Source organism: Condylura cristata, unplaced genomic scaffold (assembly GCF_000260355.1).
Source record: "Condylura cristata isolate star-nosed mole 26May11 unplaced genomic scaffold, ConCri1.0 scaffold00003, whole genome shotgun sequence".
Lineage (NCBI taxonomy): Eukaryota > Metazoa > Chordata > Mammalia > Eulipotyphla > Talpidae > Condylura > Condylura cristata.
In genome coordinates this window covers 70,397,704-70,469,792 of record NW_004567104.1, presented here as the reverse complement: position 1 = coordinate 70,469,792, position 72,089 = coordinate 70,397,704, and the positions used below count along the sequence as shown (strand labels likewise).

The following is a 72,089-nucleotide window of genomic DNA, read 5'->3' as shown; positions in this document are numbered from 1 at the left end:
TGCCACGAGCTCCACTACCATTGTTTTCCATGGCTCTTTCAAAATCATCACATGAAATATTGCATTAGCATTTCCATTAGCCTCATACCTTCTAGACTTACCTCTTTTAAATCCTTCATCCACAGCAGCTTAATCTTTTCTTTTAAACACACAAAAAAATCTAATTATGTCATCCCCCAGCTTAAAGGCTTCCCAATTCCCTGCTAGAAAGCAGAATAAAGTGCAATCCTCTTGTCAAAAGACAAGCCCACGGTTATCTGGCCTCTGCTTACCTTTCCAACTTAATTTCTTTAAAACTTCCCCATGTGACCTTTTTACTCCAGCCAATAACAACATATTCTCACCTAATATAACACAACTAGCCACCTGCCTTATAATCACAACAGGAAATCCTGAGATTTGTTGCTTCCATATCTCTCTGACATTTAATTCTCCTGAGTTGGATCACAAACCCATCTTGGTCTCCCATAACTTTTGTGCTAAATTATTTATGTATTTATTTAGATTTATTTTTTATGCATACAGAATTGGGGTACAAGCCAGAAGTACAGGGGATGTGAGAGGCTTCACTAGAGACAGAGAGGGGAGCAGAACAGGCAAACTGATGAAGCACACTGCTGAGGGGAGCAGTGGGTGGGTCAGGAGAGGTCTGCCACGCCATGCTGATCACCTCCAGGGCCAGAGATCAAACTTACACTGAGGCAGCTGCAGTTAGCTTGCACTGCTGTGTCCCAACACCTTGCACCACCAGGGAGAGCCTTTATTTATTTTATAAAGATTTATTTACTTATGCATATAAGAGCTGGGGTGCATACCAGAAGGTGGGGGGCTATGAGAGGATTCACCAGAAACAGAGCAAAACAGGCAGATCCACTGAATAAACTGCTGAGGAGGGCAGTAGATAAGACAGAGGTCTACTGTGTCATGTGGGTCACCTCCCTGGCAGGTGCAAGGGGTTGGGACACAGCAGTGGCTGGGATCGCTTCATAGTGCTGAGACTTAACTGGTTGTACTACCAGGATGCTAAATTATGAAACTTATCCCACCATCTCCTCTTCTATTGGAGATGTGTCTCACTACAAAGAAATGCAAAATATCAGAAAATAATCTCTATGAACTACCCAGGCCATCGTTACCATCCACCTATACAGTCTCGGTCATTGGAGTGTAAATGAAAGGTAAAATGGAGTTCAGACTCCAAGCCCAAACTAAAAGAATAACGGAATCATTTACTCGGTCTTCTATCTTCTCCACTCTGCAGAGCTCCGGGATTGGGAATGACAGAGCCAATCCAAGAATCCCTAACAACTGTTGATACAGATTTGGGGTCATTTATTATCTTTATGAAACCAATGTTAATGTTCCTTCTTCATACATCCTCGCCTCCAATTACTGTAGTGAACTACCCCAGTTCCTGACATTTATTTCTACTCTGAACTATAGCTTTTACATCTCACTTAAATAGTTTTATTCATGACCTAACCTAATATTACTGTGTTAGTTCCATCTCATTGATTCACATATTAGTTCTATCCTTCTAAGAGTCATTCTCTGTTTCCAACATCAACCATGAATACCCCTACTTCAGTTCATTTTAATTCAAACATTTCTGGGATGTCAGGAGAAAAGAAAGGTGAATAAACATACAGAGTAAGAGTAGAAAAAAAATTAGATGGCCTGTGTTGCTTATCTTCTGTTTGTCAAAAACAGTATTCACTAAGAGTGAGAAAAAGTGGAAATAAGACCTGGGGTTTGAAGAGAGCGAGAAAGGTCAAAATATGTGGATTGTCAAATATTTCACCTTCTCCCTGATTCACACTTTTAATTCATCCTTTCTGATTTATAAAACCCTGAAGTCTTCTGATGGAAGCAAATTCAAGGACAGAGACCTCAAGAGCTTCTCATTAAAGACACCCCCCAAGCACATGAGCTAGCATTATATCTATGGAACTTAGTATTTCAAGTTGATAATATATGGGCATTTTTTTTTCCTGAAGGAAAACAATATTTTTTTTAAGATTTATTTATATATTCATACAGAACTGGGGTACAGGCCAGAGATGCGGAGGGTGAGAGGATTCACCAGAGACAGAGCGGGGAGCAGAAGAGGCAGATGGACGAAGTACACTGCTGAGGGGAGCAGCGGGCGGGTCAGGAGAGGTCTGCCTCGCCATGTGGTCACCTCCGGGGCAGGCGGGAATCGAACTCATGTGGAAGTGGCTTTAGCTTCTTTGTGCTGTGCTTTAAGTCACTGCGCCACCAGGGAGGGCCAGGAAAACAAAATTTAGCCTGTCCTTCTAAAGCACTCACTCAACTGTCACAGAGCTTCAATAAGATTAATGAGAAACAGAGAGAAAAAAAAAAAAATACAGCTGGGGGCCCTCCCTGGTGGCAGTGTGTTAAAGCGCAGCACTGCAAAGCTGGCCATAGCTGCTTCTGTGCGAGTTTGCTTCTTGCCCCAGAGGTGACCCACATGGCACAGCAGACCTCTTCTGTCTCACTGGCTGCTCCCCTCAGCAGGGTACTCTGATGGTCTGCCTGTTCTTCTTCCCATTCTCTCTCTGGTGAATCCTCTCACTGGCCCTGCACCTCTAGTCTGTACCCCAGTTCTGTATGCATAAATAAATAAATCTTTAAAAAAATACAGCTGTATTTTTTAAAATTATGATTGATATGTGAAATGCTTATTACTGTGTTATTTTATTTTCAGTCATAGCCATAGCTAAGTTATGTAAAGGAAAATTTGCCCAAGATAAGTCATAAATTCATTTTATAAAAAAACTAATTCATTTTATAAAAAAACTAATATGATAAATAATTTTTAGTTCTCAGTAAGGTTAATATGGAAATAACCTACTGTGAAACCCATATACCTATTTTTTTAAGATTTATTTATTTATGCATACAAGAACTGGGGTACAGTCCAGAGGTGCAGGGGGTGAGAGATTCACCAGAGACAGTAAAGAGCAGAACAGGCAGACTGACGAAGTACACTGCTGAGGGGAGCAGTGGGCTGGTCAAGAGAGGTCTGCCGCATCATGTGGGTCAGCTCCCTAGCTGGGGATCGAACTCGTGGTTCAGTGGCTGAAGATAGCTTCATAATGCTGCGCTCTAAACCCTCGCACCACCAGGGAGGGCCCAAAACCCATATATCTGTAATGAAGAGTCAAGGAAGATCTTAAATATGGAAGGGAAATATATTTTAAAATAGATGAAAATCATGATGAACATGGTCTAGCTCAAGTACGAGAAGGAAATGAATCAGACATATAATACTGTAGCTATAAAATAATCTATTGGTATAAAATATGGAAAGTAAAGTGATGATAATACATACCTATAGAATGAGTAAACAAAGATAATAAAATGGAGCACAGCGCAAGTTACTGTATTGAGGAGATTGAAGAGTTGTAGGTGGGGAAAATCATTTATATGAACACTAATAAGCCCATTTTGATAACAGAAAACATTCTTTAAAAAGTGACCCCCATGAGGCCTGGTGGCACAATGGGTTAGGAAGCAGCACTGCAAGCTCGCTGCAGCCTCTTTAGTGCAAGTTAGATTCCAATTCCATCCCCTGTCCCCAAGCTGACCCACATGGCAGCAGATCTCTCCTGGCTCCTCAGCTGCTCCCCTCAGCAGTGTACTTCACTGATCTGCCTGTTCTATTCCCCACTCTGTCTCTGGTGAATCCTTCACCCCCCCCTGCACCTCTGGCCTGTACTCCAGTTCTATATGCATAAATAAATAAATCTTTAAAAACAAGAAAGAAAGTGACCCCATGAGTCATGCTAAATTGAACCTTACAAAATACTACATTTGTAATTTTCCTGAATTATATTCTGATTCAATTCCAAAATATTTTATTATCTTTAGTTAGAGTGGCAGGTGATAAAAAAATCAGAAAACAGAACATGTCTCATGTTTATTTATCTTTCGCTAAGGTCCAAAATATTTTATTATCTTTAGTTAGAGTGGCAGGTGATAAAAAAATCAGAAAACAGAACATGTCTCATGTTTATTTATCTTTCGCTAAGGTCTTTACTTTTAAAAATAGATCAATACTTTAGAATTTTTTTAATTTGCATACACTTAAAAAAATCAGTTAGCTCAATAGTATTTTCCTCCAGTATTATCTTAAAACATGTCTCTCTCCCTCTAATACAACATTTACAGTATAGATAAGTAGTTCCAAAATCATCTAGTTCACTATTTAGTGTCAATAATGATTGTGTTATGTTTCAGAGGAGATATATTTGATCACTGACAATTCTTTGATGGGATAAACCGTAATGCATCACCATTAAAGATCTAAATTAAAAAGAAAATAGGAATGAATTAGCACATGATAAAATTCATCAAAAAATGGGCCTAACTGAAGAAGATGGCTAATAAAATTATTATCTCATTCATTAATTTCCAAATGCTTCTGAGTTTTTCTTACCAGCAGGTATTTTACAAGATTGGAAACCACTGATCTCTATTATTAATGCTATGCTTTTTAACTTTTAAATAAGGAGAAAGATGATGGTATTAACCTAAATTACCAGACTTTCCTCTTTCAATCTTTATTATATAAGTTTAGACATTGAATGTTTTACCTTTGCTCATGAATTGGGCTGAATTTTACAGGCACATTATTTGTAAACCATTTCATAAAATAAGAACAAGATCATTCATTATAGTTTTCTGTAATTGCAGAAATGGAAAGTCACTCATTAGATACCTCTGACTTTCTGTCAGTGCAAAATTATCTTTCAAGTCCAGTGGAAATAATGTAAAGTGCAAGAAAATAGCACTTTAATTTATGGAATGGTGGATTAAGCAATAAAAATGAGGCTTTGGTCTGCTGTACCTGATGGGATGGAAAAACGGCAGCTTTCCTTCTGGGTTACAGGGAAGGAAAACAGAAGCACAGCCCAAGGCCAGCGAGGGTCTACACATGTGGATGATTTCAGAACAGTGCTCATTCATCATCTTAGCCCTGGGATGCTCATGAAAAGGCCTGCTGTGGGGTGACTTTCTGAATTTCACTATGTTGCCTTCCAAACGAAGATGGCCTTCACTTTCCATCAGAACACACTGTCTTGTAACTAATGCATTTGCACTGGAACTAATGGGAGAGGGACTTGTTCAGAAAGGAAGAGCTTAGTAGTAAAAGCAAACCTGTTCTGATAAACTCACTGGAATGTAAAGGAATGAAGTATTATAAATTGAAGAATAATGAAAATGTCACTAATTTGACAGTAGGAAGATATTTCACTGAGAAATATAGACAATTTGAAGCTTTCTCTTCCCAGTTTGCTCTATAAGACTGATAAAGGGACATTCACTATGGAGCCTCTATCATCATGTCAAAACATTTCATCAATCAGTTTGTTGTTTCAGTCAATGAAATTAAAAGTTCATTGAAAAGAAATCTATTTTTAACGGTAGAATCTATAAACATTTGATTGAGTGCTTTTCTCTTTAAATGTCATATGCTACATACTGGTAAAACAGAAAAATGTCATACCAGGAAAGAATCAACATAACATGATGAAAATCACCAGTGTTAAGGAACTAATAAAGTGTCTGTCCTAAAGGAAAAGGAGAAAGTGTATTCAAGGTTGTTGTTTATTAAGAAACTCCGAACAGTGATATCCAGTTTAACACATTCATTTTAGCTAATGTCAAGCAATGCAACAAGAAAACCTAATTAAGCCAAATATTTCATCCATTTCCCAAAGATGTGTCAGTATATTTAGACTATTGTTCACTTAGGATGCATAGAGCAGACAGAGTCAACAGTATTCGCTGAGAAGAAGGCCTCCAACGTTAAGATCTCAATCCAAAATCCCTACATTTGTGAAAGGTAAGTGAAGGTAGAAGGCTGAAAGATATACATAGCAGAAAAATCCAAGTTGCTGGTGCCGTACAGAATAAAGGCCCTGCTTCCTACATGTGGCTTTCTGAAGGGAAGAATGACAGGGTGTTTGGATTCATGGCTACCTTTCTAGATTAAAATGTACATACATGTAGCACAACATGTAGCGCATAAAGTTGACTACTCTGCAGTTGAATTTGTTACTCTAAGACAGTGTTTTCTATCTCTAATATACATAATAGGCCTGGCTAGGGGCTCAGTGAGATTCTGTATTTACAACAAGCTCCCCATGGCACCTTGTTAAGGTCCATGGAAACCCTTCAAGTTTGAAATTCTAATTAAACTCTAAGTTAGAAGAATGTGCAGCCTAGAAACACCTTAGGTGATGTTTAGTTAATTCCTTATTTTTCAGGTGAAAATATGAAAACTCAGAGCAATATAATGACATGATTCTCACAAATCCTTGTTATGTAAAGATGTTAAAACTCAAAATTCCAGATACCTCATCAAGCTTCCTCATAATTTTAAACTCTGTGATAAGACCCGCACCAGGGATTGTTTTTTTTAAATAATTATTATGATGCCAATTTTGAAAATAAATTTGAAACATCATTTCAAACTATGATTTCCCTTGTACCTGTTTCAAATTCTTGTGTCCCGGGTTCCAGCTCCATTCAACTGATGGTTGAATACTCAGTCCAAATTCATTCAAGGTAACAATTCCTCTTCTACTTAAGTGCATGACTTTGTAAAACATGTAGATTATGAATGAAATACTTAAAAATATCCCCATGAAAATACATTGAAACTATAAAAACTAAAAAAGGTAACATTCAACCTTTCATAATAATTTAACAAGCAATTGTTAAACAACTCACTGGGTAATGCTTTTGAAGAGGTATGAGGCAAGATACCTGTTCTCACAGAGCTGACATCACAAGGGAAGACACCTGACACAGAGGCATGAAAGAGTTAAGAAGCAATTAGTAAGTTATGCATGTAATTTCAGAGCAGATAGAAAGAAGACTGGGAAAGACAGATTTCAGAAAGCAAACTGAGTATAACTGAAATTAGTCATTAATGAAGGAGCAGACATAGAAGTAGAAAAGGATCACAGTGGACAGAATACTACTTTGCAAAGAAAGTATGTGAAATTCCACTCCTAGGAAGAATGCAAAATCCTAATTCAAATGGATAGATGGGACAACGGGTGGCACAACGGGTTAAGGCACGGTACTATGAAGCTAGCTACAGATGCTTCAGCATCAGTTTGATCCCCGGTCAGGGGGATGACCCGCATGGCACAGCAGACCTTTCCTGTCTCATCCACTGCTCCCCTCAGTAGTGTACTTCATCAGTTTTTCTGTTCTGCTCCCCACTCTGTTTCTGGTGAATCCTCTCACTGCCCCTGCATCGCTGACCTATACCTCAGTTGTGTATGCATAAATAAATAAATCTTTAAAAAACAAAATAAAGACGGGATAGATGGACTCCTATGTTCATCAAAGTACAATTTACAGAAGCCGCATTGTAGAAGCAATCTACAATAAACCACCAGTAACAGAGGAGTGGACTTAGAAGCTACTATCTATGTCCACAACGAATTATCCCTCAGATCTAAAATAAGATGAAGATGAAACATTGCCATCTGTAACACTAGGAATGGAAATCAGGGCATTCTGAGAAGCAGAGTCAGAAGGAGCAGGGCAAACAGCAGACGATTTCATTCATTTGTGGAATGCAAACAAAACAAAGGAGTAGACAAAACTAACACAGAGTAAACCCCAGAAATATGGCTGCACAATCGAGGTCACCAAAGAACTAAAAGGGGAGTTGGGTAAGAAAGGGTCAGGGAGCCAGTGGAATGTGGTGGAAGATCATTAGGGCTTCGGTGGTGGGAGAGATATGGTGATCTCCATCTGAGACCTGTGAGTTTGTACCCTTAAATCATATAGTGTCATAAACCAACTGTAACTCAATTAAAAAAAAGGCAGTTAAAATCAAAAGCAGGCCCTCCCTGGTGGCACAGCAGGTGAAAGCACAGCACTAAGAAGCTAAAGCCACTGCAGCTTGAGATTGATCCTGGCCAGCCCTGGAGGTGACCCACAGAGTGCGGCAGACCTCTCCTGACCCGCCCGCTGCTCCCCTCAGCAATGTACTTCGTGGATCTGCCTGTTCTGCTCCCCGCTCTGTCTCTGGTGGATTTTCTCACTGCCCGTGCACCTCTGGCCTGTACCCAGTCCTGTATGCATAAATAAATAAATCTTAAAAAAAAAATCAAAAGCAGTATGAATGGGGGCAGTTAACCCTGAGGATGGAAGCCCAAGGGCAACTGGAATTCTGCATGACACTGAGCTTCCTGTTTCCCTTGGCACAGGGCTAGGTGAACACCATGAAGACCCCGGACTCTGGGGAAGGAGGGGAGCTGATGAGGGCACTTGAGCACCCTGCATGTGGTCCACAAATGTTTCCCAGGGGGTGTTTCAAGTGTTCTTGGGAAAAGGTATGTGCTGCATTTCCCAGGTATATTATTATGCAAATAAAGTGTATATATTTAATCAGATCACATAGGTCAATTTATTACCAAACTCTTCTATCTCCATACAGTTTTTAGTAAATTTGTGCTACCAATCGCTAAGAAGAAAGTCCACAATTTCAGAAAAAAATAAGTCAAAGCCCTATCAAAAGATTGCCTGTGTTGACTCTACAGTTGGTTCTGATTTCCCACCTTCCTCTGTAATCCTTGTCTGCAATCAGAACTGATTCATTTCCCTCCTCTTTAATTAGCCTCTCCCTTGCTGGATTTTAGTCAGTGACTCATGCAATTCTTAAATCCTCCCCAAAACTCCAAAGCCCTCCTGCAACACCCTTTCCTTCAGACCTCTCTGTAGCTTCATCTACCTTTGCTTTCTGCTCCCAAAGTGAATTACTTGTCAGTTAGTTGAGGTGACCAACCTGCCTTGTCTCCTCTTACCCCCATCCTAAGAGGCCAATCTCTTTCCTTGGGAAACCAACAACCAATTCTGTTTAATCAAAGTTTTATTTTTAATTTTCTGATTTTTGTGGTAAATATCCAGAGAAGGAATATGGTGATTTTGCTAAGTAGAATTTTTTTTAAAGGTGGTGTTAAAACCTTGTTGTAAATAGGGTGACAAGGTGAGGTGAGATTTTTGACGTGTGAAACCTTAAGTGATGGTTTTGAATTGTTCAATGAGCTACATTCTATACAAAGGCTAACTTTGCCCTGAAATTACATAGCTCTGGGTTCAAATTTTGGTGAAGTAATTCTGGGAACATTATTTAACTCCTCTGTGACTCATTTAAAAAATAAGAGGGTCCATACTATGTTAAAGTGAAGTAAATAAAGTTGCTCCATGTCATAATTATGTGAGGTGCACTGACGCAGGTAGCGAGATACAGAGAACTGTAACAATAGTTGCACTGGTAATGAACGTCATTTTTTCTAGTAAGCAGGTGTGTTCAAGCATATCTAGACACTCAGTTCCGCCAGGTGACAATCCTCCCAATGGGTCCCAAAGGCAGATTCATTCCAAGCTAGGGGAGAGAGCTCTCATGATCTCTGGTCAAAGGAAAACACTGCCAATTTAGGGAGAGAGGTTTATAGCAAAGGAACACTGGAAAAACTGATGGCCCTCCCACTAAACATCTCTGTGGATGCCGCCCACCTTTGTAACTGGCATACAAACAGGAATAAAGAAAGTTCACTCACAGGGAGTCTCAACTGAAGTGTACTGGACTATTGGCTGAAGAAATGGAATTGTGTGCCAGCCCTGAGAAGGCTGGAAGGAGCAGAAAAGGGTGGCTAGGTCAGCGAGGCACGCGGCACTCCTCTCTCGAAACTGAAACCTCTGGAGTGCTCTTCACCTCAGCTAGACGCCTGAATCTGGCACTGCCATGTTGTGGGTATGTGCAGACTCACTAGTGCACAGCCTAGCGAAGGGCGTTTCTCGTGGGCCATTGCGAATGAGTAGAGGCTGCAGAGAGATGTTCTTCTATATGATTATTCCTGTGATGTCGAGGCAGAGGGTAACTGAAAGGATTACTGCATTCCGCACGCTTAGGACTCCCATGTAGTAGCTAAAAGGACTTTTAAGTTAATCTCCTTTCCCCCTAATCTACGATCCACAAAGTAAATCAATTAATAATGTATTTGCTATATTGCAGCTTCAATATAAAGCAACTTAAATGAATAAAGATCATATAGCGTCCAAGCATATTCCATGACATAGCCTATTAAAAATAAATTATACTAATTCATATTATTGATTGTACATAGGGCAAATAAGCACAAAGCATTTATTACTTCCAAATACATTTAAGTGAACTCTCTTAAAGAATTGAGTATATACATTTAAATTGCATTTTGAGCTTGAGAAATACCAAATGCTCCTTTAAAAAAATGTTAGCTACTAGGAAACACAGTTAAGTCTGATTTTAAGGAAGCACTATTGTCTATAATACAATTCAAACTTATTTTAATTTTAAAATTTTGTGGTTTTCTTTGAGATAGCACCGGTATTATCTTGTGTAAGTGTGACCCTTTACACAGTTCACAGCACTGTTTATAGTGTTTACAACACTGTTGTGCAACAATCGTGGAAAACATGTGAAGGACCACACCTCCCCTCTTAGCGGCACTCCCTGGTAGCCACAATGAAACAGTTAAACTTCTCTTGCACATTTTTTTTGAACTCTTGTTTCTCTACACTCCAAGTATGAGTGAAACCATCCAGTATTTGTCTTTCTCTTTCTGACTGATTTTGTTTAGCAAGATTGCCTCCAGGCCCATCCATGTCACAAACGGCAAGAGTTCATCTTTTCTTAATAGCTGAGGAACATGCCATAGCAAATATCTACCGAACGTTAATTCACTCATCTGTCATCAGACACTTAGGTTGTTTCCATGGCCTGACTACTGTAAATGAGGCTGCCTGAACATAAACACACGTGGCCGCCTGAACATAGGAACACACTACCCTTAGAATTAGTACTTTTGCTCTACAAGCCTTGTTCTTTTGACTCACTTCAACTGACACATAATTAACTAAAGCAAGCCCCCAAATGTGTGTCAGTAAACAACATGCTTAAAAATTAATATTTAAATATGACTTTATGGTTAATGAAGTTTGGAAAATGCCCCTAAACCCATGTCTTAGTACTTGAATTGAATTGACGAATCCACTCACATATTAAAACACCAAAGAGTTGTTACAGTCAAAGAAATTTAATAGGTTTACCCCCAAATTCCAAAGTCTACCAACATGAACTCAACTATTTAGAATAACGACTTTTAAAAGCCTGGTCTACTTAAGTTTTGAAAACGCTTATAGAAAGGTATTTTTGTAATATTCCAAATTTTAATCAGTTGTGTTTCTATGTTTTACTTTTCTAATTTTTAGCAAAAAAACCTAATTTTAACTATCATCTCATAGATGTATCTGGATTGATATTAGATAAAAATATGAAAAATATTATTTGATTCATAGCTGTTACTCAGTAATAGTGGAGTTCACTTAAACCTGAAAAACTAAAATGGCATGCAATTAGTTCAGTTCCAGATTGATACTACTAAAGACTTACTTCTAGAAAATTGCTTGCAAATAAATGTTCCTTATATTATCTGATTTTTGACTCAATACATAGGTTTTATAAAACCAGTAATTTGAAAAATTCAGTCTCCTAAGACTTTAACGTTCACAACAAAATAATGTTACTTAAATATGGAACAAAATTCTTTCTAGCATTAATCTACCTGGAGGTGGCTATAACAACACGTTAGGGTTTTCTCTCCATACCAACAGACCACAAATTCTAATTAGAGCATGCATCCATGGAGTAGGTGTTCAGCATATGTTTCTGAAAATGAGAAGTTAAAGTGATTTATCTTATATAGTGATTTACATAAACCAGCAAATGTGTCTGTATAGGATACTATAAAGATGCTATAGGCTACTATAAAGATGCTATTAGAAATGAATATTCAAATTGTCATAATACTTAGAAGAGAATATTTAAAAACCTTTAAAACATAGTCTGGTATCCATTTACAGTCAGTAATTCTTCCATATGTTTGTACTGTGGATGATTACACTAGGGTTTCTGAATCCATATTTTAGCTATAGAGCCTTCATTTCTGGTCCTTATGCTATTGGAAAATAAAACTGTACAAAATTTTCATATGTCAGAGATGAAGGCTAAATTAGCATGTTTCTTCTATTGGAAGATCCTTTGACTGACAGAATGATAAGCGATGTGTATTCACACTGAATTTCTAGATAGCGCTCTAAAAAAAAATATGTATATTACAATTGGTCCCAAATAAACATTTACTTTCTGTGACTACTTTCATACATTTCCTGAAAAAAAAAAAGTACAAAAAGCAACCACCAACAAAAAAAGTATAAATCAGAGGCAAAGGATTCAGATGTCCAGAGAAAAATCTATTAAATAAATAGATGTGTTTTTAAAAGTCTCCAACTTGGGTTAGCTAAATTGATTTATAATCTCTAATTTGTTATGCTGTACTGAGGGGCAGAGCATATAAATCTACAAAGCTTGCTCAGCATTTATAATTATGTAGCTGTGCGATGCTGAATACAAACTGCCTCACTAAGGAAAGGGGAAGGAAGAATACAGTGTTGAAAGAGAAGAAAACAGAGCACACATAAATATTCAGGAATGTTTGTGCCACTGCATGAAATAAAAGTGTATGCATCAACCAGGAATCCTAAGTGTATCCACATCCTTAACTGGAGGGCCAGGGGATCCTGCAATTAAATATTCATCCAAAGCTCCCTGCCTCAAAAGGTACTGCCAGAAATTCCTCTGAGAATCTGGCCATGCAGCTGTAGGCTGTGAAAGGGGCCTCCGTTTCATGTGGGTCCTGCCGAAAATCAGCCACTGCCTGTGACCATTTTGAACAGTTCCCAGACCATCACTTTATCAACCTGCATGGTACAGATTATTGAATGGGATCAGCAATGCTTTCACACTGAGCCATTCACCAACACCTACGAGTTCTCCATTTTATCTAAGTGTCAAACCAGAGTATTCAGGAAAAGTGAAGACAAGTTTGCACCTGGAGATTCTTGTTGTCAAGATTCTTCCAAATGTCCAAGAAAAAATACTAGAGAAATAGAAACATCCCCAGGTGGCCTTTCAGAGTCCACTTATTTGAATCAAGATTCATACAGCCCTTTCTACACAAGTAAATATTCAGTTTGCAAATACCTCCCAAACAAAATAGCATTGGCTTTGAAAAAAACGCATTCTAATACTTCAAAAGCTTTCAAGAACTGCCTAGCACTTTAAGTCAAAGGAGACACTCACATGTGGCTGTGGAGACAGGTGGGAAGTGCATTATCTCTTGGATTTTAGTGCTAAATAGAATCAATGCATAGGTCACAGGTGTTCTTAATCTGTTTTATTTTCATTCATTATTCAATTAAACACCCACTGGCTATCGTATTCACTAATAGTGTCTTTGCAACAATGTTCTTTCATTTTCAGAGGTTTTAGCCTTGATCCATGATTCAAATGAAATATTTCCACATGAGTGCCAAAGTGATTCTGGAAGTAGCACTTTATAGTTTGGCCAAAGATAAAAACATCAGTTCATAAGTGGAAGAAAACATCCTGTCCCTGGAGCGATAACTTTTAATCATAAAATTACAGGAACATTAACATTGACATAATTTAAAGCAATGATGCATTAAAAGTAGGAAATCCAAGTCAGATTTGGAGGAAAGTATTTCTAAATCATGAATCCAATTCTAAATTGAAGGAGGAAGAGAAGGCAGATCATTATTTAAGAAACAGTATACAAATTAATAGTGAGTAATGATTTAACTGCAGAATCTTCAAAAGGGAAGACAATTAAGAGACCTGAAGAGACCAGGGCAGCTAAAATATTAATGAAACAAAAGCTAAAACTGATCAAAATGTAACTATAGAAAACATCGGAAATTAGATTTTCAAGTAAGAAACCGCATACTTTTTAGACTAACAAAAAGGATATTGATATTAGAATCCATACGGGGTTTAGTATCATCTAAAATATCAAATGGCATCTTATTTTTAAAAACTGATTAAAGAGTTGGTACCTAAATGCAATACTTATGCACGACCCATAATCAGTTAAATAGCCAGAAATTATCCCTAGAGACTATCGTGTCGCTAGGGCCACTACCGATCTGAAAGAGTGAAAAGACACAGGGTGGAATAGACGGCAGAGTCCTGTTACTAGTGAGAGGCTAGAGACTATGCTTTATATTTGTCTTGTTTACTCCCAGCACTTAACATCATGTTGGGCACACAATAGGGGATCAATAAATGCTTGGAGAGTGATTGATCCATTCACAAATAAGTGCATTAGGTGGATAATTAGTTGCCATGGGGAAACGAGTCTCCCAGCATTCATTTTCTACACTGATTGAAATTAAGGAGCAGAATATACAAAGGGCTTTTCAGCCTCTGCAGTTTTCTTCTTGCCTTTGAAGAAACTGCAACCAGCATCTTGATTACAATTTTGGCACTGTGATCACACCATTCTTAATGCCATATCTGGGATTGGTTCTGATTTTGATAAACTATGTACATTTGTGAAAAGTAGATTCTTATTATAGGCAATAGGTTCAACTCATGACTATTGAATATATCATTTCTTTTACTGATGCTTTGCAAGTATTCATCTGGATGCCTGTATTTCATTTTTTGCTTTCACCAAAACTTCCAGTGATTTTTTCAAACTTTCCATCGATACAGACCAGCTACTTTGTTCCAGTGTATGAACCTCTCTTAACTGGATCTCTAGATTTTGTTATGTAAATGCTGACCTCAGACCATTTTCACCTCTGCCCTAGACCTCACCACTACACACACACACACACACACACACACACACTTACCTTAAATATTGTACTGACTCTCAACATGGAGCTTTCAGCATTCAACTTAAGTTCTTTCTTTGTTATATATCCTACATAATCCATCAAACTTCATGGTTTACATTAGTTCAACTGCATTTCTTTAGAATATTCTCCACTACTTTTCAACACTGGCCTCACTCCATACTGACTTTCCCCTACAAGACCTAAGACTCATACGCCTCCTTATTGCTAAAACACTGGTAGTCTTTTCTCCTCTCTACTTAGAATTCCCCATCTCAAGTCTTATATTTTCTTTGAAGTGCTTTTGAAGACTCCAGGCAAAGTGAATTCTCATTATGTACCCACTGGTTTGGACATATAAATTCATACTTCACTGAGACTTTCATTAAGTATATTTTGTACAATTATGGTATCTTTTTTCTTTTTATTTCATAGATCTTATTACTTGACAAAAGTGAGGTTTCACATATTTCTGTCACTATTTAGGACACTTTGGAAAATATTATAGTTATTTAACAAGTGTTTATTAAAAGGAAATATACGGAAACAGAATTTGTTAGGATCATATCATAAGAGCTGACAATCATTTGTGTTTCATAATCTTTGAACAGTGCAGACATTTGTATGTGAACCCTTAAAGAAATGAGGTTTTTCAATGGTCTCCTTCATGCCACAGGCCTCTGGAATGTTCTCTCTCAGTGAAAAATATTGATGATAGGGATTTGGCTAGAAATACATATTATGAGATTTTTTTTTTCTCCCATGTCAAGGAGTGCCAAGCAATAAAATAAACAATATCCCTTTCATAAGAAACACACCCAAGTAAGAACACTGTAAAGAATTTGGAACATGCTTTTCTTTTGGCACTTGCCCAACTAAAATTGCTTAAAAAATAGCCAGGCAATTCATTTCTGATAAAGATCCCTTCTTTGGAAACCAGTGTGTGGTACACATACTCTTGTCTCAATGTGACTCCTAAAATATAATCATTCTATTTTAGAACAGAAATCACATTTTTTATTGCAGTATTTCTCTACATAATATACAAGTAAACAAGACTCATAGCCATTTGGAAAAGAGTCAAATGTGGCAGCTCCTTTTTATAAAAATAGCAGGAGGGGTTCACAAAGGTGCAACAACATAATACTGTATGCTGTGAGATAGGCTAAGGGTTTAATGAACTCCATTTTCCCAAGTGAATTATGTGCTACTTTTGTAAGGCACTGCCTTTTTTCAGGATGAAGCATCAACAGCAAAAGATGCAAGTCTGCTATCTATGTTTGTGTTCTTGTAAATATATCTCCCAAAATACTGGGATTTAATGAAAACAGTGCAACGTTTGATTGAGATGACAAACACTAAATTCAACTCAAGTCTTTACCTAAATATTTAGCCTTGCATGGAAATCACTAAATTAGGTTATATAGTCCATGGTTATTTGACACAGTAAGTTATATAAATAATCCACAGTGAAAATTTGCCAGTGTTGAAAAATTATTTTTTATATTCATCATTTTCTAATGTTATAGTGATTCAGGAATGAAACATTTATTAAGAATATTTTATGTAGCTAAATGACAGACTGCATTTAAGAAGCAAAAAACATATGGGTGAATCTTCAGGACTTTGAATTTGGCAAAGAGTCTTAGAAATAGGACCAAAAACCTGCTCAACAAAATTAAAAAAAAAAAAAACAGATAAATTAGAGTTAATCAAAATTAAAAATTTGTTCTACAAATGACACCATTAAGAAAGTCAAGGAAAAAGAAAAGAAAAATTTTAAATCATGAATCTAATAAGGCAATTGTATCTATAACATATAAAGAATGTTTCAATTCAATAACCAAAAGACATATGAGCCGATTTAAAAATGGGCAAAGGATCTATTTCTCCAAGGAAAATGTACAAATATAGAGACACATGAGAAATTGAGAAATTAGATAATAAATTAGAGAAATACAATCAAAACCATGACTGAATATCACGTTACACAATCGGGACAAGATAGAACACAAAAAGACAGATAAGTAACACTGAAGACATGGAGATATGAGAACTCTCATGACAAATGGATTTAAATTCTCCCGCCCTCCCCACGAGAACCTATTAAATGAGAGTGCAGAGAAGACACTCGAAATAATTGTAGCACAACTGAATAGCCTACAGGCTGTTCTGTTAGTTTTTACAAGTACTAAAGGAAATTGCTCTGTAGTGGCAAAGCCCTAAATGTTAGATTTAGTCTCTTCACTCCCTCTATCATTATTCTTTTTTAAAAAGATTTATTTATTTTTGCATACAAGAACTGGGGTACAGGCCGGAGGTGAGGGTGGAGGGAGTAAAAGGATTCCCCAGAGACAGAGTGGGGAGTAGAACAGGTGGATCTACCGAAATACTCTGCTGTGGGGAGACAGGAGAGGTCTGCGGCATCGTGTGGGTCACCTCCCTGGCGGGACGCAAACTCAGGCTGCAGTGGCTGCTGACAGCTTCACAGTACTGAACTTCAACCCCTTGTACCACCAGGGAGGCCCCCATATCACTTCTTTCTGTGGTGAAATGACCACTGGCATTTAAGTCATCTTACAGCTGCCATGTTAGAACATAAACACTCAGTGGCCGAAACAGCACAGTCACTTCATATGTGCTCAGCAGCCTCATGAGCTCTAATGTGGCATTAATTTCACACCATCACTTTCTGTCGTTTTTCCAACATGCAGACTGAGGGCTTTATTTGCAGATGATTCTGAAATGGGTTTCAGCAAATGCGAGTAGAAGTCAATAATATACCATGGAATGCTAGCTAGTTACTATTTATATGCTATCAGGACAGATATCGGTCAAAATTATCATACTGTTATACTACAAAGCAAGTTCATAGAGCTTTTTCTTTATATTGCTGTGTGCATGTGCGTGTGTGTGTGTGTGGTTGTGTTTGTATGTGTAGATGTTTTGATCCCTCTACAAAGCTTCAGGCAGGGTTTCCTCTTTTTGAACAGCCATTGTCACCTCTTGTCCCTTAATTGAAGTTTTACTCATCTTATCTCACACCGTCTTATCCAAAACAGCATTAGAAATGTTCTATTTAGAAGGTGATATGCTCATTGCGGTCAAAGCATTTTAACATATTTATAACAGTGAATGCCATAATTTTTCTTTTGGAGATTTATATTAAAAGAATCTTAAAACAGGGAAAGAACTGTGTAAATAAAGAAAGTCATGTTACCAACTGGGTTAGCTACAAAGCAGGGGTCATAAAATCAATGTCCGATAATGTGAGCAGGCCTCATAAGCAAATTATGACAGCTACTTGCTAAAAACATGAACCTATCCAAGCCATCAAAAACACGGGGAATACTGAACAGGTGTGGATGCTTAAACAACGATTTTATAATTTATAATTTTATAATTTATAGTTTATATCAGCCAATGTAGCATTAATTCCAGGGTGTTAAAAACAGAAGATTGGCTCCATTAAAAAAATATATTTATAGGCCCTCCCTGGTGGCACAGCGGGTTAAAGCACAACACTGAGAAACTAAAGCCACTTCCGCATGAGTTAGATTCCTGCCTGCCCCGGAGGTGACCCACCTGGAGCAGCAGACCTCTCCTGACCCGCTCGCTGCTCCCCTCAGCAGTGTACTTCCTCAATCTGCCTGTTCTGCTTCCCACTCTGTCTCTGGTAAAGGCTCTCACCACCCCTGAGCCTCTGGCCTATACCCCAGTTCTGTATGAACAAATAAATAAGTCTTTAATATATATATAGAGAGATAGATAGGTAGATAATATATTTGATAGATAAAGCATAAAGTGTAATTAAAACTGTGAGATTGGTAAGCTTGCCTTCTCTGGTGAACCTCTGCCAGTTTTTTACTCGATCTTTCTTTCTTTTTTTTTTAAAAGATTTATTTACTTATTCATACAGAACTGGGGTACAGGCCAGAGGCTCAGGGGCGGTAAGAGGATTCACCAGAGACAGAGTGGGGAACAGAACAGGCAGATCGACAAAGTACACTGCTGAGGGGAACAGCGGGTGTGTCAGGAGAGGTCCACACCACACCATGTGGTCACCTCCGGGGCAGGTGGGAATCAAACTCATGCGGAAGTGGCCTCAGCTTTTCAGTGCTGTGCTTTAACCCGCTGCTTCACCAGGGAGGGCCGATCTTTCTTTTATATCATTATTTCAATCTTCCCTTTGAGAGAATCTCCTATACAGCACAGATGGGAAATGGTGGCTACATTTTCCACACTCTGGTACAGACAGGTCATCTGAGGTTCAGTCATCTCAAGCTTTCTCCTAGGGCTTTGAGATTTGAGCTTATATGTAATATATGTTAGCTTATATGTAATATGTAAGTTAGTATGTGTGATTAATCTCAACAAGTGCATCAGATGGGCATCACAACTCAGCATGGACTTCATGATAGGTTTTGTTGATGTGGGTTCTGTTTGTCCCCCAACATCCAGAGGTCCTTTTGTTTTGTCTTCATCCCAATCTTTCCTTCTCACTGTAAGAAACCTTACTGATTTATAATCTAGCATGTTTTCTCATCTATTTTTACACATAGGACTTCACACAATAAAGTTACACTCAAATAATATGGTGGACAAAAATGTGCATAGACACCAATGAAGAAGAAATGTTACATTTAAGGAAAAGATTGCAGTGGACTAAGAGAAGTCAAAAGTTAATGAAAAATCAAAGAAACCAGAGAGTACTAGGTTATTAACTCAGCTTGAGGACGCAGGCAGTGAGAGCAAGTAACGTAGGTAGTTAAGCTCAGCAAAGCCTAAGCAGAGGTTGCTTTACGATTCTAGACAATAAAAACTCCCTCTTAGCCCTGTAGATTTTTAAGACTTAAGGGAGAAGGTCTCTGCTTCATTTCAACTTTGGTTTGTTTTTCTTTAATTAACGTGCCTGACATGTTGATGACATTTTTCTTTATATGCAAAAGGGCAGGGTTGTTATAAAAAGGGAGGGATGGCTAACGGACGCTTGCACAGACAAGCTGGCAGAGAGAGCTGCCCCCAGAAAGGGGCAGGATTGCTTTAAGTCCAGCCAGCGCAGGCACTGGTAGCACAGGACTGCTGCCCTTGGTGATATTTTTCTTCTCATTTTGGAAAGCACGGAGGTTTTCTGCTGTGACACCAGAGAGAGGTATGTGAAAAGAAGGACACAATGATCTTTTTGTTCTGTAACTGAAGCGCCTCAGTCTTACTGGAGAAAATGACACTAGGTAAAACTAAAGGACTCGAATGTGAGTTGTTTCTACTTTTTCACTATTATGGATATTGCTGCCATGGACATTCTATGTTTGAGTCTTTATATGAATACATATTTTCATTTTTCTTGGGGATTTATGAAGAACCGAGTTGCTAGGTTATATTCTAGGTCTAACGTTTGACGTTCTGAGAAACTACCAGATTATGTTAGCAGAAACGAAACACATTTTTTCTCGAGCCATGGAGAAGGTTTTTGTGCAGGGTGTTTCCCTCCCTGCTAGCACCCCCTCATCCAGAGCTTGGCCAGGCTGACGGCTCTGAGCAGCCGTCCCCGATAAATGCTCAGTCCAGGAGAACCAGCATGCAGTTCAGTTGGGAGATTTCAGCGACGGCTGTCCAATCTTTTGACTCCACAAAAGAATGGGTGTAGGGCCTGGGGCACTTTCTCATAGAGGAAATGAGGGGTCGAGCCTGTGCCAGGCTCCTGCCTTGTGTAGGGCGATCTTTCCCTGTCCATGCTTAACTGCACCTTTGCTCATCAAAGCAAAAGTCTGCATCAGTGACTTCCCAGCATGCTCCAGTCTTCATAGTTTAGATTGCACAGGGGAGGGGTGTGGTCCTTTTACTGTACCATAGGGGTAATTAAAGTTCAGTGTTCTTCCTGGGCTTCTGGGGTTGGGAGCAAGGGGTGCCGCTGGCCATGAGGGACCAACACACACAAGTGGAGTTGCTGTCTCTCGTCCTGAGAGTGAAAGTGTTGTTCCACCCAGTTATCGACTTTGTGTTTCCTTGGCAACGCTGACACCAAGGCACTGTGGGCTGGTGTGTTTGGGCCTCTGCTCCTGCTGAGGGGGATTCTGATTATTGTGCTGTCCTCCGTGCAACTGGGAGATTTCAGCTCTTAATACCAATAGATTGTTCTCTCTGTGGGATCCTGGGAAGTCCCTGCCTATCACTATAGCACTACATGTCCTTCGATCAATACAACCCTAACCTCCAGTTCCCTGTTTTCAATTTTTCTGAAATTTTCTGATTTTTGTTTTGTTTTGTTTGGGGGGTGAGGGGGAGAGGATCAAGAAGATCAAAGCATCCAATGCAAAAGCATCATCCTACCTGGTCAGGCTCAGAGGAAAAATATATTGAGACAATCTAATCCCTATATCACCATGGACCATTTTAAGGATATGATTCCAGAAGTGGACAGTGTTGATTCCTTTGGCTACTGGCTTGACACTGAGCATGAGCTGGTTATAATTGAATTAACCCTATGTCCCCCACCCCCCATGTCACTACAATCCTTGTGAGCTTTTCTCTCTCTGCTTTGTCCCAAACAACTTTACTCCTCCTCACTAGAGAGTGGAAATCTGGCTTTCTAGTCCATGCAGAGAACAGAGAGAAAAACAAGAGGGCCAGATGCACACAGTTGGACCCTCAGACTTTCAAGAGATTTACCGAAACTCTCCTGGGTAAATAATGAAAGCAGGAAGCTATCATTTCATTAAGGCTTTGGAGACAACAAACCTCCTTCACAACACTATAAAAGGCTGGGTATAAAAGGGAGTGTGAACAATAGCATAAATGATCTGAGGCAACAGCAAATATTAACTAGTGAGACCTTGAGTGGAAAGTTAACATTCCAGCAGAGACCAGCCTCAGAAGAGAGCGGGTGAGGCACTTCAAAACACACTTGTGCAAACTGGTCAAGGAAAAATCCAGAGACAGTAAGGTTGGCCACCAATTCAAAGCAAGAAGAAATGGGACTTTATATCTGCCGCTGTCCTCTTATCCAACTCCATGTTCTTTATTTTGTGTGGCATGAAAATAGGACTTGACATAGACTGTAAAGGAACAGAAATACTGAAGGAATTATGTGGCACAGGCCCCTTAGAGGGATGCTGAGGAGACCTTGGGGATTTCAGAACCTTTTATCATATTGAGAGGTGCCAAGGAAAAGAAGAAATGAAACTAAATCAGTGGTCTCACTGTCTTCTTTAGTGTGGGGATTTTGAATGCTGTTTTCCTTCGTCATTTGGAGTGTGGGAACTTTGGTTTACAGCGCTGTGTGTGAGGCATCAGCTGCCACTTCCCATATGCATCACCACATCACACCACCATACTACACCCTCCCTCCCCCAGCCTGTTCTGCCCCCTCCCTGTTTTCCCCTCCCCCAGCATTACTATATTGTCTCGATGACTGTAGCAAAAAATGTAATATTAACCTCAGAAAGTGCATGCATGTGTGTGTGTGTGTATGAATGGGTGCATGTGTGTGATTTGTCACACTATAGAATGTCAACTTTGAGGTACCTAAGTTTCTGGAGATAACTTATAGTAAAAGTGGGAATTTCTGGCTTGTGAATATTTTGTAGTCTTATATTGGGGTAAGCTACACTAGAGTTTGGCTGATTTGATTTATGTTCTCCCTGGATCTGTTGAATCTAAAAGGATGAATTGTTTGGTCAAGACCCAGCACAACAGGGTGATTTATAGATATTTCTAATACTCAGTGGAATCATGATCAAAGGCTTCATCAAATATTTTATCAGGCAACTATTAACTTTTATTTTTCAAATAAAATTATACAATTTATTTTATGAGTTCTAGTTTAGCTATGTTATCACAATCATTTTTTTAAAATGGAAGAAAAAATATAAAAGGGAAAAAATCTAATTGTATTCACAGTTTTTATACTGAGTGTTAATCATGCTCCATTGCTGAATTTCCCTCTTATTTTTCATGTTTGAACATCTATTTTTAAAAATTTGCAATCAATATATTTGTGTAAATTTTCCCTTCTTGACCCTGTTTCAGAATGAATCAATAGACTAGAAGCTTATAAAAGTAGGTATATTTGTTATTTGATACATCTTACCAAATTTCTCTAAAAGTTTACTCCATTACTGAAATTACATAGTTACTAGTTTAAAAATTTTGATTTTAATGCTAGCAAACCAATGATAATAGATAATAAGATGGTAACATATAGTAGATAATTTGTTAAATAGTTGTAAACATGAAAAAAAGTGTGAATATGGAATTGAATTACTTCCATTGCTTAAGTTTATGTCACTTTGCACAACCTTATTTTGATGCCAAATGGGTGAGAACATAGTTCAAAAGAAGAAAAATATGCAGCATTGACTTCATCATCGTGATTTGTGTGACTCACTTATAATCTTTTTAGGTTAATGCCAATGCTAGAAATTTGAGAAAAAGTAATTTACATGAGCTCACAAGTGTTTGGGAACATTCAAACAAGTATTTCTTTTGAAAACCATTAGTAGGTTATTACTCTTAACAAGTTGAGTGTGCCAACCTGAGTCTCACTTCTGGACCAAAGACGCCAGTCCTCTCTAACTTAAGCAGTGAAAAGACAATAGTTATTATTGTTATGCCAGAGGCATGATTAAAATTTGAAAATGTCACATTTTCTTTCTCTCAGATTGAAAACAAGTCTTCAACAATAATTAGTCTATTTTAAGTCATGGACTCTCATTAAGTCTGAAAGGAATGGGAGCTCTCAATTCTTTGAAATATTAAAGTAGACATTATCTAATCAGAAAACAAAATGTTCCTGAGCCTCTTTTATTTCTTCAATATGCTAGGTTATGATCAAAGAGCTAAGATTAGAATTAAATGGCAAAATAACACCGTAAGAATCTCATCTAGCATCATAATCAACCTAGGCACAGAAACTGTGATCTACTCTATTTTTTTTTTGTTTTGTTTTGTTTTAGTGAAACAAGTGTTTATGATATGCTAACTGGATGTCAAGTAGTTCTAAGGTTTTGAGAATGAGAAAATTATACAAGACCCTGCCCTAGAGTTCCTCATCATCTAGTAAGAATCCTACCCTAGACTAAGCAACTACAAGCCAATGTCAGGTGGATAAAGCTCATTTAGTGGGATAAACAGGTCGAGGCCCAGAGGAGACGTTCAGGCTGAGATTGGGTCCTGCGTCCTATATTCGAGGCACCTTAGCAAAGTCTTAAAGGATCTCATCCCAATAACGTTAATCCAAGCTTGGGAGTGGAATGAAAAATGAAAAGATTCTAAAGAGTTGAGCTTGGAAATAGAATGCCATGGTAGGGACTGAATGACGCACAGTCCCAGTCTTCCAGGGACACTGTCTGGAGAGACATCAAAGGACAAGCTGGGGACAGCATGACTGACATGATGTTGAGCTGCAGATTATCTGATGGATCTAAAAAGCCCATGCCTGCCATTGCCATTCAGAGATTGTGGGTGTTGACTTCAAACAAGATGTAGATGGGCAGACAATTCATAACATATATATGTTGTATATTTTTACTTCAGTAATTACGTCTAGTCATTTGGATAAAGGGACTAATTCTTTAATTAAGATCATCAATAAATAAAAATATACTTGCATTGCCCAGCAATATTTCAGACAAGACTCAAAAATCTTTGTGCTTTAATACTACAGATAACTGCACTAAAAATAAAACAACTAAACCTCAAATACATGCCTGTGGCATGAAAGTGGAACCATCTTATGACTAATTGTTCATCCTGAAAATTAAGGAATGTTTAATCTTAAAAATGTACCTGTGCACAAAAATGTATCAGCATATAGACCAACACAAAAATATAAAAGATAAGATATAAAAATAATAAAATGAAAAATGAAGATAAGATAGTTCTTCAGAGAATTATTGAAAAGAATGAATTAGGGAAAATCAAATCAACTCAACTCCAGAAGTGGCATTTACAATACAGAATTAATGAAGAGCTATTGTGCGCAGACTGGAAATGTCACTGCATATGTCTCATTTTCCAACACAGACAGAATTTTTTAGAAATGCCGTTACCACCTCCTGTAAATGCCATAACTCCACAAGCTCCTGTGGAAACCAGAACAAGCTTTGCGCAAAGTTGACTCCAGAGAAAGGTGAGGTCCTGGAGATCAAACAGCACAATGTGAAAGGAATGCAATTTTGGAGTCAGTTAAAAAAAATATGACACGTTATTTTAAAAGTTTGCAACATTTATTTTTCCTAATTTTTATTTTCAAATGGGCCAGTTCTGGGCGCATTCCTTCTCAGAGCCTTCTGTTCCAGAGACATTGATCACATGAGGTACTCTCAACTACCTGCCGCCTCTAGAAGAGTGTGGAATTCCCAGAGAGGAAATGTAGTTCACTCAGCTTCATTTCCTTGAGATTCACTGCCAAAGTAGTGTTTTTATGCTGAACCAGAGTTAGCACAAATTTATATAGCGTGCAAAAATGCAGGTCTAAGCAGATTAAACCAGGCAACCAGGTGCCATGGATAATAATCTGATATTGAACATACACACTGATCTAGAGCTGCTGAGCTGGGAGCACTTGCTAGTGGGAATTAGCACCATAGGGTTGTATACACTCTGGAGGAGTCTCGACATCTAAATCTCTAAGTGAGTAACCCGTATATATTCCGGATGTGCAGAGGTCCTCTCGATGCAAAGCTCAAGCTATTTCTCTTGTTACATGTTTCCCTGTTATACTCCAGTGTGACCCGAACAGAGTCAGATGGTATCTTATTAGACTTTAGATATAGAGATGAAAATCGCGGCCACTATCAAATAGCTGGTCTAGTACTACGAGAGGCCGGGTTTTGATGAGATAGTCAGGTGGTCACCAAGCTCTGGTCCTTGTTTTGTCTACCCAGCTTCCCTGTTAATGTATCTGCTACTTGGGGAGTCACATAAGTTCATCACCCTCCTTCTAACTGCAGAAGGTAGATGTGAGGGGGACATTTAGCTCTGCAACAGGCTTGAAAAGATAAGAGAAAGGATGTTGAAGATGAGACTGGAGCCAATATTCTCCAGGTGAAGAGTTATGGCTTGAGCTGGCCACATTTTTAAAATTATTATTATTGAATATTGTGAACATTACACTAGGTTTAGAAAAGATAACACACTTTTAATTCATGATTAGCAGTACAGTCAGTTTCCCAGAGAGCTCTCCATGGCCTCTTGATCTAAAATTTGGAAGCCTTCCCTGCTGCTTTTCTGTTTCATTTTCTTTGACTTTATTACTAGCTAAAATATGTTTTAGTAATTTATCTTATTAATTAAAGTCTGTCACTTCACAAAATCTTCATGAAGTCAGGGGTTTTTGCCTCTTTTGCTTGATTTTCTCCCAGTACTAGTACACTGAGACACACAAGAAATGCTTGTCAAATGAGTATATGAACAATTTGCCCCAGATCACAAGGGCTCTCTAAGTTTAAAAGAATTAAAACTGATGTTGTAGAATCTTGTGATTAACTCTCATAGAAAGTTCCAGATTTTAGTACAAGTATTTTCTACTGGGTACTAGAGAGTCCTTGTCCATCAAAACAATCTGTTTAATAATAAACATGTATGTGCTTATCGACTATTCCTCAAAATTACCTGTTAAATAAAAATCCTTTGCTTTGGAAACCAGGTTGTCTCAAATGAACTTGACATAAGCTATTTTTAGAGAAAAACCAACCAAAGTAAAGTTTCTAACAAAGCTTTCTATCTGTTACCATGATGTCAGGGAGAAAAATAATTAATAAATGTGCATGAACTTGCACATGTCAAATCTTATTTTTGTTGGGAACTTTAGACGAAAGAAATACTATCCAAAGTCATGATTAATATTTACTAGCAGCATATTGATAAAAAAAAACTCAAATATTGCCTATAATTGAAGCCAATGAGTGAAAAAAGATAAGAAATTTGCTTTAAAAAGGATAAATTCAAGATATTCAGTTTTGTTACAGAAAAAAATGAAGCAGAGGGCAAGAATATTTGCAATAAGTTAAATTTATACTAAAGCCAAAAAAATACAATTTCTACAAAGGGGTATGTTTTAAAATTAATAGATAAGGATAAAAATAACTGCAGAAAATATGTGAAATGATAGAGTGGAAAAAGGGATGAGAAGAAGGAAGGCATTGAATTAAATATGAGTGATGACATAAGGGTAGATTTAAATTCTTGAACTTAAGGGAAATCATCTGAAATGCTGTTCCCAGAGGAAAATGGTGTAAAGGTTAGTACAAGTTTTTCATTGTGGCCTTATATCATCAAATAACAGGATAGAAGAGCGAAGACTAGGAGAAGTCTTTGTATCAGAATTAACTGATACATTATATCTTCAGCTAGATCCATAGTCTAACACTGATATATGACTATGCTCATTTATCAATAACAACTATAATTATATGCCACATTTAAATTAATAAATCATGGCAAATGAATTATTTCCCCAATAAGGACAAAACTAACTTGATTGGCAAATGAGTCAGACCCTGAGGTCATCTTACCTCCTGCATTTTCTGTCATTTCCACCTTACTAGCTACCTTAGTTCTTCTGCAGAAAAAAGAGAAATGTTCAGAGCAAATGTGGCTACAGGGTAGTTATCTCTGCCTTATAATTAAGTATGCTGTTTCACTGGTCCCTAGGTCCCTAGGGAAAAATGATTCATTTTAACAGGATAGCATATCTGGGAAAGGGAGAGGATGTTCTTCCCAGTAAACCAAAGAGAAATGTCATTTCCTTAAAGTTTCCCTTCTATAGCCAAATTGTGCCTGTTCATTTCAGCTCAAATATAGGACATCTCTTGTTTTAAGTACTAGATTTTGGATACCAAGAATCTTCTCAGTTCAGTTTTAACTCAAAGACATTCAGTATGCACCTTAGTTTGTGTTGGAGTCTGCTGTGTTATTGAGGCATATAATGATGTAGAAGACATAAATCTCTCCCCTCAAGCATTTTATAAAACAGTAGGGGAGATAAAATGTTTACGTGGGTGATGATACATCAGAAGGTACTAGAAGCATCACAATAAAAGACAGCCACACTAGAGAAATTCACCAGGGGTTGTGTTGGCATTATTGAGTGCTGAATTGGTTGGGCAGCTATAGTATTTAGGATAAAATAAAAAAGAAGACAAGAATGCTTAGGATAGATTGACAAGTTGTGGGATTTAGTTTCCTTCTTTGAAGGAATCAGAGGCTAATTTCTTTCAAAGTCTTAAGAACCAGTGAAAACCTCATAGCCAAATATGTACAGCTCAGAAATGAGCCAGACATTAAAAATCTAGAGTGTGAAGTGAATTTCAAATAGTAGTGAAATTCAAAATCTCCATCATCTGTTCAGACACGATCTAGCTCAACAAACGGATCAGTTGTAAGTCAAATACAAATCAAAATAAAAGTATATTCTAAAGTATATCATCAAAGGAAAAGGAACATAGAAAAATTGGAAACTCCTCACCTGAGAGAGTGTGAAAGAACTAAAGGGCAATGATGTCAATCTTCTGTAGAGGGAGTTCACCAATGGCAAGGCAAAAAGTGCCTAAGTTAATTTTTCTTCTGCCCTTAGCAAGGCTAAATATCACCTCACCAAAGTTAATATTCTATCCCAATTTAAAAAGATTTCCGTGAGTCAGAATTTTCTGTTCATCTCTTTTCCTTTAGATAGTTAATAATATTGGATAGATTTAATATGCCACTAAAATTTTTCACTCTATCCATCTAATTTGACATGAGAAAATTTATAGTTCATGACTTAAAGAATTGAATTTAAATGTATGGAATACTTATTTACCGTAAGCGTTTCTTTTTTTTTTAAAGATTTGTTTATCCGTACAGAACTGGGGTACAGGCCAGAGATGCGGAGGGTGAGAGGATTCACCAGAGACAGAGCAGGGAGCAGAACAGGCAGACGACAAAGTACACTGCTGAGGGGAGCAGTGGGCGGGTCAGGAGAGGTCTGCCGCGCCATGTGGATCTCCTCCGGGGCAGGCGGGATCGAACTCATGCGGAAGTGGCTGTAGCTTCTTAGTGCGGTGCTTTAATCCGCTGCGCCACCAGGAGGGCCCCAGTAAGCGTTTCTTTTTAATGATACCCTGACCCTTCCCTCCCTTCCCCTGCTTTTTTTTCTCCTTCTGTTTTTTCTTCCTTTCTCCTTAGTTTGGCTTTGATTATTGGAGTCCCTTTCCCTCTTCTTACATACAGTATATTTCTCATGTATAGTAACTGCCTACAACTTTTCATATTGGCTCCTTGAAAAGTGAATCAAGAAGTTAAGATATTTAAAGCACCCGATTGTAAAACCATTCAAGGTTCTGTTGCTGATACTGCTTTCTCTATAATATAATCTTGTAATTTTTGCTCTAAATTCTACAGCCAATTCAATCTCTTTTAACAACTTGGGAGACCTTTTGAAACACATATTTCAGTCTTGGTAGATATAGCAACAATTTTGTGTGAGAACAGATGGCATAAGAGTTTGTCTCCCAGAAGGAAGGATGATTGGAGGCCATCCTGAGATCTGAGTATCACAGACTATCACCATGAAAACAACATTTTCCATTCCATTTTTAATTTTTCATTTGTTATGTGAGCATGCAAGATAGTGGCAGTTCAGACTTTAAAAGATATATATATATATATATAAGGACCCCAAACAGATTGAAAAACAAAGTCTGAGGCTGAGTTCACCATATTAACTCTAATTCATGAGTTTAAGTGTATTTTTAACTTGTAAGTTCTTAAATGGGGGGGATCACTAATATGTAGAATATAAAGTAACTAAACTGAAAGTCAGATAAAAGCAAGCTTAAAATTAGAATCTGGCTGCTGACTACATAACTGAAGCTCTGGGGGTGGAGAGGGACTGAGCAGGGGTAAGAACAGAGAAGGAAGCACAGTGGACCATGATGGTGGACTAGGGGTGAGTTGGTGGTGGGCACATTATGATATTAACAACTGATGGAGGTTAATGCCTCCATTAAAAATAAATAATAGGGCCTACCTGCTGGTCTACGGATTAAGTCTGAGTGCTATCACCATGACAGCCTGAGTTTGATCTCCAGCCAGGGAGCTGACCCACATGGCGCAGCAGACCTCTCCTGTCTTCCCACTGCTCCCCTCCGCAGTGTGTTTCAGTACATCCACCTGTTCTGCTCCCCACTCCTTCTCTGGTGAGTCCTCTCACCCTTGTACCTCTGGCTTACACCCCATTTCTTGTATGTATAAATAAAATAAATCTTTTTAAAAAATGAAGAAAACAAGTATATTTTTCTTTCAATCTTTTACATCATTGGACGATGGATAGTGTCACTGTATTTAAGCTAAATTGCCAGATGGCCTTCACGATCTTCACTGTATTTTCCATGGCTTTTATTTCAATGATTCTCTACAGGTTAAAACTTTCTCTTAGGCCCCAGAGGAGTCTTTGAATGTCTACCTTACCTTTTATTTACTTTCTTGAGGCCTGAAGCATTTTTGAGACTCCTCAGAGCTATGAAAGCAACTAGCTTTTCTCCCCGGAGGAAATTTGAACAGCTCACAACAGCTGGTAAAACAGCTCAATTCTTCTTTCTTTTCAAAGATGAAACCAAAGATGAAAGAAGGTGATTTTTCTAACCACTGTTTCAGCCGGGATGCTCCCAACACCTTCAAGATCAATCAAATGGAAAATAGTTCTTCAGCTCAATAGAGAATAGAGATCCTGCAATAGAGAAAGAAGAAAGCAAGCAGAAGATGCAGATACGCCCACAGTGGGATAAACTGACTCGTAAGCAAAAAGAAAGTATCTAGAGATTTATGAGACCCAATCCGATCTGGAAAAATAAGCATATAGTTGTCAATTTAACCTTGAAATCTTCTCTGGGTGTGACAGTCGTGTTTAAGAATAAATGTCTTGATATCTTCCAATTTTCAGTGATACTTGATAAGCAAATCTGAACTAAACTAATTTCTTTAACAGAATCCCTAAGTGTAGTATGATTACAGAGTTCAGCAGACATTAGCAGTGAATATTTAATTTATGTGTCAATTTGTTACACAACTACAGATTAGGTTGGTGCCATCATGGTGATATTTTGGTCTCTCTGGTGTATTGGGAGCTATATTCACAAGATCTACTTTCATGAATAAAACATCACGGAACCTACTCCAATGTCAGTTGGGGCAACTAAAGTAAAAAGTGTTCCAGACAGAAGACACCATTGAAGTGGAGATAACATTAAGTGGGACACCATTGAAGTGGAGACACCATTGAAGTGGAGATACCATTAAGTGGGATACCATTGAAGTGGAGATACCCCTGACTGGGCATCACATAGAGCTTCAGGACCTAAGAAAGAAAAATTCTTCATTAAGGTCATTTTCTGTACATCACACTAGCTGCTATTAAGGCCAGAAACAAGGGTCAATTTACCAACACATTCTTTATAGAGATGCAGTTCTTCTTTAATGTATACTTAACTAAGAACCAAAGACATACACAATGCATTTCAAACTGTAAATAAAAAAAAGAATAGGCATTACAGTTGAAGATTTAGGAACCTCCTGGTTGTGCAAGGGGTTAAGTCTCAGCACTGTTAAGCTTTTGAGTTAGATTCCTGGCCAAGGAAGTGGCCCACATGGTGCAGCAGACTTCTATCTCTCCCATTGCTACATGCAGCAGTGTATTTCAGTAGATCTACCTGTTCTGCTCCCCACCCTGTCTCTGGTGAATCCCCTCATCACTCCTGCACCTCTGGCCTAACCCCAGTTCTGTATGCATAAATAAATAAATCCCAAAAAATATGTACATTACAATTTAGATTCCAAATATATGTATATGCCTGTGCACACATATAAGTGGAGAGGAAGATACAATTAAAATATTACTGATGCTTTTAATTTTTTCTGTAATTTAATCCCCTTACATTTACAGTTTATTAAGTATCCTATGTATGATGACTTTAATCTTGGTGCCTAAAAGCCTAACCAAAAAGGTATTAAAAAGAAGTGAGAGCAAGTCCTCCTTGATGGTGAAAAGGGTTAAGACTCAACAACTATCAATCTATTATTGCCACTGCAGCACAAATTCGATCCCCAGCCAGGGAGGTGACTCACATGGCGCAGCAGATCTCTCCTATCTCTCCCACTGCCCCCATTGTTCAGCAGTATATTTCACTCAATCAGCCTGTTCTGCTCCCCACTCTGTGTCTGGTGAATCCTCTCACCCCTGCACCTCTGGACTATAACCCAGGTCTTGTATGCATAAATGAATAAATCTTAAAAAAAAAAAAAGTGAGAATGATACAGATGCTGTAGATCATGGTGAGCACCGGGACATAGAATCATGTTGGAGAAAATGGAAAATAGGTCAGTGCTTTAGACCATGACAGTCTTTACAAAATTAAATATACTCGTACCATGTGATCCAGTAATCATGTTCCTTGATATTTACCCAAAGGAGCTGAAAACATGTCCACACAAAAATCTGCACATATGTGTTTATAGTAACTTTGTTCATAATTGCCAAAACTTGGAAGTAATCAAGGAACCTTCTGTAGATGATGGTTAAATAAACTGTGATGTCGCCAGACGGTAATGTCATGGAATGAGCTATTAAGCTATTCAAAGGCATGAAGAAACTTTGCATATTAGTAAAAAAGAGAGATTTTAAGTTATGTGACATTCTGAAAAAAGTCTCCAGAGACAGTAAAAAGAATGATAGTTAGAGGTGGGATCAAGAATGAATGAGTTGTAGAAGAGAGAGAATATGGAAGGCAGTGAAAATACACAATATAAGCCTACAATGGGATATACCCATCATCCTACAATGGGGTATACGCATCAGTACACCATTGTCCATGCCCACCTGCTTCCTACCTCCAAGAATGAACTTTAATGTAGGTCCATTGATTATAACAAACACACATATGTGTGGGAGGGAGTTGTTGGCCATGGGGAGGGTATTTATGTGTGGAGAAGAAGCTTTTCTTTGTACTTTCTCCTCAGTTTTCTTGGGGAACTAAAACTACTCTCAAATTATATAAATTCTTTAAAGAAAAAAATAGGTGTGAAAATCATTTAAAAATAGGAAAATAAAAATGGGATAAGATTAGTGCCCAAAAAATGTAAATGTTTTATATGTCATACCTAAGGCTAAAAATGATTTTAATTCTGAATTTTGCTCAAATTCTGTGAGTTTGCTTTGAGCTTTCCAGAAAACTTGTCTAAAATTTCAAAGTATTCAGAGAATAGAAAGTAGTATATTCAAGGAAAAACATAGTCAATTTTGGTATTAGGAGCCAAAAGAAATCTATGTGTCTTTAGAAAAGGAGGACACGAAGTGTATAATATTTCCACAGCAGCCTGGCAGCAATACAACCATGGTTTATACCTCTATTTCTTTGGGCTAGAAATGAGCTATATGAAAACCAAAATATATTCTGGGGTGAAGATGGTCATTTATGGTGGGTAATATAAAATGGCCCAGATGGATTCCAAGTTCTATATGGTTCTAACTTATATTGCAAGTTGAGGTAGCTGCATAAAAGACTAGATAAGGGACAGATCTGCCTGGTGTGTGTCCATTCACAGTCCATCTCCTGCTGAACCTTGAAAAGTCTTAAGATCTGATAAATTCTGGATTCTTTTCTCCTATGAGAAACTATTCTAGATGGTGAAAGAAAGATACTTTAACAGAAGCCAATCTACTTATACAAGAAGGGGTTCAAGGAAGAATTTGTAAAAGTTGACCCAAAACCTGGGTCAAAGTTGTCACCCAGAATTAATTCTGGTTCTAAGCGAACAAACCAATGACCAGTAAAGGTCCCCCAACTTTCTACACTAAGGTGTCTAGAGTGGTGACCCCCCTAAAAAATTGTAAATTCAGTGTAGCCAATTATTTATTGTAGATTATTCTCACACACACACACACACACAATTTATTAACAATCAGAACCTGTCACATACCAATGTAAATTTAAGATGTCCCACCTAATTAAAAGATTTTCATGATCAATTCAGAGATAAATGAAAGCATTAATGGGCTGTTTAAAGCAGTCAGTATATAAACTGAATAAATGATGTGGAGCATCTAACCCAAAATGATGAAAATATTTCTAGAATACTTGATTGCCTTTTATTTTTCCTTGGTAGTAATTTAACAGCACAGTTAGTTATAGATTAAGTTCATTCCACTTCATGACAATAAAACCATGCCATCTGCATCTATAATGATGTCCTTTTTCTGCTTGCTATAAGGAAGGAATGCACATGAGCTAAATGAAGGCAATCCAGAGTAATTAAGATAAAGGGAAAAAATATATGTTTTACCCTCCTGGAAAAGTGACCTACACTATGAATGTATTGTTTCTCCTAAGCCTGGACTTCAAAAGAGTTCTGTATAAACATTAATAAATATGGTTCTCTAAGAGCATGATCACTGCCTTGAGGTTTTTACTGTCTTGAAAACAGATTGAAGTCACTTAGAGTAACCATATATTATATTTCATTCGAACGAGGTGATAAGGAATGTAACTGAAGAGTTACCATAGAAATGAAAAGATTATGAGAAAATGGGAAATAGCGTTCAGTCTATCCTTGTAAATTCCTGTTGGTTGAAGCTGCTGAGAAATGAAAGGAAGCATCATAAACTTAGGAGATGCTTCTATTTAAAGATAGCAGCCTATTTGCTGGTAAGTGAGACAACCCTCTTAAGATTGTCAGATAAAGTGTAAGATGCTCAAATATATTTTTATTTCAGGTATTTTTTAAATGTAAGTATATCTAAAATGCTACATGGGGATTACTTATACTAAAAAAAATATTTTGTTCATCTGAAATTAAAATGTAACTCGGCATATTCCATTTTTTTTCCAAATTGGAAAACTTTATCTCTTAGAACACTTAAATTTTCATAAAATGGAATTGCAAAGAGTGTGTGTGGAAGTTAATTGGTCGAAGCAGTAATAAAGTAAAAAGTTTAAATAAAAATCTGCTCAAAAGAAGGTAAATGAAAACAACCCACATGCCTCACAAAGACTGACTAGATAAAGAAGATGTGTCATATACATAATGGAATACTACTCAGTCATAAAAAAGATAGAACTGTACCATTTGTGATAATATGAGAGACCCTGAGAGAATTGTGCTAAATTATATAAATCAGAAGCACAAAGTCAACTACCATATTATTTCACTCATATAAAGAAATGAGACTAATGGAAAAAAAAAGCAAAACTTTAGATTCTGACAACAGAATGATGGTTACTAGAGGCAAAGTAGGGTAAGGCAAACAGGTACAGACCCTATCAGTTGGTGATGGATAACAATCAGACATTTGATGGTGGCCATGGTATGATAAAGGTGGTGACTTTGGTGTAAACTTCTATCCCTTAAATATAAACAGTATTGTAGAATTACCTCAACAAAAATAAACAAATAGAAAGTAGAAGTGATAACATTGGCAAAGCAAATGATACTGAAGTATGAACTAGAATGTCTGATAAGGATCTGCAATGAAGAGAAAGCCAACCTGCCTTGACAACAGTGTGGAAAATTCTGAGCTGGGAAACATGGAGAGAAATTAATACAAAGTCTCCAGTGTGAAAAGCTGGTATCCTGTTTCCCAACACCTATACATCACTGCAGACATCAAAGCCTTTACATCTCCTGAGACATTCATAAAAACCACTATAACAATAAACATCTTCTGTAAAGAAATTGAAAGACCTGTTTGGTACAAATAAGGTAGTGAAGAGAGAGTGCTTCCCCTTACAATGGAACTGGTTTCTCAACATCTCCCTCCAAAGCAAAGCCTTTGAACAGTCATGTTCTCAGAGATCTGTTTCAACTTTTCTCCCTGGCGTATACTAAGCACTCACCCCAATCATATTACGATTATCACTGTAAAGGTCTTGCTACTAGAACAGTAAGTCAGCAGGCTCAGAAACAGACTGCAGGAACATCCTGGGCTGGTAGCTGTACAGAGAAGAGGAGATTGTTCAAGCTCAGTTTTTGTTTCTCCTGAAAAACAAGCAGAAATTCAAAATAGATTTTATCCTGATGGATGTCTCTGTGTTTCACTGGAAATTTTTCAGTGCTTTAGTTCTTGAGAAATTAAAATTGGGAGAAGATATTGTTAGGGGTGGGGCAGGAATCCTAACATTATTACCTCAGTTTTTATTGTTGAGCCACCATATACCAGATTATTGTCTCATAAAAGAACAAGAGCCCCTTGACTACTCTGGGGAAATTCAACAGGGAGGTCTTGTAACATTAAAAGCCTTTATCAAAAATATTCTCACTGGTTAACCAAATGTTTCTATTGTGTCCATAATTAATCAACACTAAAGAAAGGTCCAGAGGGGTATAGACCCTTGGCAATCTATTAACAAATATGTGTGTAATTAAATTCAGTCCTTTCCAGGTGTTTTATTTTTTCTTTTTGCATGAATATTTGTAAATAAGACTTCACTGTTGATAAAATTATTTAAAGAAAGCATGGAAAGGGGTGAAGACAAAGCATAGCTTTTTGAATTAGGTGAGATTTTTAGCTCATTGTTAAATAACTCTGTCCTCTGCAGCTCCATAAAGACTCACTGAAAGAAGCAAGCTTTTTCCTGAGAGAACAATGGGTGAGAAATGAATGTGCAAGAGATGGGTAGAACAGCTGCATCCTTTAGAAGCCAGCCCTGCAAAGTGACACTGGATATTTCAGAAAGCTGTGGCCCACCGACAGCCCCAGCCTGCGGACCTACTGTGGGGGACACCCCAAAACAGCAAATGAAGCGAGAGTATGCACCTGAGACCTCTGAGAATTTTACACTTAGCAAAAACATGGTGATTTCATTCTGAAGCAGGAAGAAATTGCTGAGTGGCAGACACTGGACATTCTAGGTAGGAAGGGTTTAAAATCATCCATGACTTGTTTGCAAAGCTCCCTCCCTTCATTAATAGAAGCAATTTCTTGACTCCTATTACTAAGGTCATGAAGCTTTTCCTACCAACATAGACCCCTGATGAAAGATCTATAGTAATATTGCGAGTGATCAGGAATGTTAGTAAAAAAGAGGCTGTGGAAACAAATAAGGAGCGAATTTCCTTGGAAATTTGAAGAGCCAGTGGTTTTGTTTGTTAGTTTTGTTTTTAATCTCATTTAAGCTAAAGGTTTTGCAGAAGCAAAGGTAGATTCTGACAATTGTGAAATACAAGACTCCACACCTGTCGTATTTAGTATCTTACATGTTGGAGGGTAGTGGGCCACTCACTAGATTGGGGGAAGATCGGAGCAGCAAGAATCAAGGGCAGGAAATCTATTCCCACTGCCTCATGCTGACCTCATGACTTGGAATGCAGTGGAAGGATGTGTGAGGTCAAGCTAGACTTTGGTAGCACAATGTGTGCTCTCTCTCTGCCCATGCATGCCAAAACCCATTCTAACCCTATAGACTGAGAGGTGAAAGAGTTCCCAGTTACCCGGATGAAGTCCTCTTAGATCTGTCTGTCGTCTTTGATTCTGCGATTCTGTAGCAGGCCAGCAGAACCACTTACACCCAGATTTATCAGACCATAAATGTGTGTCTGAGCCCAGTTCAGGCCAGAAGACCTGTTGATTCATGAGCAGTAGTAAATGCTTAGGATTAAACTCACTGAAATTTAGTTGGCTTGTTACATAGCAATAGCCATTTGACAAGGGAGAGCTGTAGCAAATTAGGACACAAAATGATCAGACTGAGATTTCCTTCATTTTTATTACATTTATGTGGCCAAACTTACTGAAAGTTATCCAAAGCATGGAAAATAAATAAAAATATGTAAAGTCATCCCAGGAATCAGACTGAGAAGAGAAAGCAACTCTGCTACAAAGTTAAATCCTTTTCCAAGATCTGATGAGATCTATGTATTAAGGTAATATGACTTTAAGACAAAGTTACATCTTATAGGATTGCCTGCCAATGCACTAGTGGTTGTATCAATATATTGGAGGATAAAAGATTAAGTTAAAGTGCAAGGATAGGGCCCTCCCTGGTGGTACAGCAGGTTAAAGCACAGCACTAAGAAGCTAAATTCACTTTAGCATGAATTCGATTCCCGCCCCAGAGGTGACCCACAAGGTGAAGCAGACCTCTCCTGACCCGCCTGCTGTTCCCTTCAGCAGTATGCTTTGTCAATCAGCCTGTTCTGCTCCCCACTCTTTCTCTGGTGAATCCTCTTACTGCCCCTGCGCCTCTGGCCTATACCCCAATTCTGTATGTATTAATAAATAAGTCTTTAAAAAAATGCAAGGATAAACTAATTCAAGGATCATACCCTTTTTGTAAGAATCATTCAATGTAAGGGGAGAAAGAAAAGGAATTGGCTTATCTTTTGATACTGAAAATAAAATATCCTATCAATCTCTTTCATTGTATCAATATTGTCTCTATCCTAAAATGCAGATAAGGAAAATAAACTTCTGTCATCTGTAATTCAATTTCCTTCTCTAGGATGTTACTCTCAGTTACTTTTTCTCTGCATCAGACTCAAAATGCCCAATTTCTTCCTATCAGAAGCTCATGGGAAAACAAAAATATTAAGGGACTTCATTGAGATCTCATCAACATCTACAGAGAGTTACCTCCTTTCCTGGAATGTACCTCTTAAGGAAAAGTAATAGTACACATGCAATGAAATAGCTAGGAGGTGACAGACATGAGTTTTTCTTGACAAATGAAAGCATGTTGGTTATAATTCACTTTGACTGTGGATATGTGTGGTCTCTGCAGGACAAGCTCTGAAGGTTTCCTTCAGGTGAACAGGACACAGGTCCAGTTGTCCTGTCCTCCGGTTGGTGAAGCAACAAACCCTTGAATCCTCTTTTGGAGGATTTTATGTCTGATGGTATTTCCTAAATCCACCTCTCCTCCTCACTTTGAGAACCACAGGAATTATTGCTCCAAAATAAATTGAAAGGTTAGGAGAACAATTCTAGAATCCCTGCCATTCTTCACTGGTTGAAATCTTTTAGAAGATAAAGTAAAGCTTCCATTTCCTTTGTAGACAAGAGCCTGTTACTTCTTGGAAATGGCCAAATTGTTCTTGTCCTCATCATTCTTCCCTTGATCAAGAAGGAAGACTGGATGACATGGGTTTACAACACAACTAATAATTCAGGAGAACAAGTTCACATCCCAGATGCATGTCACTATATCACTCCCACCACCAGAGCCCTAACAATCTTCCTTCCTAAACCACCGGGGCCCCCCCTCCCTTTTATTCCAACCCCACTCTCCCTAACCTCCTAGAATGCTCAATTCTCCCATATTTGTCAAGCTAGTTTTGTCTGTTCTTTTGTTTTGTATCTTTATATGCCACAAATGAGTGAAATCATCTGGTGTTTGTGCTTGTCTTTCTCTTTCTAACTTATTTCATTTAGCATGATGCCCTCTAGTTCCAAACACAAATGTTCTCTCTCTTTTCTTAAAGTGATGCTGGATATTAAGTATACAACTTAAGACTTGATTACACTTGATACTGAAGTAGCTATTTATACAGAAATTCATCTTTCTGACTAGAGGCAATAAAGTTTCCGTTTTTTTCCATTAAAATGTCTCAACAGCCTATGTTACCTTTCATTATATCTCTCACTCTATCTGGCTCATTCCCTTTACTTATTCATTCCTTCTTTTGACTTGCATCGATTCATGGCTTAAAACAATTGATTTTTCTTGACTAGCAACCCCAGGAAAATAACTATCTGTGGTTTATAATAAGATTTATGCAAGAGTACATAAATCTGAACATTTCTTTTGATTTCCCATAGATAAATTGGTATATAATAGCTTCTAGAATTTCAGTCAAATGTCAAATTTATAGATAACCTATGGTCAATTTATTGCACTCTTTTCAGAATAAAGTTAGCATATCAGTAACCATATAAAAAATGGATATCTTACAGAAGCATTTATTTAGAAGCCATTACCTCTTCTTGAAGGAAAATGCACTATAGAACTTAAGTATCAAGTTAAGTAAGACTCCCTAACCTTAGATTTTTTGATTGTGAAGATACAGCAGCTGGTTTTGTGAGTGATTTTCTACTCTAGTCATTGTGTCAGAAGTGGAGAATAAGATGATGAGAAAGGAAGTTAGAAAAATGTAATGCTTAAATAGTTTTGCTCATCTTTAAATTCCAGTGGGAATTTAAATTCCAATTCTAGGGGATTGAAGCACACAATCTAAATTCCCTTTATATGGAAAAGTACTCCAGCTTTCTTGTTTTCAATATCCACATCCTGATATCATTTGAAAAGATCATTAATACACCCACTGACATAAAAGGTCTAAAAATGAACAGGCTTTGAGAGATGAAGCCAAGGAAGAGTGTTGGCTCGGAGAGACACCATTGTCTTTGACAGGGGGAGATGGTGACATCTGCCACCAAGGATGAGACTGCCTCACAGCTTCAAGTTTCAAGAGGTGACAGCACACCTGAGTCACAACCTGTGACTGAAGAGTATACTCTGCTGCAAGGTAAATTCATGAGAAACCTTTGTCCCACTCCTTCACTAAGCAAATCTTTTCCCTTCCAGGAAGTGCTAGGTTATTCCTACCTGGCATCAGTATTCTTTATTCTGCTTATTTGCTGATTAATACTTTCAGGGTAAGTGAAACTTATTAACTTCTACCAGCCAGGAGCAAATATTTTTGACTTCTCAGGATAAGTGACCAGAGAGATTAACGACTGTTGGCGATATCACACAGAGACCATACACATTCTACCATAATATTTACTTGTTTAACCTTAGTAGCTTATTTAATCATAAACATTTTGTCAAGGACAGAGACCAATGTCAACAAGGACAAATTTTCTATGAGGACTATTGTAAGCAGGATAAGGACAACATAGATAGTGTAATTTTCAGATAAGATACACGTGCTTCCTCAACAAGCTGTGATGGTCTCTTGCTTATCTTTACTAGAGACATAGAGAGGAGAGGAGTTATGAAAGCTGCTCTCCCTCCCCTAAAAGGGATATTTAATGAAGTCACCCTCTTCATCTTATGGAATTAGTTAGGTTTTCTATGACCCATGGAGCTGTGGTTTATATGGCAGAGGGTTAAGTGCCCAAAGAGTTGGGTATGTGATGAAGACATGAAGCCACTAATCTCATTAACCTGGAATCTGTCCACTTTCAATAGATCTTTCAATATCCAGTAAAAGCTTTTCCTTCTCATATATTTTCAGTTGAGTATTTTACTGCATGCATCTTAACATCTTCAAATTAGCTTTTCTTCTAACTCATTGTTTGTTTGACTCCTCACACTTTATGAACATTTTTCTATGGGGACATACTAGAGAAATGAAGATCCATTAACATCAAATTCACACTTTAACTATTTATTCAAAGATTTGATAAGCTAAAAGGGTAACATTATTGACCAAAAAGAATTTCAGGGATTAGGCTCTCCCTGGTGGTGCAGCGGGTTAAAGCACTAAGAAGCTAAAGCCACTTGGACATGAGTTCCATCCCTGTCCCAGAGGTGACCACATGGTGCAGCAGACCTTTCCTGTCTCACCTGCTGTGAGTGTACTTCATTGATCGTCCTGTTCTGCTCCCTGTTCTGTCTCTGGTGAATCCTCTCATCGCCCCTGCACCTCTGGCCTGTACTCTAGTTTGTATGCATAAGTAAATATGCCATCTTTAAAAAAAATTGCAGGGATTAGAGATAAACAGCAAATAGGCATACTCTATCTTTTTATTTCATTTTTTAAGAAATTAACAAAAGTATCTCCAACAGGTAAAGCCTCAGGTAATAAAAATGTAGTATTTGGGATTACCCTTACAAGTTCATTAAATCAGATGCATTAATATGAATCTAAAATCATGGGAAAATATATAGTTTTTATAATCTGTAAAGAAAAATAAGACTGAAAGTTTTGAGGTGCCTAATTAATCTCACATTTTATTTTGAAGATTGAATATTATGTTCATTAATAGTGAAGTAAATGCATATATGTGTGAGACAGGGTTTTCTCATTCTTTCAGGATTTCAGTGAAAAAGCAAACACAGTTCAGTTGGTATAAGGTTGATCAAATAGCTGAGAGACATTTAATATCCCTTTATAATTGATTCAGTGTCAAGTAGCCATATCATCAATGAGCTGGGAGTTTATCTGTTTGCCTTATTTCCACAGACAGAGCTTCTCATGCTGCTTGGCTCGGTCTCCCTTGGTTTTCCAGTTTCAGAATGTGTACTGACTCATGTGGCTGTATTTATATCCAAGACAGGAAATAATGAATGAAAGGACCTATAATTTGCTAGCTGTTAATTTTCCATTTGCTGCACTTTTTTCATTTGTATCTATTTGAAAAAAGCCTGCTTGTCATTTTCCAAAGGAGAAAAGTAAAACCCAATCTACTAGATAACTCTATAATGAACTTGTGGATGAATGTTAAAATAAAGCAAAATAATAACTACCCAAAAGCCATTAAACTCTCTGAGGCTGCATTATGTCCTGTGTAATCCCTTTCATTTCCAGAAATATAATGACAGTTTTGCCTTTTTATTTTGATAGAAAAATAATCAAATTGCTTTTTTCTCTAAGCTGTCGGGCGAAGTGACATGTGGTAAGACCTTGAAACTATTATATAAATTTTAAACTTACCAATTCATTCATTTAGAGGAAAAAAAAAAGAGAGAGGGAGAAACATGTCAGAGTCATTGGGACAGTGGCTTTTAATTGGAAATTTGCACTTATAGTATAAAATCTTAGAGTCTCAAGGTTGTTACTTCCTGATGGAGACAAAGTCATTGAGAAAAAAAAAAATCTAACTGGCTTTCTGTCAGTTTTCTGGTCATTTATTGAATTAGCACTGCCCAGTGAATGGAATTGTTGTAACTGTTAACATTATACTTTCACACAAGCACCACCCAAATGAGTTGACCAGATAGCTTTTACTCCAGCTTTCCTTTCCAAAATGCACAATTTTGTTCTTGCCTCCTGGTTGATAAAGGCACGCTACATTCAACTCCAACTAGGATTTTGGCAAAACTTACTTGAATAATTACCTGAGTAGCCATTAAATTTTATGTAACTTGGCAGTTTTGCAACTCTCAAATGAATTGCTTATTTAAAGATAGAAAAGCAAAAGAGCTGACTTTTTAGAGTAGATGTAAAATTAAGGTTTTTAAAAGTAGTCCATCTTTTGCTTATGCTTTTAAATTAAAATCTCTGCTATCAAGAGATCCCTTGTAATTAATGTGAAACATCATAATTGACAGCTCTTACCCTTTACTTTTACCAAAAATGATGGTGTAAATTATTGTAGTATATAAATTGGAATGAAATACAGTATGTTTATTATTAGAGTGACATCTGGTGTAATCGGGACTTGCTTAAATTCAGGTTGTATGATGCATTTATCTACCTGTCCAGTTTAGTTGGATTTTGAAACATGAATTTCTTTTTGCCACTGCCCTTCCAGATTCATCCTCTTTTGAGCCACTTACCATTCCCATCATTTTCAACTTCTGAGATTAACTGTAAACACCAACTCTGTCTAAAAATTATCCTTCTTGCAATCAAAAATGTCATCTTCCATTTTTAAGCTATGAGTCTTCTATTCTGAACTAGAGTTATAGTACTTTTGTTCATTGCCATTTAGTGAATGTATATTTGCATTTTTGTGCCTTTTCAACTAGATTAGAAAGTTTTTCATTTCAGAGAGAAATGTATATTAAATTCAAATTATTAAATTGGTATTTATGGCTTTGCATGATCTGCATGATCTGGTCCCTATTCACCTTCCATGAGTTCATTTATATGCACACATCATATATCTGATAAGGGGCTACTGTCCAAGATCTACAATGATCTCATGGAAGTCAACAAAGAGAAAACAAAAAAATCTAAAAAGAAAAAAATAGAAGAACTAAATAAGCATTTCCCCAAAGAAAATATACAAGTTACTAATAGGAACAACAACAAAAATAAGCATTATTAGTGTCAGAGAAATACAAATCAAACATACATGTGAAAAAAAGCCAGAAGCAACAAGAGTTAGAGAGCAAGTGAAGAAAAGAAATCCCAGTGTACTGTTAGCGGGACTGTGGCTAGGTCCTATCCCTATGGGAAATTGTATCCAAGTTCCTCAAAATATTAAAAGTAGAACTGTCAAACAATCTAGCAATTCCACTCCTAAAGTATTCACCCAAAGGATGCAAACTCTAATTTGAATCAATCCATGCACGCCTGTGCTCATTACAGCACTATTTGCTATTTATTTACCAGCGAAGTTATAGAAACAACCTCGGTGCCCAAAGACATGAGTGGATTAAGAAGTGGTGGTATATGGAAATGATGGGATATTTATTGAGCAACGGAAAGAATTGGATGCTTTTTCTGCTGATCTTGGGACACCATTGGGGTTCACTTAAATAGAACCTAATACAATAACTTAGTATTTATTCATCAGTTTGTTGGATTATGTCTTTTCAAAAACGTCTACAGTAAAAAATGTGCTTACAAAACTCAGGATTATCTTCTAAACCCAAAGATGAATCATAGTTGGTTCATAAAAAAAGGGCATGTGACCAAATTCTGGCCATAAGTAAAAGGTGTTCACTAGAGCTTCTTAGTTGACTGAAAATAGGCTTGCTTCCTACTTATGATGTTGCCTATCAAATGTCTTCTTCATTGGCCCTCCCAAAGATAACAACTGTTAACCCCACATGAAATACCAAGAGCAGCTACTCATGCTTGGAGTCACTGGGAAGTAGATCAGGAGGAATCTGGGAGGAAATGGACATGGAGAAGGAAATGACGTGTGAAATTTCAGGTTAATCCTGTCAGCCTGCAGGTGAGCCAGTCACTACTGCCCTGTATGGCTAAAGCCTTGACAGAAAATTCAGCTTCCTGAACTGGAGAACCAGAGGATAAACATAAGGGCGACCATAGGTGCTAGCAAGTGAGGAAGAATTCTATAAAAGAATGGGAGGCGTAGGGAGGAAATGACTCAAATTCTGAGTATGAACTTTGCTCAGATCTCTGGTGCATCCCTAAAACATACATGCACAGCCCTTATTCAAAGAAATGAAGCTAAGAATGAAATAACTGAATGGAAATTTGAACAGTTGCTGAAAAGACAGCACGTGAATATGGAGTTCAACCAACTAAACTGACTGCCAAAAGAGCAGCTGTAACAACAACAATAAAACTGTTTTCTGGGTAATTTAATCAGATCCAGAGCCTCAACAATGTAAGTCACAAATGCATAGTATGATCCAAAAGTATACAATGAGCAGAGAGCCAGTAAAATGTGCCTTCTCAAAAGAAAACATAAATACAGCATGATCCAAGACTGCAGATGTTGATTTAATACAAAAAAAGTTAAAGTAGTTATAAACAGAGCAATGAAGTAAAGGAAATGTATGTTTGCAATAAATAAAATAACAATAGTTAAACAAAGGAAACAAATTTTAAAAAACAAAGAAAAGCTTTAGAAATATCTTTCTAAAATTTTTTTTAGAAATAGTATCTTAAGAAAATACTGTTTTTTCTTTCACTAAAATACAAAATAAATGAATGAAGAGTACATCTTAAAAAGATAGAAAACAAGACTACATTTCAGTAAACAGTAAAACAAAAACTAGAAGGAAACACTAAGCTAATATACATCAAAATATGTGTGTATTAAAATTTTTATCTGATTGTTCTTCTTTTTAAAAACTGTATACAAAGTGTTAGCAAGGATGTGGAGAAAAAGGCGCCCTTTACATACTGATGGAAATGATGTAGCCCTTATGGAAAACAGTATGGCAGTTTCTCAAAAGATTAAAAATTATCTGCCAGGCCCTCCCGGGTGGCACAGAGAGTTAAAGCACAGCACTAAGAAGCCAAAGCTGCTTCAGCATGAGTTCGATCCCTGCCCTCCCTGGAAGTGACCCACATGGCGTGGCAGACCTCTCCTGACCCACCTGCTCCTCCCCTCAGCAGTGTGCTTTGTTGATCTGCCTGTTCTGCTCAATGCTCTGTTTCTGGTGAATCCTTTCACCACCCCTGCACCTCTGGCCTGTACCCCAGTTCTGTATGCACAAATAAATAAATTTTTAAAAAATGACCTGCCATATGACCCATTAATTCCACTCCTAGGTGTCTACCCAACTAAAGCAAAAACACAAAATTAAAGGGAAACTTCCATGCCCATATTCATTGCAGTACCGTATACAATAGCCAACCTATCAAAACAACCAAAATAACAAAGCACAAAGGAATGGATCAGAAAGATGTGGTGTATGTATCCAGTGGAGTACTACTCAGCTGTCAAAAAGATCGGCTCTTGCTGTTTGCAGCAACATAGATGGAGTTGTAGGGGACTTTGCTAAGCAAAATAAGCCAGAAAGGAAAAACCAAATACAGAGTGGTGTCGCTTTTATGTAAAATGTAGAAGAATCAAAGAAAGGGTCAGGTAAAAATCAAAGAAAGAACTAACATTAGAAAGCTGACTATAGACCTGAGGCTACCGGAGGGGGAGGAGAAGTGATGATAGCAAGGCAAAAAGAGAACACAATGAGCTACAGCGCTGGTCTATCAGTGCATTGACTGATGGTGTGTGCAGTGTGGTAAAACGCCTCAGGGTGAAATCCTATACTTCTAATACAAAATGAAAGCCCAAGTACAAATAGCAAGAATAATAAATATCTTGTGTGAAAGAAAAAACATAAAAACTGTGTGTTTGCATCTCAGTGAGTCATAGTTATAGATGTTTTATTAATTTTATAATGCGTCAAATAAAAATAGCTACTCTATATAATGAAGATATTCCCATTCAACTTTGTACTTGTGGGTACATAAAAAGAGCTCAGTAAATGCTTGTTTGATTAATAAGTGAAATAAAATGAAAGGATAACTATGTAATGATGACTGTTCTTCATTTATTATCTAATTTAATCACCACAATAATACTTCATTTAGTCAGTGAGTTTCTATAGACTATCTATTATGTGCCAGACACTTTGCAGTAAGTATCATTACCGTTGCCTTGTTGTTTAGTTATTATTGTTGTTATCATTACAGGCTTTAGTATCACTTGCAAAAAAAAAAAAAAGTAGGAATTATAGAAATCTCCAGGCATCTAAACTGCAAAGCTGGAGTTTTATTCTACAAACTGAGAATTTCAAACTGCCTCTTTAGTGTATTGACTGTCTTGCCACTTTCTTCCCCACAAACTGGTATTTGCTGATCTTTTTAAGTGAGTGTACTTTCCTTGCATGCTTGGTCATCTTTTTTTCTTTTTTAAGATTTACTTATTTATGCATCCAAGAGCTGGGGTGCAGGCCAGAGGTGCCGGGGGTTAGAGGATTCACCGGAGACAGAGTAGAGAGCAGAACAGGCAGATGCACTGTAACACACTGCTGAGGGGAGCAGCAGGTAGCGCAGGAGAGGTCTGCTGTGCCATGAGGGCCAGCTTGCTAGCCTGGGATTGAACTCATGCTGCAGTGGCTGCAGATAGCTTCAAGTGCTGAAACTTAAACCCTTGTACCAACAGGAAGGTCCCCACACTTCATCATCTTGCTTAGTTAATTTCTATTTATTTTTCAGATTTCTGCTCAGGAGGCATTTCTGCAAAAACCTTCTCTACTCTTCAAGTTAATTTATGTTCCCACTACAGCCTGAGACTCTTTCAAAACACTTACATAAATGCATTGACTAATTCATTAAATGTTTTTCCATTATTTTTCTTATTTTCTAACTGACCTCTTATAATGTATGACTTATGAGGACAAAGCCAATGTCATCTGAACTACTGTTAATCCTAGCATAGTGCCTAAAAAATATTAGATGCTCAGTAAATAGATATTCATTGAATGAGTAAATGTGGCAGATAAGTCATAAACTTTGAAGTCAGATATGAGTTCAAAATGATCTTGAGAAAATCACGCAACTTATCAGGCCCTAATTTTCTTCACCTGTAAAATGGAAATGATGAAATAATGATTATGAGAAAGATTTTAGTCAACTTCCTGTGACACAGGTGGCACTCATTGAATACATTATTTTCTATTTAAAAATATTTAGCTTATTGGTTATTACAACCAGGATGCAGAAAATGTCACATTTACTTGATTAAATCTATGAAAATTATAGACACAAAATTTAGAAAAAGATTAATAACCCTTGAGAGACAAAGAAAAACAAACCCTAACTTGTGACATGACTTAAAAATCTAGACTATTCTTATTTCAGAGATAAGATGTTTTACTTACGCTTATACTGAAGGTTGAAATTAAAATAGTCACTGATTTTAAAAACAAAGGCTAAAATTTTAAAGCATGAAATAATCCTCAAGCTCAGTGAAGTTGTAACAGAAACCAAAATAAAAGTTGTTTACTAATATTAATAAGGTTCTAGAAATGAGCAAATGACTCTAAAAATGAACAAAGACAACCAGGATTTGTACATGTCAGTGGGGTGGGGAGAGTTTTGCTCAGCAACTGTCTGAGGGTAGTCCTTCTCAAACTTAACAGGCATAAAAATCATCTGGTCTTCTTTCAAAAATACAGTTCCTGATCTAGTAGTATTAATTTGGCTTGAGCTTCTACATTCAACAAGCTCCCAGGTGATGTCATCAGTACGGGTTTAAAGGCTACGATTTGAATACTGAGTTATTGAAAAATGAGCAGCCTGAGGAAAATCGGGGGAAATAAAATTATTTCTATTTTCTACAGATTGTAAAAGAAATAAGATGAGTGTTACGTCCCAAAATTCATCTTGACCACTATATTTTGAAATGATCAGGATAACAATAGTCTATTAAGCTTTTTAAATATATATATATATATATATATATATATATATATATTTGTTCTTGAGGCTGATTGTAAGATTTATTCACATTTAAATGTACACTGTATTCAATTCATTTCAACAAATACTAATTCATGGATTCTATTCAAGAAGGATCAGGCTGAACATTTGGGAGTTTACTCCAATAAATCACACATGTCCCTGTGTCCCTGGCCTCTTGTACTTCCTAAGGGGTAAAGACACTGATTAAAACAAACAAACAAACAAAAAAAAAACCTCAGTGTCAAGTACTAAATATTTATTTAATATTGAGTGATAAATAATAACTTAGAAGAAAGATAACCAAGGAGCGAGCTATACTCTCCTATGACAGCATGGCTGAGGCTTCTTGACAGAGGAAGAATTTGAATTGTTTTTGAAAGACAAGTCATGTAAAGACAGGTCTTCTGGACTATGTGTTTCAAAGCTAGAGGCTACAGGGATGACTTCCCAGCAGCAGGTGAACAAAAGCCTCCACTGCAAGTTGGAGGCAGAAGTTTATCAACACTGTTTATAAGGAGTTTATAAGGCTACAATAAGAGAGTCAAGAGTTGGTGGTTTGATTACAACACTAAGAAACCAAATACCTACCTGCAGAGAAACATGTATGTACATGACACGATTGAAAGTAGTCTGTGTGTTGATCCTCTCTGGTGATGCAACGGGTTAAAGCACAGCACTGCAAGCAAGCTGCAGCTGCCTCAATGTGAGTTGGATCCCTAGCCCAGGGGATGACCCACATGGTGTGCAGACCTCTCCCGACATGCCTGCCTCTCCCCTCAGCAGTGCATGTACTTCATCGATCTGCCTGTTCTGCTCCCCACTCTGTCTCTGGGGAATCCTCTTACTGCCCCTACACCTCTGGCCTGCACCCAAGTTCTGTATGCATAAATAAATCTTTCCAAAAAGAAAAAGAGGGCCCTCCCTAGTGGCATAATGGGTTCAACCCACAGTACTATGAAGCTATCATAGCTACTGTATCAGTTCAATAACCAGTCCCAGAGGTGACCCACATGGCATAGCAGACCTCTCTTGGCCCACCTGCTGCTCCCCTCAGCAGTGTATTTCAATAGATCTGTTCCCCACTCAGTCTCTGGTGAATCCTCTAATCCCCTGCACCTCTGACTTGTACCCCAGTTCTTGCATAAATAAATAAATACATCTTTAAAAAGAAATTTGTGTCAGTATTGTGAAAGACACATGAACAGACTAGTTGGTGATGGGTTGCATTTGTTAGCAAACCACCATGGCTGGGGGAAGAAAGAAGATGACAAGGTGAGGACAACCTCAGAGGATACAGGACTTTGTTTAATGTGACAGGGGTTGGAGATATGACAACTGTGTTTTGAAAACAGACCTAATAAAATATCAAGAATTGGATGACAGAAGAAATGAATTTTCAAATAATAGTAGGCCGTCATTGGAGAGTGGCATTGACTTTGACTATGATGATGCAGTCGCTAACTCCCAGAAGTGAGCACTGAAGCTCCCAGCCAGACAGAGCAGCACCTTCAGCAGCCAAAGTATGACACCGAAGGGGTCCTCTTCCTTGCTCTAGGCCTACCATTGCACATTATGACTAGCAGAGTAAGCACAAAAGTCATTTGGGCAAAGACTGCTTGAGGAATATCGTGCTTTGTTTTCTTGACACGTAAGACCAACCAAGTCACATGAACTTTTCACTGGAATTGTGCTTTGTTCACTAAAAAGAGAATCAAAAACTCTTTGAACATGTTCCAGCTACTAAGAACAATAGCTTATTCCTGGGCCACTAAGGTCATGTTTATGATGGAAGAAGGTGGGAGTTAACTAGAGGTGGGGGTAGGAATGATTAAGCTGTCATTAAACCAGTGATTGAACTTTCACAAGCCAGGAATCAGAAGTGGGGGCGGAGAGAATTAGCAAATCCTTACAGCACACAAATCCAACCGACCCCAAAGCAATAAAATTCCTCAAAGTAATAAATTGCATTGCAGAACAATATATAAGGACATCCCTTGTTCTGGCAAACACTGTTCTTGTCCTGAGACCGCCTATTGTGTCTGTGCAAATGCCTTTTTTCTTTAATAAACATGCCAAGTGTTGGGGAACAGAAATGGACTGCTCTTTCTCAGCGGAATCAAGGATCCTTTTATCCCCAACCCACATACACACCAATCTCCAACATTCAGATCCCGCTGTACCAAAAAAAAAAAAAAAAAAAGTGGATTTTTTGGGGAAGAGGGAGAAGGAGAGAGTGTTGCAGCAATTTCTGCATTAGAGGAATACTGCTTTTCTTTTAAAATATACACGTTTCTAGTATAGCAGGAAAAAAATAGGACAATTTTAGTGTTCTGGAAGCTAAAGCTGATGTCACTTAGTGTTCTTTGTTCCCTGTCCTGCCTGGCTTTTTTTTTTAAGTTATTTCACTCATGTATATTCAAAGCAACAAACTTAAATCTTTTCATCTTCAATAGCTTTCATTGTGGCCTACATCAGAGAATTTTTAGAAGAAATTTGGCTGGCCTTGCAGGGTTATCTTGGGGGATAACTTAGGCAGTCTGTGTGGAGTTCCTTGAACGCAGTCTGTTTTACATAAATGTTAGCTTCCTCCTTCGCTGTTTTAGGACACTGAGGTGAGATGGAACTTAACGTGTTACTAAATAAATGCCTTAATTGAGGCTGCATATTTCCCAGGGAAGGTTTAAGGCTAATTTAAGATAAGAAATGATCTCTATCTTAGTTTAATACATACCTGGTATAAATAATACCCTGATCTTTTGATCACTTAATTTTATTTTAATGAACATTAGTTTGTTAGATTCTTATAGGAAGAATAAAATTTTTAAGAGAAATCAGCTTTTAAGACCACCCTGGCGATGCAGGATGTTAAGAAGCAGCATTATAAAGCTCTCCACAACCACTGCAGCATGAGTTTGACCCCAGCCAGGGAGCTGACACACATGGCACAGCAGACCTCTCCTGTGTCACCTTCTCCTCCCCTCAGCCATGTATTTCAGTAGATCCACCTGTTCTGCTCCCCACTCTGTCTCTGGTGAATCCTCTCACCTGCCCTGTATCTCTGGCCTACACCCCAGCTCTCATATGCATAAATAAACCTTTAAGAAAAAAATGAAGGAGCCCTCCCTGGTGGCACAACAGACTAAAGCACCACACTAAGAAGCTAAAACCTCTTCAGCATGAGTTCAATCCCCACCCACCCCGGAGGTGACCCACATGGCACGGAAGACCTCTCCTGACCCCTCAGCAGTGTACTTCGTCAGTCGGCCTGTTCTGCTCCCCACTCTGTCTATGGTGATTCCTTTCTCCACCCTTGCACCTCTGGCCTGTACCCCAATTCTGTATGCATAAATAAATAAATATTTTTTGAATCAAAAATATTTTAAAATAAAATATTGAGCTGAACTGGCTCTAAGAATCAACCAGTTTCTCATTTTACAGATGAAAAAAGTAAAACCACCTAGAATGTATGATACATAATAAGAAAAAAAGTACAGATAACAAATAAGATTGGAAGCCTTTAGTATAAGCATGTATATTAAATTATATTAATGATCATTTTCTCAAAGTTAATGTAGAAAATGCATTTTCTTATTTTTAACAGTTAAATGTAACTCCATAATTTTGTGATTATTCTCATGAGTAGCAGCTACCCTATAAACTATATTGAATACATGTACATATGTATTTATAAAATATAAAGTAAGCAATAGCACAAAATTAATATTTTTTCTCTTCTAGCATCCTCTAGTAACAAAGTATGTTCAAGGGTGAGTCAGTTATGAAGTCTTTAGGCAATTAGTAATAACACTTAATGAGTCATGTTTTAATAACAAAGATGAATATGACTTTAAAATCACTTCACTCTTATTTCCAAACAGAACTTTGACTTCTAAAGGACCTAGAAGACAGGGGCTTATCAATTCAGAGGCATGGTTTTCTAACTGCTCTTGCTTTGAAAGAGGCGATCGATACTAAAATGACGACTCTAAATGTCATCATTTGCCTTCTTTATTATTTGTAGTATAATTTACTTTTCAAATATTTTAGAGAGATATTTGAAATCATGGGCTGAGTGCTGACAGTTTGGAAGTTGTAATCTGCAATATTTCTGCTCAGACGATATTTTCACCTAAAACACATTTTAGCATCCACTCGCTGGCTTTGCTTCACACTTGGGCTGAGTCCTTGCCAATTTGAACATATGACAAGCAAAAGTGTGTCGTGGAGTCCTCACTCTTGTTTTGTGAGGTAGCTCCCTCTGAGAGAAAGAGTATTTAGTTTGTTCAGGAAAAAAATACCTAAATAACCAAGAGTTAACTCAGGCAAACCATTTGTAGGTTTGTCAGTTTTCTGTTTGCTGTGGTGCTCTTGTGACATTTTATCTGTTTGGTGGGGAGACTGTGTTGCCCTCAAAGGAAACGCTAGCCAGTTGGGTGTTTTAAGTGAGGCCATCTATTCCAATAAGCTCCACTTTTAAACTTCAAACACTTGTAACTGTCACATCTTTCTCTTCTTACATAAGACTGATGGAAAAGTTACATAAACCCTTACCAGTTTCCCTTACTTCATTCATAGTATGGATCCAGCCCAATGGAAAATAAGAAGCTTCATCTTAGTACTAGGTGGGAGAGTCCTAATTACAAGTAATAAGAAAGTTAGGTCCTCCCTGGTGGCGCAGCGGGTTAAAGCACAGCACTAAGAAACTAAAGCCACTTCCGCATGAGTTCGATTCCCGCCTTCCCCGGAGGCGACCACATGGCGAGGCAGACCTCTCCTGACCTGCCCGCTGCTCCCCTCAGCAGTGTACTTCGTCGATCTGCCTGTTCTGCTCCCCGCTGTCTCTGGTGAATCCTCTCACCCTCCGCATCTCTGGCCTGTACCCCAGTTCTGTACGAATAAATATAATAAATCTTTAAAAAGAAAGAAAGAAAGAAAGAAAGTTAAACAGCAACATGAGAAATCCAGCCAGCAACAGTGTGACTCTGGGCATATTTACTTCAGTAGTTTCTCACGTGATCAAACATCAAGGATCTTTCTGCACTTGAAGCTTTGCTATACCTTTCACAATGACTCCTTCGTAGCTTAGTAGAATCCATGGTTCGAATATTTGGCGAGGGCCTCCCTGTGGTCCAAGGGGTTAAATCTCAGAACTAAGCTGCTGTCTGAAGCCACTGAAGCGTGAGTTGACCCCCGGCCAGGGAGCTGATCCACATGGCACACTAGACCTCTCCTGCTGCCCACCACTCCCCTGAACAGGGTATTTCAGTAGATCCACCTGTTCAGCTCCCCACTCTGTCTCTGGTGAATCCTCTCACCCTCTGCACCTCTGGCCTGTACCCCAGCTCTCCTATGCATAAATAAATCTTAAAAAAAAATAAAAGAAGATATGGCTGCTTTTCAAGATGCCACATACAGATATGGCAAGATCCAAAGGGAGTGGAGAACTCCCTCTTCCATTGTGTCTGTCTGTGAGCAAGGAGATGTTCCCCTAAAAAGCCAAAGCATATACTTTGTAGTTCACTAACTAGGGGTGAACTAGACACTGGTTTGACTAGACAACTGTGGGATGAGGACTTTTGGATATCCCTCCAAAATTTCTTGGAATGGACAAGAAAAATATAATGACATAATAATACTGTGGAATTACTTACCTTTTTTTTTTTTGGCTTTTCATGGACAGTGCAGAGAAAATGGTCAGTAAAATCTCAGGTGCCTTAGCGGGAATAGAGCCATGGCCTCGAATTGCCCTTGCATCCAGGTGTTCTTCATCATCCTGCATTCAGTAACAATCAGTCCTAAAGTTAAAGGCTTAGTTATAAATTTCCTTAATAAATTAGTAAGCACTGATTATTACATTAATGACATTTTGAATGAAATATGCATTTTGGTGCTACAGAATGTAAAACATTCTATCAATGGAGAATGATGATCTATTGAAGAAAACTTTATCTCCAACTGTGTGAGTTAGGAGCTGACCATCCACTGGTTTCAACCACCACCATTTTTCCTTGAGGGACATCTGATAGACAGATTATGATTATTCAAGTGTGGACATTTGGTAGATAGTGTCTTGGAAAAGAATAAAAAGAGTCTTTGTCTTCAAGGAAAATAACTTTTTCTGTCACAATGAGCTGGACAACTTCCTAATACTTAAAAGACTTTTCAGAAGAGATTGATGATGGTATTAATAAATGTAATTTTTTGATACTGAAAAATGGAATGTGTCAAGAACTCACTGAGCCACGATTTTCTAAATGATCAATGCGTGTTGTTCTAAAGTTATACATAGATAAAGAATTTGTTTTAGTCCAGATTAGATTAAGGAGGTTTAATTTAACCAAGACAAAACTATCCATTAATCGTTTTCTTATTCTGTAATACCGCACTTAGGAAGTAACCACTCATTATGGCTTGGTGTTCTAACAAAGAAGAAATTTATTATTATATGAAAAGACTATAAGATAACTCTTGTCTTTCCAACAATACAACCACATAAGATTTACACTTTTCACATTCTTCAACCAAAGTGACATAATGTCGGATAGTGAAGAGAATCTGTCCTCTGTTAAGGCAGACATTAAACTCTGCATTTAAAGGTTTGTTTTCAAAGGGAGGATGTTGGCAGGTGGGATTCAGACAGTTCCAGCCTCCACTACACTACACAGAATATTCTAAAATGTAGCTCTTTGTATACTGGGTTTCTTCTTAAGACTTATTTTTTAAAAATGTTCTGGGCCCTCCATGGTGGCGCACGGTGTTAAAGCTCCACACTACCAAGCTTGCTGCAGCCACTTCAGCACAAGTCGGAACCCTGGCCAGGTTGCTGACCCACATGGCACAGCAGACCTCTCCTGACCCGCCCACTGCTCTCCTCAGCAGTGTACTTCATGAGTTGGCCTATTGTGCTCCCCACTCTTTCTCTGGTGAATCCTCTCACCACCCCTGCACCTCTGACCTCTACCCCAGTTCTGTATGCATAAATAAATCTTAAAAAATAATAATAATTCTGAGGAAGAAAAGATCTGAATGTCACCAACTTAATCTTTCTATTATGGAATGTAAACTTTTGATATTTGACCTCACGAATTAGCTTTTAAACATCTTGAAGATCAGATTCTAGTAGTATGCTCCATTTTGGGCCAGACTTCAGAGCACACACGGTGCTGAAGGACAAAATGGAATAAAGATGGGGAGGAGGTGAGTCCTCATGGGGGTGGTAGGCATCCCAGGGGCAGGCGAATCAGACACAGAGTGGTTCACAAAACTATGGCTAAAGTGATTCAATCCTATCAACTTCCTCCACCTTAAATCCCATTTTTCAAGAGTTAACTGATGACAGACAGCTCAGCGACCATCTCATTTTCCAGCTGCCTACTTGTGCAAATCTCATCATTTCCAGACCTCCAGGCTATTACTGTTCAAAGTCTTCTGGGATATGTTCAAAAGATTTCATCCTCAAGATCTACTCACCTGGACCATATGATCCTCTTCTATGCACAGAGCCCAGACACCTATTTTATTTCTTCCCCACTGAGTATGGTTTAGTTTCTCCAGTCTGCTGACTCTCTAATGAAACTCTTCACTTAGATCTTTGGGGCTATGTTTTCCATGGGACCAACAGCCGTAAATAACTTCGGAGAGATTGTTAGAAATTCAGAATCTCAGGGCACCACATCTCAGATCTGTACTGTAACAAGATCTCAGAGTTGTTTAAATAAAAATCTGAGAACACTTGATTTTGTTCATTTAACTTTCTAAGTTCAGCCTATACAACTCAGAAGCCACTACTTCTAGGGAGTACTTGGCCAATTGTATCAATAAGTCTGGTGAACGCTGGCAAGAAAATCTTTTTTCTATGCTTTTTTAAAGCTTTATTTATTTATTTATTTATACATACAGAACTGGGGTAGAGGCCAGAGGTGCAGGGGAGGAGAGTTTTCACCAGAGACAGAGTGGGGAGGAGAGCAAGCAGATTGACAAAGTACACTGCTGAGGGGAGCAGAGGGTGAGGCAGAAGAGGTCTGCCACTCCATGTAGGTCACCTCATGGAAACTGAACTCCTGCTGAAGTGATTGCAGCAAGCTTCATAGTGACACGCTTTCCATTGTGCCATCAGGGAGGGCCCTTTTCTATGTTTTTCTAAGTATGCATCTATCCATCATCTACTTATTATCACCTATCTATCTATCTATCTACTTATCTACCTATCTATTGACCCATAGATAGGTAGATAGATCTCTCTAATTCTATTGATGTGGAATATTCCAGTACAATCTTCCTTCAACTGTAGGACTTTTTTTGATGAATATTTGCCTCTCTGGATTTTCACTCCTTAATTGTTGAGTCTTCTCCTATTTGCATTTCTGGAGGAGTAATTTATCGGTGTTCCTTTTGGGTCCAATATTCAAGTATAACAGAGCAGAAAAGGATGTATTTTGATAACTTAGAGTGCTGAATGAGGCAGCAATAAAAATGGTATTTCAAAACAGTTAAGCTGTCACCTTAAGAAACTCTAAATGGATTGTCAGTGGGGAAAGCACTTTACAAAAGTAATTCAATATTGAATGCATGTGTCTGTAATTTGATTTGTAACAAGTAGAGAATGAAATGCTATGGAAATTTTGTTTTCCTACACTTCATAATTTTGACCAATATGTGGATATTGATTATACTGAATGCTCAGTGAGTGAAGGATTTGCCTGTATCTATGGTCTAATTTCTGTACTTTTCCAAGACTTTCTAGGGTTCTCAGGTCAGTGTATGAAAGAGATCTAAACCAACTACACTATTAAAAATACAAAATTCCTCAAATCCCGACATATGCTTCTAGCCTGACTAAAGTGGAACACTTTATATAAGCTGCACCCTCCAAGTTGGTGCAGGTAACTGATATTTATTCTTCCATGCACATAGTAATATTTTTTTTCTAGCAGTGAGTTTTGTGTTGATGAAAAGAATAGCTGCTTAAGAACGCAATAAGCAGATCTGTGCTATGTATTCTTCTTAATGAATAGCAAACCCAAAGGCCTATCAAACACATGTCCAGATCTGTTTTGTAAGGGGGTTGCCTCCTGGAATCTTCTGTAATCACAGAGCTAGCCAAGTACATAGCTAAACTAAAATTGTCTCACATTTTCCATTTTAACACCACTTTCTTACAACCTCCTAAACTGTCCTTATTAAATTTGTCCTTGAAGAGAGCAGCTTCCTGTAAACATAAACAATGAAGAAATAAAGTGGAGGGATAGGGTTCAGTTGATTATGCATGGTTAAATTGCATTTTATTCATCTGGAAATAGAATATGCATATGTTTCCATTCCAAATGATGGAAGATACTTTAGATCTCTAAGATTAGCAAGGTAACTGATCATTGTTGAAGCCTCTCAACAATAGCTTCTTCAGTTTGAAAAGAAAATAAAAATGAGTTTGTGTTTGACAGATGTCATGTTTTGAATGGGAATGAGAAGTGGTTGGCATGATGATGCCTTACAGAAGAGCTGCACTGGTTTCCAGAAAGACTGTCATTTCAGATTGTGAGAAGGTAGCTAAAACTGATAACCTTTAACACTCAAATTAACCTTGTTCCCCAGTAGCTTATTCCCACAACCCTCAGACTCCCCCCCACCCTGCCATTAATTTTGTTCTTATAGTACAACACTGACATCAAATGGTAAGTAAGCAACCTCAAAGATGAATTTCTTCTTTCTTAAGTTATCCTAGAACTTGCAAGCATAGAGACAATATTAAATCGCTATTTACCCTTCAGTGGTATCCATACATTTTTTTAATGGGAAGGATATAGGGCATTAAAAAGAAGGAAAACCCATCGTTAGGGGGTAGCATTGTTTTCACTCTTACTGATTTCAGACACCAACACAGACCCAGATAGCCTTAGTGACAATTTACCCTCTCATTGATTCATTGCAGAAATGATTCACGTAATAAAAGTAGCCTCTAAATCTATAGAGATTTGAAAACATGCTTTTGATTGTCATCTAATTCCAGATATTTGCTAAATAAGCCACGTGTTCAGCATGAAGTGATTACGGTCAGCCTCTCCCTGCAGAGTGGATGCCACTCATATCCCCAGCTGAGTCCCCAGTAGCACACACAGACTTCATGGTTGGCTTTTGTGTTCTGTGTTTTGTATGATTAATGACCTGCTATAGCAAGGTGACCAGCTACCCTGGAGGTCATTCTGGTTCTCTCTACCCTTCTAGATGTTGCTAAGAAAATCTTAGGGGAAGCACAGGTAACTAACAAATAGCAGATGTGGAAGAGGTCTTCAGGCGGCTAAGTAACAGGATATGAGATAAAGAAAATGCCTAGTTTCTCACACTGTGCCCCTACATCTTAAAGAAACTCTAAGTCAAAATTAATCATGAAGCATTCATGTGCTTTTATCATTTCCCATTGGAAATTGAGAGAAAGACACGTAAGTTAATAAAATTATCAATTTCATTGTCCCAAAGGTGTATTGAGTTTAAAGAAAATAACACAGGTTAAATTTCCAGAGTATGTCTGTCATATGATGGTGATGTTTAACTCTCATAGGTATAAATTTCAGCTTTTATTCATTATTTATATTTGGAAAAATATGTCTTCTTCACTAAAACCACAGGTAGTTTTTCAAGAGCAACCAATAATGTTGAAACAATGGTTTTAGAAAGCCACTTTCCAATGACTACAGACCAAGATAAAGGCAAAAAATAAAATTAATAAAACAAAAATAACTAATCAAAAAGTCTAAAATCTGCATTTGCTTTGTTTGATGATCATGCTGAGAGTAAGATAATGCTTTTTGCCTGCTGGTGACCATAGAGCTACAGAACAGCTACAGAGGGTCTCATGGACTGGACTGACAGGCAATTCAGAGACAGGCATCCCCACCTGGGCCAGGAGTCCCTGCACAGAGGGTCAAGCTCTGACACTGATTCTGTGCCTTGGCTCCCAAAGTCCCCTGTTCTTCTGAGATATTCCCTCAAAAGAGACATCTTTCTTCTAATAGTAAGTCTGGTTATCTTCAACTCAGGCCAGTCCATTTTCTGCCCTCTAGAGAGAATTTTTGACCTCTTATCAAGTAGCCCGGTGTTTGAAATCCTACAAGGTCAGAGTAACACACACACACTAGGGTGGCCCACGCCCACACTACTCATCTCGCCTCCCCACTTCTCATACTGTTGACCCTTATAGAAAAAAGCAGTGTTAGGCCCTCCCTGGTGGCACAACAGGTTACAGTGCAGCACCACAAGCTAGCCTCAGCTGCCTCAGTGCGAGTTCCATCTCTGGCCCCCAAGGTGACCTTCATAGCACAGCAGACCTCTCCTGACCCATCTGCTGCTCTCCTCAGCAGTATACTTCATTGGTCTGCCTGTTCTGCTCCCCACTCTGTCTCTGGTGAGTCCTCTTACTACCCCTGCACCTCTGGTCTGTACCCCACTCTGTATGCATAAATCAATAAATCATAAGTAAAAAAAAAGTGCTAATCATCTTTGCAGGAATTAAAATTTGTGCAAGTGTTAAGGGTAACAATATGTTGTGATAAAAATTGAGTTCATTTTTTTTTGTTGTTTCTGCCATCTTATTGCCAGCAAAGCAAATGCTTCCTCAACATCTTCTCTACCTGTTATTTAGCAAACTCAGGTATTGTATCTTATAATCTTTTTATGTAGTCATCTAGACACTTGTTTGAATTAGTTTTAACATTATTTTTGCATCTTGGTTTATTGTAAAAACTAGAAGCCACATTGTTTGTAATTTATTAGCAGACTTTGATGTTACATTAGCCTTTGGCTATTTGTTCAAAAATTAGGCTTACCCTTTATTAACTTGTGTCAATAAAATTATACCTGGGAGGAACTTCTTTTGCAAATTAGTAGTTTTATTTAGTTGCAAATGATCAAATGTCATTGATATTTGTCCAATACTGAACATATAAGCTTTTTCATGTTCATCTCACTTTCAGGAATTATGTCTACAAAATATCCGAAACTTTTTCTAGAAAAGCAAATAAAATTGTCTTGGACATAATATTGAGATATCTCTTTTTTCCTTCAATTTTCTTATTTCTGGAATACGTGTATTTTTTCTTTCATAATAATTTAATCGTGAGTGCATGCATATATGTTTCACCTTGTTTTTAACCGAGACTGTGGTATAAATCTGTCCAGAAGTTCAAGGTGATAAACAAGTGACAAAATAGAAAACCAGAAAAAGAAGCCATTTGAGTGCCCTCTAGTGGAAGACAGCAGCACTGCAGCTATAGAAATTGGACAATAAATTTTGGTATTCACAGGTAGAAGTATCATGTAAGAAAATAAATAAAGAAGGCTAAGACATAAGGAAAGACGGGAACAAAGAAGACTAGGGGCATTTATTTTAGGCATCTGTATGGAAAATAACAAAAAGGCTTGTAACATCTACAATGAACAATTTAAAACATTATGCAAAAAGCATCTTGGTTTATTGTAAAAACTAGAAACCACATTGTTTGTAATTTATTAGCAGACTTTGATGTTACATTAGCCTTTGGCTATTTGTTCAAAAATTAGGCTTACCCTTTATTAACTTGTGTCAATAAAATTATACCTGGGAGGAACTTCTTTTGCAAATTAGTAGTGATGGCTATTTCTATTGAAATGGGAAAGTACTGAAGCTTTCTCTACAATGCGAATTGTAGAGCCCAGATCAGAAATGTGACCTACATTAGCAAATGTGATGGCAAATGCCAAAAAAAAAAGCAAATTTCAAAGAGAACTGAGTGCTTTTTCTCATTCTCAATCAGACCATACCACTGATGGATACTTCTGGAAATGTAAGGTTGCCTATTGTGAGAAAAGAAGGGATATTGGAAGAAAATAGGAAACTTAAATTTCCCTGGAGGTTACTGTGGAGAGAGGCACAGATTGTCCATGCCACTGAAACTTAACAAATGAAAAAGCTACGAATATGAACCTTGTAGACTGAAGAAGGTTAAGGAAAATACAGGGATACAGGGAACTAAAGGTGAAATAGGGGTAAATAACTAAACTAATATTTCTCTTTCTTTTGAAACAATTTTAAACTAATAGATAAAATGCATGCAATGTATCAAGAGACTATTCTGGAATGGTGGAGAAAAGTCCACTGTATACAAGTAACTCTTCCCAAAATGATCAAAATCAATTTTTGTGGCATTTCTTAAAATTATCAAAGGTTTGCAGCAATGTAAGGATTTTTGCTGAGAGAAAACAGTGAAATGTCAACTTCTGTCCCCCTTTCTATTAAATACCAGAGGCCGGGCTCTCCCTGGAGCCTCATTATGAGGCTCTCCAAAGCCACTACAGCACAAGTTCAATTCCCGGCCAGAGAGCTGACCCACATGGTGCAGCAGACCTTTCCTGACCCGCTCACTGCTCCCTCAGCAGTGTATTTCAATACATTGGCCTGTTCTGTTCCCCACTCTGATTCTGGTGAATCCTCTCACCTCCCACACCTCTGACCTGCATCCCAGTTCTTGTATGCATCAATAAATCTTTATTTGAAAAAAAAAAAAAAAGAGACAGCTCAAGCCTGGCTCTGCAGTATAAATTCTTTTGAGTACAGCCTCTGTGATTCCCTAAGGCATTTTTTCTTTAACTTTCCTTCATAGTATTATCCTTTTCTCTAACAACAAGAAACTTCCTCAGTAGACTTTGTAAGGATTGGAGAGTAACAGAATGACCAATGTATATTTAGCAACTATCAGAATAAAAGGCATCAAAATCCATCAATTTCACAAATCAGTTCATTAAGAAATATTTTTTTGTCCAGTTTCCCTCATTTCATATCCCTCATCCCAGTGTTCTTGTGTCTTAAACCTTTGGATTAGTTAACAAGATAATTGGCACCTCCAGGTTCACCTGTAAGAACCACCAGAAGTCACTTCTGTTTGTCTTTTGACCACAGGAGAGTTAATTAATGAAAAACGGGGTGACTTACACATGCACAGACTGTTTCTGTGAAACTCTGAGAAAGATTTAGGTATTTCACTGCATAAATCAATGTAAGCAACAAGACATTAAAATGCTGAACTGGGTTAGGAAGTCGTTTATGAAAATACATTTTAGCCTGTGATTTATTAAATCAGCCATTCTGCTGTACTCTGTGGAGAAGCAAGCCCATTTGTCAATTATGCTACATTCACCAGATCTTGGAAAGTTACCCAAAACTCCTGGACATAATAGATTTTGAATTTTGTTCATTTTAAAGTTCCCCCCCACCCCAGTGGAATGAATTGTTTTGACATCTCTTGTATTTTCTGGTCTAACTAGTCTAACAGTTTCATCAGGTGGTCTTGGTGTTAGACTTGAATTTAAAAGAGCAGGATAAGGATGTCAGTAGGATTTCATCGGAACAGGTGGCGTAAAGCTATAGGAAGAGATCTGAGTGACAGCTGATAAGAAAGAAGAAAAGGTGTTGACTGATGTGATTTTGCTTTGGAGCAGGAAGGCACAAATCTTGATCACCTCACCTGGGCCCACGAGCACAATCTGTGATCTTTGAAGATAAAAAATTTAGAAAGGTGTCTCCCTAGGTCAACTTCCCAAACACTCCTAAACATTAATCCTTAAGTGGCTGAAATGAAGGATCAGCGTTCCTACTAATACTTTCATTCACAAAGTATAAAGGTACCAATCTACATCATGGTGGAACCATAGATAATGGTTTCTAGCCACATATTTTTGTGCATTTTCTTTCGTTTTTCTGTTCTGTGATTTACAAAGATTCATTGTGTGTTTTACAGAAAGGAAATTTATGTTTTCCTACAGAGAACAGAAATAATTCTATAAAACTTGACAAATTGATTCTTTTACATTTGAAGCCCCAATTAAAAATAGGGGCCTTCCATGGTGGCACAATGGGTTAAAACACAGCACCATGAAGCTAGCCGTAGCAGCCTCAGCGCGAGTTCAATCCCCGGTCAGGGAGGTGACCCACATGGCAACCCACATGGCAACCCACATGGCGACTCACATGGTGACCCACATGACATGGCAGACCTCTTCTGACCTGTCCGCTGCACCCCTCAGCAGTGTACTTCCTCCTTCTGCCCGTTCTGCTCCCCACTGTCTCTGGTGAATTCTCTCACCGCCCCTGCACTTCTGGCCAGTACCCCAGTTCTGTATGCATAAATAAATAAATCTTAAAATATATATATTGAAGCAGCCCCTGAGGGTGTTGGGAGGGTCCGAGAGCCAGGAAAGTATGGTTGTTCCCAAAACACCGTTTGCTGTGGCAGTAGCCGCTGCTGGACAAAGGCACAAAGGCAATCAAAATGTTTGGCACAGCCCTGGGCACAGCTGGAACTTAATGAATGCTTTTCCAAACTCCTAAATGACCAAATGCATAGGAGCAAGGCAGTTCTTTGAGTCTTGCCCAGAAAACCAAGCTCTGAATGATGAGAGTTGTCTTGATACAAAGCAATTTTATTTAAGATGGCTTTCAAGGGAGTGATGTGATGGGCACCCCAAAACAACTACCTCCCCTAGTGGAAGAAGTGGCTGGAACTTTATGGAAAGGTGGAAGGGCCCTCCTTAGTGGCACAATGGGATACAGCACAGCACTGTGAAGCTATCATAGCCACTGCAACATGAGTGTGATTCCCCACCAGGGAGCTGACCCACATGGCACAGCAGACCTCTCCTGACCTGCTGCTGTTTCCCTCAGCGGTGTAGTTCAGTTAATCTGTCTGTTCTGCTCCCCGCTCTGTCTCTGTGAATCCTCTCACCCTCCCACACCTCTGGCCTGTACCCCAGTTCTGTATGCACAAATAAGTAAATCTTTAAAAAAAAAAAAAAAGTATAAGAATGTGAGGTGGGGAGTGAAGGGCTTTGCCTCTCCAGACCAGAGGAGGGGTCAACCATCCAGGTGAGATTGTTACAGGGCACCCCAGTGTGAACTGGGCCGCCTGTCTGTGGGGCCTCACCCGCGTGCGCTTAAAATTCAGTTGCATTGTAAGCACACACAAAAGGGTCAAAATGGGTTTACATACAAAAGGGGAAAAGAACAGGAAACAATCCAGGGAAAAAGAGCGGGATACAAAGTAACTGGAGTATCTTACCGACTCAGCTGACTGAAAACCCTGAGTCACGTGGTCAGAGAGCTGTTTCCCAAGCAGAGTGAGAGATGAAATGGCACCCTATTATCCCCCAATGTCCCAGAATTCCTGCTTAGCCCCGCCCTTGGGTCCTCGCAGTTCTCTCCCTGGTACTGCTGGGAGTTGTAGTTCCAATCACTGGGGTAGGGGATTGAGTCCAGAAGCTGGAGTAGGGGGTGGAGTCCACAAGACTCTGCAGAGCTACTTTAGAACTTCCTTCCCCTTAACAACATGAGTCCACATTCGACTGCCTAAGGGGAGCTGTCATAGCCATTACTGATGCCTTTTCTGACGCTACACACAATCCCAGAGGAGCACAGAGAATTTTATTAGGGATGAAACACAATTTTCCCAAGGTTCCAGGAAGGCAGGCAGAGCCACTAACAGTCATTCATGAGGGGAGGTGGGGTGCAATGCAGTGAGTGAGGGGGCCATTCTGGGAGGAGAACGCCACCTAGTGTGGGCACAGCCCTGAGGAGCGAAGGGAGGGGGTGGGTAGAGTTTTATTCCGCTTGGTCCTCATTTTTAGTCTTACCAGAGACAGAGTGGGAAGCAGCACAGGGGGATCTACTGAATGCACTGCTGAGGAGAGCCCTGGGAGAGAGGTCTGCTGCACCATGTGGGTCAGCTCCCTGGCTGGGGACCGAACTTGTGCTGCAGAGGATGATGACAGCTTACTTGATCGCACTGAGACTTAATCTCTGTGCCGCCAGGGAGACCCTATTCTTTCTATCGTTTGTGCTCATAGGACCTTTCTCTCGCTATCAGAGGATTGTGCAGTGTGCCCTTGTTCACGGGAAAGCTGGGCACACCCATGGCTCCCCATCTGTCAGAGCACACCGGCTTTACCCAGAGGCCACAAATTCGATGTGCCTCCTGCTAGCCATGTTGGGAATGTTGTGAAAAGTAAGTTCTCACTAGACAGCTCCCCCCTCCGGAGCCATTGTTCCTGGAAGGTGCTGGCAGGGTGGGTTGCCAGAGATAAGCCTAGATTCCTGCTTGACCAAGATAAGTTTCCAGCACCTGCTGTATCCCTAACATCTGGACAAACAGGAATTTGTGGGTACCCACCACCAACGGACGTACTCAGTGGAAAATCCCCAGCCCTGCTAACTGCCCTTATAAACCCCACTCTGTAGATCTTCGGGATCCTTCCTTGAGGATGCGCCTACTGTCACAGGGCACGTAAAGGAAGGATCCTGGCTCGAGCTGGCCTAATAAAGTCTCGTTTGTTTTTGCATCAAACACGGGCCTTAGTCGTTATTGAACACGGCGATATTTTACACTCCAACAGCTGGTTCCCACCCATGAATTTCAGGAGACAGAGCTGGGAAGACCACGGTTCTGTGACTGTCTATGAGAGCCCTCTTTGTGAGAGGGTGGAAAAGCTGGCATACCCAGTTGTTTTCATAAATACAGTGTGACACTTACTTCACACCAAGCACTGTCATTACTATTTTACAAATATGGATCCATTTATTTTTTTTTTATAAAATATTTATTTATTTATGCATACAGAATTGGGGTGCAGGCCAGAGGTGCAGGGGTGGTGAGAGGATTCACCAGAGACAGAGTGGGGAGCAGAACAGGCTGACTAACAAAGTACACTACTGAGGGGAGCAGAGAGCAGGTCAGGAGAGGTCTGCTGTCCCCTTGACCTCCAGGGTGGGCTTAAGCTTCTTAGTGCTGTGCTTTAACCCCTGCGCCACCAGGGAGGGCCCTATGGATCCATTTAATCTTCATCATAAGCCTATCAACCTCATTGTGCAGACAAGGAGAAAGACACTGGGAAATTAGGTAAGATTCTTGCACCCTTTCCCCTGTCCCTACAGCACCAGAACCTGCGATTTGATTTGGGCTGTTGAACTCACTTCTAGGAAGTGAGGCAAAATAAGGAGGGGGAAATGGGAATAGAAGTGATCTGCTATTTCATTATTTAGGATATATAATTGCAACTCAGTTTCTAATGCTGCTTTGTATTTCATAAATTCAGGTGAGCGTTGCCAAGGACAATAAAAGGGAGGCTGTGGCTGTAAAATGGAGGGCTGATGCGGGAAAGAGTCGTTGCCGGGAAGCAGGGGCAAGAGGAGCCTTGCTCACATCCGGGCCTACGCTAAGAAAAATCTAATTGCTCACCTTTCGGTGAGAAGCATAGTTAGTTGAGAAATCTGGTTGAACTTTAAAAAAATCAAAATGTGTGTGAGGAGGAGAGCGCTTTCATCAAACCAGGCTGCAGGGATGAATTAGGGCAGTCTGGAGACAAGGTAAGGGACCCCGGCTCCGGGGTTAGGTCCGCTGGGACGTTCTGACCTCAGTTGCTCTTTAAGGAACAGAAAAATCCCCTTTATTGGTTGTTTCACAAGAGATATTTGGGCAGAACTGGAGGCTGCAAGGTGCATGTGATGTTTGAGCATACAAATAAAGAACACCAGAGACAGATTGGCCACTTGGAACTAGTGTGGATGCTGTGTAGGTCCCCAAGCTGATGACACCCTTTCTGGAGTGATTCTGGAGCTAGGTCTCCCTACTTAAATATGCAGCCGGTCACCTGGGGGTCTGTTGAAATGCAGAATTGGACTTAGTGGGGGTGGGAACAGGGCCCAGGAATATGCATTTGTCACGAACTTCCCATGGAGGGCCAGGGTTGGTCTCCTGGCCACATTTGGAGCATGCAGGCTCTAAATGATTTCAGAAATGCAGGGGATATTGCAATGAATTTTAAAACCATCTCCTTGATTTCCCAAAGATATCTGCATCATCAAGAAACAGTACAGCAAAATGAACTCTTCGTTGATATCCAGTTTGAATGAGTAACTCTCAAGTTTCCTTGCAAAATGATATGTGACTGAAGGAGGGTCAGCAATTGGAAGATGACCCTTAAGTGCATTGAGAAGGTCAGCTCGTGTTGATATTTGTGGGTCTGCTACTTCTCAGCGGCTTGTTGGGCCATCATGTTGTTACCTGCCATTGTGCGTCCTATTCAGATAAAACTGCCCTTCAGAAACCGGTCAGTCAGTCACAGGAGCCCAAACTCACAAGGTGCCTTCAGATCAATCAAGAGCAGAAAGCTGGATCATGCTGGGAAGGGTGTGCGTCATGAGGTATGACCAGGAACCACGGGGGAATGATGGCAGATGCATAAACTTAGTCCCAATTCATACATCACGAGGTATGATCGAGAATACCTGGGGGTGGGGTGGGAGGCAAAGGACTGAGGTATGACAAAGGACCCAGAAGCTGATCAGTGGATGCCTAGTGGGTAAGATTGAAACCCTGCCTGGGGAAATAGGGCTGGGTCTCAATTAAAATACTGAGTCATCAAGCTGATGAGAAGCACCTGGAGGGCAGACCCATACCCCCCCCCCTCATACTATAGATGACATCCTGTTTTCTAGTTCTACCCTTCCCTTTTTCTTTTCCTACTTCCCCAGATTATACTCTATGTAGCATCATACAGCTGATGCTGTATTCTATCAATAAAAAAAGGCCAGGATCCTTCCTGCTCTTCAGAGCATCCTGCATAATGCAGCTTGTTCCATGATTCCTGTTTCTTTATCAGTGTGGTGTTGCAGATGCAATAGACAAGGCAGCCGGAAAGGAAAGTTCTTAGAGACACTTCGCAGGGGAGTCGCACAGAGCTAGAGCAGCCTGCTCAGCACAGTTTCCTAGGTGCTACAGGCACAGGGTGGCTTTAAAATACTTGTGTCTGGACCCATCCGAGGCAGATGAAGCCAGTTGCCCTGGAGCTTAACCCTGGTAGCGGTATCATCCACATCTTTCATTTTCTCTATTCTGATATCCAGCATCTCACAAATCCCAGAGAGAACATCACTCTCCTGGACAGTGCTCACTCCCCAGGCCACTAGGCACTTGTCTTAACCACTTAAGCAACCCAACAAGTAGGGACGTTCCCTACATGTCCCAAATCTGCTGAAATGATTCAAACCAGCCAGTCCTCATCCTCCCGGGCCTCACCCACACATCACCATGCAAACCACAGTGAAAAATGTCACCCACACTTCCCCATCCGATCTCCCTCCAGACCATAGTCACTTCAATCAATTTTCTAATAAAGGGAAGACACGTTATGTTACAGGGCCCCAGTGTGAATTGGGTTACCTGTCTGTGGATCCTCACCCATGTGCTTAAGATTCAATCGTATTATGGACACACAAAGGTTCAATAATGGGTTTATTTACAAGGAGAAAGGTAAAGGAATAACCCAGGGAAAGAGAGAAATACAAGTCAACTAGAATGTCCTACCAGTTCTGCTGACTTGAACTCCACCAGCACGCTGAAAACCGATGGAAAGCCAAATGACCCGCCACAAACCACCTGGCCAAGAGAGCCCTGGAAGCCCACATGTCTGAATTTATCCTAACCTGGCTGCTCAGCTCCGCCCTCAGGTCTCAGCGGGCTTGCGGGCTTCTCCTTGATATTGATGGGATCTGTAGCTCCAGTAACTGGAGTAGGGGTGGAGTCCATCATGAAATCTGTACCTGTTACAATAATACATGGACAAGACCAGTGGCCAGAGGAGCATCAAAGAAAACAGGTCATTGATCCAATGTGTTTCAGGCATCTTCTTGTCTGTCCCACTCAGTTCCTTCTGTGAAAGCTAGACTTCTGAGCAGGGCAATATGGATGGAAGGGATATTTATCAGGGCTTTATGTATGGAAGTGTTTCAATGTATAAGGAGGTTCTGCCTTTAGCAGAACATGTAGCACAGATTTACCTTGTGGAAACTGTAACAAGCTACCAGCTGCAAATCCTTATCTCTAACTTGGACTCTGAAATTTTTCTGACAACTGTTGTATCCCTCAGTGAGACACACCCCCAAGAAAAAGACCAGCCCACCACTGCAACAGCAAAGGAAACTTAATACCTGGAGCCAACGGCAACCCACAACACCTAGTTACCAGGAAGGGTCCTGAACAAAGGGGCACAGAGTTTATACAGTCTTTTTGGTGCACAGGCCAGGGGCAGTTCCTGATTGGTTGACCTTTACATGTTTTCTATGTATAGTATGGCTGGCTGCTGCCATTGTGATTGGTCCCCTGAAATGGCCAGGTCACGAGTCCCTCCCACACGTCAATCAAGAAGAATGGCATCCCCTCCTCTCTAAATGGCGGCTTACATTTTTATTGTTTACAAATCCTACAGGTGAGAACTGTTAGGACTCAGAGTCTGGGAACCTAGACTTCAGTCTCTATACTGTGAGTACCCAGAACTTGGGGCAGACAATGGCTGAAGGTCCTCCATACGAATCCGCAGTAAGGCACAAACAACTCCCGGAACTGTACTTCTCCAAGAAACAATTCTTCACTCTCACCAATGAGCATAAACCCTTGCTAGCCTGTTCTAGGGTGCGACTTCTTTGACTCCCTTTTCTGAGTCCCTGAACCTTGTCCGAGAGCATAAATAAACCCCGCTTATCTTGATACCTAATTCTCTCCCACTGTGTTTCTTCTCCATACATCGATCTTTCAGCAATACTTGTTGACAAAAAAATACCTCTTAAATGTGGAATTAATGAATAGTAAATAGGAAACATCTGTCAAGACAATAGTCCATCATGCAGAGAGTCTGTAGAGGGAGCAGAAATAGATCCCAGTCACCAGAATTGATGAAACCAACCTGGATGTTAAACCAGGAAGTACTTGACATGATGGGTTTCAAAGACTTCACACCAAAGTAGAGTGTAAAGTGTCTCATTCATGTTTCATTATATTGACTTACGAGAGCAATAATTTAGATCTATTGGATTAAGTAAAATATAATGTTAGAATTAATTCTACCTGCTGCTTCTTTTTTTTTTTAAGATTTATTTATTTATGCATACAGAACTGGGGTACAAGCCAGAGGTGCAGGGGCAGTGAGAGGATTCACCAGAGACAAAGTGGGGAGCAGAACAGGCAGACTGACAAAGTACACTGCTGAGGGGAGCAGCAGGCAGGTCAGGAGGGGTCTGCTGTGTCATGTGGTCACCTCTGGGGCGGGGATAGAACTCACACTGAGGCAGCTGCACTAGCTCGCAGTGCTGTGTCCTAACCTGTTGCACCACCAGGGAGGGCCCCCTTACTTTTTTTTTTTTTTTTTTTAATATGACTGCTGGTAATATTTTGTATGTCTTGTATTCAGGCTTTCTGCTCTCTTTCTATTGTCTGGTATTTATCTAAGCTTATGTCTTCTTTTCTCTTTTTGTCTTTTGAGGGGAATATTTCTCTTGCTTCGTACTTCATGCCTCTTCAGTAGAAGGTATACAACTGAACAAGTCAAATTATTTTCAAATAAATGTTTCTATTTTTAAATCATCAAAATAAAATCAATTAAAATAGAAGCTATATGTGTGTTTTTCTACATATTCATCTACCTATGCACTTGCCCACATAGATATCTCTATTTCACCCACTATTATGGATCCCAGAAAGTGAAGACTTTCTATGTACATGGCAATGCAGCTGGCCCTAGAAAAACACCTAGTCTCTGGTTCACACTCAATCTACATTTCTTGAATGAGTGAATGGATAAATATTCATTCTTGTTGTCCACTTAACTCCAAGGGAAGCTTCTTGGACTTCCCAAGTCATCACTAAATCATACTAGCAGTGTCAAGAATAGCAAAAATTGTCTTCTGTCATTACATCTGGAGAGAAAGAGAGAGGAAGGGAAAGAGAGAGAGGGAGGGAGGGAGGGGCAGAGGGAGAGAAAGGGAAAACTTAAAGAATTCAGCTAATTCCTGCTCTTGTCTTTTCTTCCTAGGTAGCCTTGGGGTAAAATTTTTGTTACAAAAGACACAATAAGAAACCTTAATTAGTTTTTTGAAATGCAAGCTCACCATAATTAAATGCTGAAAACTTTTTCAAAATGTCATTTGTAATACAAGAAGGTACAGCAATTTGATTATCAGCATTTCTCCAAATTGGACCAATTAACTGTCTCTAATTAATGGTATGTTTAGCCTTAAAACCAGCATGCTGATCAAGCTGGAACATTAAGAAATATAACTGGCATGTATCAAAAACACGTGAGGTTTGAAATGCAATGTTAGGCGTGGATGACATTACACTGTTTGCATCACACCTTCTAGGTGTCTGTCCTGCTTACTTTTAAACCAGGAGCAGGACACATCACACGCTGAGATCAGAACACAAGCATTTGTCTTCAGTTTTTCAAGAAGCTCTTTTGTGTCCCGCATACACCGTGGATTTAGAAAAAGTCCTTGTTTTATTTTTCTTGCTTTTTATTTTTGAACAGAAGTAGTCTTATAACCAGAGTTCAAAATTGTCCGGAGTAGGTGACTTGGCTTTACTTTGAGGAAGGTACTCGAGGTTTTATGTTGACACACACGTATTTAAATGCACTGAAGCCAGAGCAGATGG

At 38.8% G+C, this 72,089-nt stretch overlaps 1 long non-coding RNA gene across 1 annotated transcript; it reads left to right on the top strand.

The window, feature by feature from the left end:
* The first annotated feature begins 19,821 nt into the window (after positions 1 to 19,821).
* On the top strand, positions 19,822 to 48,489 carry LOC105854070. The gene is made up of 4 exons (XR_001145798.1): positions 19,822 to 19,927; positions 36,345 to 36,657; positions 40,155 to 40,269; positions 47,341 to 48,489. It is a non-coding gene; the product is annotated as an uncharacterized LOC105854070 (long non-coding RNA).
* The last annotated feature ends 23,600 nt before the right edge of the window (positions 48,490 to 72,089 follow it).